At 35.9% G+C, this 70,431-nt stretch overlaps 4 protein-coding genes across 7 annotated transcripts; 1 reads left to right on the forward strand and 3 right to left on the reverse strand.

The window, feature by feature from the left end:
* Nucleotides 1-16,574: 16,574 nt before the first annotated feature.
* On the reverse strand, nucleotides 16,575-17,099 carry LOC141673230 (secreted RxLR effector protein 161-like). Its single transcript, XM_074479960.1, has one exon. It carries the CDS (start codon nucleotides 17,097-17,099, stop codon nucleotides 16,575-16,577), a length of 525 nt encoding a protein of 174 aa, XP_074336061.1.
* A 13,193-nt stretch (nucleotides 17,100-30,292) lies between these two features.
* LOC141670517 (protein NONRESPONDING TO OXYLIPINS 2, mitochondrial-like) lies at nucleotides 30,293-36,686 on the forward strand. 4 transcript variants are annotated; one of them, XR_012554585.1, is made up of 4 exons: nucleotides 30,293-30,569; nucleotides 30,651-30,828; nucleotides 35,085-35,275; nucleotides 36,411-36,686. XR_012554585.1 is itself a non-coding variant. In XM_074476411.1 (3 exons), exons 1-2 carry the CDS (start codon nucleotides 30,442-30,444, stop codon nucleotides 30,799-30,801), a joined length of 279 nt encoding a protein of 92 aa, XP_074332512.1. In that variant the 5' UTR covers nucleotides 30,293-30,441; the 3' UTR covers nucleotides 30,802-30,828; nucleotides 35,085-35,406. The 4 variants fall into 4 exon arrangements, 3 of the variants coding, with proteins under 3 accessions (XP_074332512.1, XP_074332513.1, XP_074332514.1); XM_074476411.1 differs by lacking the exon at nucleotides 36,411-36,686 and having other exon boundaries at nucleotides 35,085-35,406; XM_074476412.1 differs by lacking the exon at nucleotides 36,411-36,686 and having other exon boundaries at nucleotides 30,651-30,809; nucleotides 35,085-35,406.
* Nucleotides 36,687-38,288: 1,602 nt separating this feature from the next.
* LOC141670870 (GATA transcription factor 9-like) lies at nucleotides 38,289-40,201 on the reverse strand. The gene is made up of 2 exons (XM_074476912.1): nucleotides 39,775-40,201; nucleotides 38,289-39,309 (listed from the first exon to the last, which is right to left on the reverse strand). Exons 1-2 carry the CDS (start codon nucleotides 40,063-40,065, stop codon nucleotides 38,584-38,586), a joined length of 1,017 nt encoding a protein of 338 aa, XP_074333013.1. The 5' UTR covers nucleotides 40,066-40,201; the 3' UTR covers nucleotides 38,289-38,583.
* Nucleotides 40,202-68,364: 28,163 nt separating this feature from the next.
* Nucleotides 68,365-68,880, reverse strand: LOC141673231 (uncharacterized). The gene has a single exon (XM_074479962.1). It carries the CDS (start codon nucleotides 68,878-68,880, stop codon nucleotides 68,365-68,367), a length of 516 nt encoding a protein of 171 aa, XP_074336063.1.
* Between the last annotated feature and the right edge of the window lie 1,551 nt (nucleotides 68,881-70,431).

A 70,431-nucleotide genomic window follows, 5' to 3' on the forward strand; every position in this document is an offset into this window, starting at 1 on the left:
ACATGACAGGAGATTTCACCCTTCTCACAGAGTTCAAGGAGAGAGCTGGCCCTAGCATAACCTTTGGAGATGACAGCAAAGGGTTCACTATGGGATATGGCTTGATTTCAAAAGAAAATGTCATCATTGATGAAGTTGCATTAGTTGATGGTCTCAAACACAATCTATTGAGCATCAGTCAACTATGTGACAGAGGGAATACTGGTTTCTTCAATTCTAAAGCCTGTGTTGTTACAAGTAAGAAGGACAACAAAGTGGTTCTAACTGGAGTTAGAAAAGGGAATGTGTACTTGGATGACTTCAACTCTACAGATGTAGAATCAATTACTTGTCTTTTCAGCAAATCAAGTCCAGATGAAAGTTGGCTATGGCACAAGAAGCTGTACCATTTGAATTTCAAGACAATGAATGATCTAGTCAAAAAGGACTTAGTAAGAGGAATGCCTCTAGTGGAATTCTCAAGGGATGGACTGTGTGATGCTTGTCAGAAAGGAAAGCAAAAGAGAGCATCATTCAGTAAGAAGCTTGAATCAGCAATTGATGAACCATTACAACTGCTACACATGGATCTTTTTGGACCAGTCAATGTATTGTCAATTTCAAGGAAAAGATACTGCCTAGTGATTGTAGATGATTTCTCAAAGTTTTCATGGACCTACTTTCTTGGATCAAAGGATGAAGCTAGTGAAATCATTATCAATCACATCAAGCAAGTCAACAATCATCCAGATTTCAAAGTAAGGAATATCAGGATTGACAATGGAACTGAGTTCAGGAATTCTACCATGAGGTTGTTCTGTGAAGAAAATGGGATCATGCATGAGTTCTCAGCTCCAAGGACTCCACAACAAAATGGTGTGGTAGAAAGGAAGAACTGAACACTAATTGAAGCTGCAAGAACAATGCTTGAAGAGTTAAAACTCCCAACATACTTTTGGGCTGAGGCTGTTAACTGTGCATGTTACACTCAGAATATTTCTCTAATCAATCAGGCAAAAGTCATGACTCCCTATCAATTGTTTAAGAGAAGAAAACCAACTTTAAACTTTCTTCATGTCTTTGGTTGCAAATGCTACATTCTAAGGAATCAACCTGATCACTAAGGGAAGTTTGATGCAAAGGCTGATGAAGGAATATTTGTTGGTTATTCTGCTGGAAAATCATATAGGGTCTACAATCTAAGAACCAACATTGTCATGGAATCTGTGCATGTTGTGTTTGATGATAAAAAGATTGATGGACTAACAGATGAGGGACATCATGAAGGACTCAAATTTGACAACATTGAGATATATTGTGATGATAGTGAAGATGAGAATGATGAAGAAGGCACCTCAAAAAGAATTCAAAATCTGCCTTTGGATATTGGACAAAATGCTGCATCGGTTGAAAGTCATAATTCAGCATCCGTTGATAGAAGTAATGCAGCATCCGTTGAAAGACAAAGTGCATCATCCGTTGAAGTACATAATGAAGCATCCGTTGATCATAGTCTATCAACGGATAATCAATTCACTTCATCAGTTGATAGAATTCCCAGTTCCTTTCAAAGGATCAATAACTCAGGGGGAGTTTCAACCAATCAACACTTTATCTCACATCATGACAATACCGAGGAAACCTCATCTAAAGCTAATCTACCACCTCAAAGGAAATGGACCAAGAATCATCCTTTTGAATTGATCATTGGTGATGCAACATCTAAGGTGCAGACTAGAAGGGCTACTCAAGATGAATGTCTATACAGTAGTTTTCTATCACAGGAGGAACCTAAGAGAGTGGAAGAAGCTCTATTGGATCCAGATTGGATTTTAGAAATGCAAGAGGAGCTAAACCAATTTGAGAGGAACAAGGTATGGAAGCTGGTACCCAAGCCAAAGAACAAGAGCTCTATTGACACAAAATGGGTATTCAGGAACAAGATGGATGAAAATGGCATTGTTATAAGGAATAAAGCCAGATTGGTTGCCAAGGGCTATTCTCAACAAGAGGGAATAGATTTTGATGAGACATTTGCTCCAGTTGCAAGACTTGAAGCCATCAGAATCTTTCTAGCCTATGCAACCCATGCCAATTTCAAAGTCTATCAAATGGATGTCAAGAGTGCTTTTCTGAATGGAGAATTGGAGGAAGAAGTTTATGTAAGCCAACCCCCAGGATTTGAAGATCCAAATTTTCCAGACTATGTGTATTATCTGTTGAAAGCACTCTATGGACTAAAGCAAGCACCTAGAGCCTGGTATGAGACTTTGTCAAAATTTCTTCTAGATAATTACTTCACAAGAGGTACTGTTGACAAAACTCTTTTCTATAGAAATATTAATGGCTCTACAATACTTGTTCAAATCTATGTAGATGATATTATATTTGGTTCTATAGATGATAAGCTTTGTAAAAAGTTTGCTAAGTTAATGCAAAGTAAATATGAAATGAGCATGATGGGAGAGCTAACTTATTTTCTTGGTTTACAAGTTAAACAAGTTAGTGGTGGAATTTTCATTAGTCAAACTAAATATATTTATGATCTTTTAAAGAAGTTTGACTTAATGGATTGTTCATTTGCAAAAACTCCCATGGCCACTGCCACCAAGCTTGAATTAAACAAGGCTGAAAAGTCTGTGGACATTACAAGTTATAGAGGCATGGTTGACTCACTTCTATATTTAACTGCTAGTAGACATGATATAATGTTTTCTACATGTCTCTGTGCTGGATTTCAAGCTGACCCTAAAGAATCTCACTTAGTGGCTATTAAAAGAATTTTCAGATATCTCAAAGGGATACCAAATCTAGGAATTTGGTACCCTAGAGAGTCTGGTTTTGATCTAATTGGCTACTCAGATGCAGATTATGTAGGTTGCAAAATAGACAGGAAAAGTACAACTGGCACCTGTCAATTTCTAGGGAATAAGCTTGTGTCATGGTTCAGCAAGAAGCAAAATTTTGTTTCTACATCAACAGCTGAAGCTGAGTACATTGCTGCTGGTAGTTGCTGTGCACAGATATTGTGGATGAGGAATCAACTATTTGACTATGGGCTAACTGTTGACAAAATTCCTATATTCTGTGACAACTCAAGTGCCATTGCCATTACTGAAAATCCAGTATAGCACTCAAGAATCAAGCACATTGACATCAAGTACCACTTCATAAGGGAACATGTGATGAATGGTATAGTGGAACTTCATTTTGTTCCAAGTGAAAAGCAGATTGCAGACATATTTATCAAGCCACTTGATGAATCAACATTCACAAGATTAGTAAGTGAGCTAGGTATGCTTAATTATTCATAAATTCATGTCCTTATTATAATTTGTTTTGAAGCCTGAAATGAATTTGCTGCAAGAACAAAGTTGGCTTTAAGTAAAGTTTATTCTATCAATGGATATTCCCTATCCGTTGAAAGCCAAAATTGTTTTATCAACGGATGTTCATTATCCGTTGAAAGACAAATACATTTCTGGTAATTTTATCCTTCAACGGATAAAATTGTGTTAATATTCAACGGATAGATGTTTACCTCATCCGTTGAAGTGTCACATCAGTTGTTTTAAGTAAGTCACAACCGTTGATTCTTTTACTTAACCGTTGATACATATATATATATATACACAGTTGTATGTATTTGTATTAAAGGCAGTTTTTAGAATTTATACAGTTTTCTTTATTCTCAAATGGCTGTAATTTACTTAAAAATATTGATTAATCATTCTCCTTACGTTTTAATTTGAGAAAGTATAAAAGCCCTTGAATTTTTATTCTCACTTTACGCTTTCTTGCAATTCTTCAAAAGCTTTTACTCTCTTTCTCTCCCAAAACTCTCAACTTTTCTCTACAACCTCTACCCACTACAATGGCACCAGTAGTAAAGATAATGTCCCAGTCTGGATTTGTCTATGAGAAGAACAATTTTATAGCTTTGGTGGAAAAGAATGAAGCCCACTCAGATTATCACAAGATGATGGACTTCATCAAAAACTGCAAACTAAGCTATGCAATGCTGGAAGCCCCAACTATTTACTGTGAGGTAATTGAGGAGATTTGGACTACTGTAGAGTTCAATTCCACAAATATGACCATCACTTTCTCTCTCAAAGGTAAAGATTATTGTATTAACTGTGATGATATACAGTCTTATTTCAAACTACGTGAGAACAATGCCATGACACCACACACTGATAATGATGTATCTAGCATGTTAGATTCCATAGGCTATTCTTTTGATTCTGCTAGTTTAGGGAGTATTAGAAGAAAAGGCCTTAGGAAAGAATGGAGTTTTCTTGGTGATGCCTTTATCAAGGTTTTCTCTGGGAAAATTAGTAATTTTGATGCAATCACTTCATCTCTAGTTAATATGCTCTATATGCTAGTTTCTGATAGGTATTTTAATTTTAGCAACTATGTCATGCTAGAATTGGGTACCAGGTTAGGTAACAAAGCTAATAGACCTCATAACATATACTATGCTTGATTCTATGTTATTGGCTAACCATGTTGCTGAAGGTTTGGTCATAACAAATGAGAGTAATAAACTCAAATGTCGGGCACAAGAGAAAAGGGTCCTTGCAGACCTTTTGAGAATTAACCTCAATAATCAGGTGCCATTGGTATATTTGCCAATAATGAATGCACCTCAGGTAAGTGAGGTAAATGCTTCTTCAACTCCTACTACTTCCACCCCTATTATTTCTTTGCCTTCAAGTGTGGCCATGAAATCTGTGTCTTTGACCCAACAGATTCCTACCAAAGCCACCAAACCTAAAGTTTCAAGACCAAAGTCAAAGAAAGCCACCTCTGTTGTTTCTCAAAAGACAACAGTTGTAACAACTACCATAAACCCTGAGGGGAGTGAACAGGGTGTGAGTGGTGAGGGGAGGGGTGAACATCAAGAAACCCCCCAGGATAAGGTAGGAGAGGTGAGTGGTACCCCAGCTAGCCAAGCCACAGTTTCTCAAAAGACTGTGGTAGTTGAAAAGGATTCAAACGCATCCCTAGTCGCATCCTCCCAAAAGGGTGCAACTATTGAAAATAGTCCCCAACCAGGGACACAAAACAAAAGAGGGAGGGACACTGAAGCCACACACTCACCTATAAAAGCCTTTACAAGAAGAAAGAGGATCAAAACCTCAGTTTCCACACAGGGTGCACACACTGCGCAGATACACCCACCTGTATCTATGCCTTCTCAAATTCAGCTTGATGTGACTCCAACAAATGTGTAGTCACATCCCCATTCTCTCAAAATTGACACACATCAATCACCAAATTCTCCATCACCATCTCTGGATATGGACATGATATTCACATCAATTCCTGATTCTCCCTCTTTATAACTCAGGGAGGAGCCCCACTCAAATACTGGTGATCAACATCTTTTAGATGATTTGTTGGATCATCAGCCAATTCTTTCAGATTTGGTTGAAGAATCTGTGTCCCCTAAATTAAAATCAATCCACACTGATTCAACAATCATGTCACTTTCAATTTCTACTTCTTTTCCTTCTTCAACGGACATTTCTCATCCGTTGATAAGTGGTTGTTCTTCGACGGTTAAGCTTAACAGCATTTATCAGTTGACACCATCAGTTCCTACTTCAACGGATACTCCCTATCCGTCGATAGTCTCTACACAAATAACTGAAACAATTCCAAGTGTAGAAGACATGGTTACTGTACAATCACTTCTAGGTTTGAGGGAAGGGAGTGAAACTTTGAGTGAGAGGCTGGGTTGCTCCCAGGAAAAAGGAGAGCTTGAGAGTCTAAATATGCATGCTATTTCTTCCAGCATGGCAAAAGAAAATGAGAAGAGTGCCACCTTAGTAGGTGAGGGTGAGGGTGTGAGGAGTGTGAGCCAGGGGGAGCCCCTGATGCAAGAAAAGAGAGAAATTGAGAGAAAAGCAGGTACAGAAGGTATAAGGGTGGATCCAACCATTGCTAACGAGTCAATGATTGTGGATGATGCTGAAAAGGAAAGACAATTTCAGCAACATTACAAGGCTGTAATTGATAACATTTTCTTGGATGCAGACACTTTTACTCATCATGTGTCAGCCTATCAATTGTTGGCTACTCAGGGCAATGAGGAGGCAGAAAGGACCTTAAATCTAGTACATACTTCAGAATCTCTACAAAGGGATAAAGCTGCTGTCAACTTGATGCCTTCTACAGCTGGTGAGCCATCTGAAGAATTTGGAGTAAATTCTAATGATGATGACTCTGTTTCATTTGATGGAAGCATGAACTTATGGGGAGATGAAGGCCCAAGTTCTATTCCAGACTTACCTGAATGGGCATTGACAAAGGAGTCAACACCAGGACAATTCAATCTCTCCTTAGTCAAACAAATCATGTCAATCCAAAGAGCCATTCAGAACACCTCCAATACTGGTACCAAGGCTCTTCTTCAAGCCCACCTGGATTCTCTACATCTCATGAAGCTACAGCAATTAAGGCATAATCTGAGTGTGGATGAGCTCAAGAATGATATAGCTGACTTAAAGTCCTACAATTTTGAGAAGCTGGATTCAGTCATGCCCTATGGTACCATGCAAGACTTGTTACTGAGACTAAGGAGAGAATCAGATGCTGAAAAGAGGCTGGCCAAGTTGGAGGACAGAGTTCATGTCATTGAAAACTCTGTGGTCACCATTCTCCAAAATCAACAGTCTCAGACAAGTCTACTCATGCAACTGGCTAAAGCACAAGGCTTAACTCCTCTCCTTGATGATAATAAAAAGGGGGAGAATAAAGAAGGGGGAGGGGAGCCATCTACAAACATCCAAATATCCAAAGCGCTAGTTCCTACCATCACTACTTCTCCAACACTTCAAATCAAAGAAAAGCTTGATGGAATTGATCTAATCCAGCTAGCAGCAGCTGAGATGAAGGTGAAAGAGCAAAGGAGACAAATTGATGAAAGGATGCAACAGGTGTTTGGCTCTACAACCTCAAAATCATTATCTATGAAACATAGCACAAAGGTTGAGCCAATCATTATGGAGCACAAGCCAGTAAGGAGGAATAAGGTTGGAGAAACTTCCTTCAGGAATTTGAAACCCATGGTACTCAAGCCATCCACTAGATTCAACAGGGACTCTACAAAGAACCCTCTAAACTTTAGTCAATCAAAGGAAGTAGATTTTCCTCTTCCAAAACCTGATGAAGAGAAAATTTTGGGTGACAGCATCATAAAGCACAAAGAGACCAATGATGTAGTGGAAAGAATGAATATGGCTATCATTTATAGAGAGGGAAAGAGCATCTGTGTGATGCAAGGACATCTCAAATTCTCAAAAGCCAAGAGGGAAGAAACCATGAGGTTAAAGGAAGAAGCTAAAAAGCTGAAGGCTGACAAAAGAGCACAAGTAAAGCTTGAAGAACAGCTAAAGTCAAGTCAGGATGAAGAAAAGAAGAAGATTGAAGACAAGAGTGAAGAAGACAAGATTGTAAGCAGAAATGTGGATATGGGGAATGTGGTTGAAGAGAGTGTGGAGGAAAGAAAGGAATGGCAGAAAGGGAACAGAAAGAAGGCCAATGCAAGAAGGAAGAGTAAAGATGACACTGAAGAAACCCAATCAAAATCTAAACCACTACCTTCCATTCCTGAACCTTTTATTGCTGATCCTAGTATAAATGTCCATGGTGAACCAATCATCCCTAAAGAGGAACCTATTGATTGGGATACCATCAACTTGCCTACCTTCCTAACTACCTCTTCACCACCAAAGAAACTGAAAAGAAAATCCAAATCTACACCTCCCCTAACCTCAAGTAAATTCACTCAGAAATAAAAAGCTAAGCCTAAGCCACAAGCCTCAAAGGATGATTATGTTCATATTTGTGACATAAAAGAGTTTACAGATATTGAACTCTATCTGGATGAGCTGGAGGAAGTAAGGGGAATAAGTGCAAACAAACAGCTCCCAGAAAGGCTAGTGTTCAAGTATAAAGGAAGTGAGTAAAGGACTTGGCCTCTTCAAAGATTCTGAATGAAGGCTATTCTACCTTGGTTAGAGTCTACTCAGCTATCAAAAGGGATTCTGGCTTTACCAGGACTTCCAAAACTGAGATTCTCAACAAGATTGCCAGCATAAGGAAAACTTGGTGGGAGTCTAATTCCTTGCCTAGAACATTACTCATACCTGAGCATGGAATTACAATTCATAAATCACCTCATTGGTTGATGGAGTTCAGAGACAATAAAGGAGTCAGAAGATTTTTCAGACTTGAAGACCAGCTTAAAATTGCTAGTAATGAAACTATCAAGGATATGCAATCTAAGTTGGACATCATTGAAGAAGATGAAGTTGAATTCTACAGACAACTCCAACTCCAAGTAAAGGAAAATGACAGGAGGCTAGGGAAGAAAACAAGGGATCAAAGAAAAAGAAAATAACCTGCTCAGCCTAAAGGAGCATCCTTGGAAATAATGTAATTCTTCAATTATATCTCAGTACATACACTTTTGCAGCACTTTTGAATTTCTAATTGATTTCAGTTGATATATTTGTTAAGTGTTTTGTTATCATCAAGTTAAACCTGAATTTATGCCTACAATTCTAGTAGACATAAATATGGGGAGATTGTTAGGAATATGTGTATTAGTTTGATGATAAGTTAAATAAAACACTTAAGTAGATATCTAGTGTTTGTAGCCTCAACGGATAAGACCATTCCGGCTATCCGTTGATGGAGTAGCTTTACTTAGAAATAAGTTTAGTATTGTAGCACATTTCAGTTTCTGTATTTAAGTTATAAATCTTAGATGATTGTGGGAAATTATAAGTCATGTTGACTACTAGTGGATATGCAAATAGGAGGGCCAATTGTAAATATTTCATGCCTTGTAATTTTTTAATAAGTGAAGTAGTATCAACTGATAAATTAAAGGCCTTCAACGGATGAGAAACAAAGCTTCAACGAATGTCTCTAAAGCTTCAACGGATAACATCCATCAACGGATGAGTGCATCAACGGATAAAGCTTCAACTGCTAATGCATCAACGGATAAAGCCATCAATGGATGTAAGCTTCAACGGATGCTCAGTTCAATAGCAGTTGACAGTGACAATTCATAAGCTGACAGAGGCACATGGGTTGACAGAGACAATTGGAATGTGGTAGCCTCTTGGAGGAATCAAGAAAATGCAGCATTTCCATTCTGGTGCAAACAAGGAAGTATTCAAAGATTCACAGATTATCCTAGATTGCATTGGATAGAGAAATGAAGAAGAAACATGTGAAGAATCTTTTTAATTGTATTTGTACTTTTGTCTTCACTTGTAAACTTGGTGATATATAAACCAAGTTGCAGCTCGTAATTAGATTGTGAATTTTCCAGAGTTGTTTAGAAAAACATAGAGAGAAAATCATCTAGTTTGTACTAGGACGCAGCTGTGATCAATTCTTTTGAATCACAGATTTTCTGAAATACACATCTCTGGTGGAACAACAAATCTACCAGAAAAGTTTTTAAAGCCTTTGTATTCTTTATATTTGTGTTTTGAATATATATCTGTCTGCACCTGCCCAAAGCAATTCACACACAACTATTCATAAAAACACTTAGCCTTTAAAACTGCTCAAAACTTGAAAAAGTTTTGAGATTTACATTAAACCCCCCTTCTGTAAATCTCATTGTTAGTTCCTTGGGAATAACAACACACCCACAAGTATTATCAGTAATATTATTCTTCTCAGACTTAGTATTATCTTAAAATATTCCTAAGTCTCGGTGGGAAGTGCCATATAGGTTCCTCCCTGAGACCACAATCATGTAATCTTTTCACTTTCCATTATCTATGAATGAATGATTGATGTTTATTTGTGCCTTGATATTTTAACACCTGTTAATAAATTAAAATACCAGCAGGGGAGCCCATTCTTGGGAGCCCATGCGAGGACAAAATAGTTGTTTCATTAACATGTTAAAATCATAAGTCAAGCAGGGCCTCGGTCCGCTTTGCAACAAATCTATAAACCGAGTTGGGCCTCGGCCCGCTTGGAAAAATAGTCGGCACGAAACGGATTAAAGATGAAGATAGAACTATGAAAGTAGAAAGAGGTGTCCACAAGCTCACCTAGAGGCATGTCATGTAAGTTTAAAACTTACTTAAAATTTAGGATAGCCGCGATGCGAGCCTGTATCCCTGGTTCACGCTCCCTTTGTTAAAACATATAGTCTTAGCCTGCTTTTAGGGAAACAAACCATATGCGGCCAGATAACAATAATAGGCCAGTAGGGATGCGAGTTTGTTTTCCTCAAGGTGTATCATAAGTACATTCTACTTATTTCAAATTTAAAAAGGCAACATGAGCTCGAGGGTGCGAGCCGAGGAGCCCATCCCTCTACCAAATAAAGACATTTTCCATACACGGACAGGGCTGTGATAACCTTAGACCAGTAGTGACAGGAGTTCACCTCTAATAAAAGAAGAAGAAGGCGAGCAAATCTAATGTGAGCCCATGGGCCCGACTCACTAATGCAAATATACATGCAACAACTGTGAGTTAAAAGTGATGTGAGACTGTTTTCCTTAAAATTATCATTGATTTTACTTATTTAACCTGAAAAGTAGACAACGATGCAAGTTGGTGGGCTCGACTCACTGTCAAGGTGGGACACCCGCCATACGCGACCAGGGTTAAGATAGCCCTTGGTCAGTAGGGGAACAGTAAGTGTACATAAAATAAAGAAGTTAACAAGAAAAATCAGCTGGCACGATAAAAGTAAATGCGGGCACAAAAGACTTGACAATTTATAAAAGCAAGTTATAAATAAGTTGAGCCCAAAGGCAAGAAATTTCAAATACATACGCGAGGCGAGTAGGGTGTCCGCTTACCCATTCAAAAGTCTATCTTCAAATTAAATTAAACTCAGGCTTGTCAGCCTCTTCCTTCTTTTGAGCTTGCTCATCTGCGAGCCGGGCCTGTTCTGCTGCGAGCCGGGCCTTTTCGGCTATCTGAGCATCCCTCTCCATCTCCAACTTCAGCTTCTCAGCATGCCTAGCTGTACCAGCGCCAAGAGCACCACAATCAAAGTCAGGAACCTTGCTGATAAAAATTTTCATGAAGTTCCTAGCCCCAGGTTCCTGGCATCCGCGAGGGCGGACTCACGGCCCGCGGTTAAGGCAGAAACTGACCCCTCCAGCTCGAGCACCTTCTCCTCGAGGGCCTCTTTCTCCTTCTTCCACTCATCCGCGGCAAGGTCATGGGCCTCCTTCTTGTCCCTTAGCGCCTTCTCATGGGCAGAGGACATATCAAACATCTTCTGGTTGTAGTTGTTCACAAGCTTGACTTTATCCAGTCCGTGCTCGTTGACCTTACTCTGAAGGGACTTTACCTTGGAGTTGAGCTTTATGTTGGCCTGGCTGATGGCTCACATTTCTCGAGCCCTAGACAGCTGGCGGTAGTACACCTCAGCCGCAACCCTGGTCAGTGCATTATTGTTGACCTCAAGAGAAGAAGAAGTCTAATTCTTCACATCCTGGTCGCTGATATGAGCCTGATCGAGCTGGCCAAATCTGGTCGCGACTGCGTTAGCAGAGGAAAAAGTAGGGAGAGGGGCATCAGATACAGCAGTCTTTTTCAGGTTGGGCTCGCCGGTTTTTCCCTCCTTGGGGCCTCGATGCCTTTTTAGCCAATGAGAGGGCCTTTCACTCTTGAGATGCTTAGTAAAGGTGGTCATGCGAGCTGGAGGATTCACTTGAGTGTGAGCCGCCGTGGTCGCAGCAGCGGGCTGCGCTGGACCCGAGGTCGCGGCTTGCTCAACCTCCTCCATGAAGGGAATGGGCGAGATGGCCATTTCCGAAAATGAAGAGTAAAAAATATGTTAATTACAGCAAGATGTGAGCAGGATAAAAGCTTAAACAATCTAAAAGATGTGAGCAGATAAGAGATGCAGGAAATTAAAATGCAATGTAAAGTGAGACGTGTGAAGGAAATATAAACATGCGAGCACATGAGCTCACATATGCGGGCCCAATATTCTTACCCTTCTTGGATTTTTTCTTTGACTTCTTCTTTTGAGGAGTCAGCCTCACTCCTTCCTTCAAAAACCCACACGTAACCAGGTTCAAGGTCGTTATGAGTTTTCAGATTTCCCTGTCCACCTTGGGAAGTCCTAGAAGGCTGTCCGCGTTTATTTTTTCCTGTCCATTGAGGACAGTGCGAGGTGGGGTGGCTGAAGATGGTAAAAAGGTTAATTATTAAGAAAGAACTATTATAAAGAAAAGAAATGCGGCCAGAAAGGACTTAACCTACATGGGTTATAGTAGAAGTGAGTTTGAACTCGAGGCACCTCGTGGATATAGAAGTAAGGGCTCTTCCACTTTCCTGAGTTGCTCGCCCCGTTGTGGATGAGGTTTTTCTTATTGAAGCACGGCCAGACAGAGAGATAGAAATACACAAAGTCGTTTGGCGAGTGCTTCAAATTGAGAAAGTAACCTAGTTGCCTCACTGTTAGAGGAGGGTACCCACACTAATGGTACATAATGTATAGGGCGAGGGCGACCCGGTATCTATTTGGATTAATCTGCAGAAGTGCGAGCTGGTAGTACTCAAAAATATCCTTAATGAAAGGATGGAGGGGTGAAGAGATTCCTAGCCTTAGCAAGAAGGTGGACAAAACCATGCGAGGCACCCTGCCTTCATTCTCCTGGTGGTTGAACCTATAGCATCTCATGTGCGGCAAGGGCAAGATAACGTGACCCTCGAACTGGAATTGTTCGATTTGCTCAGCCAGATGCTTCTGTGTGAGCGAGGTGGGCAGGTCGCGGCAAGCGAGCACCTTTATCTTCTCGGCCGTGGTAGAACTCTCATCCCCATCTAGAATGATCTGCTTTCTAAAGATAATTTCGTCCTCGCGTTTGGGCTTGGCTGGAGGTATGTAAGGCTCAGGAGAAGCCGCTGGAATGTAGTTATAGTTGCAGATTTTGAATTGGCTTGTCACATCTGCCACCTCCTCGCTAGGGATGGCAATCCGGTCGGTCGAAACGGGTTTAGCAAAAACCAAACCCGAACCCGATTATTTTTGCCGAACCTGAACCTGGAAAAACCCGAACCACTAAACCCGAACCCATCGAGTTCGGTTCGGGTTCGGGTTTGTAGATCACTATCAAATTGCACCTTAATTTGGACAAACTCTGGTGAAAAATTACTAGGATCTTATTTGAGCAAAGTACTCATAAATATGACGAAATTAAAATTTTTGGGGTTGAATTAGAGGATTTAGAGAAGACAATGGATCATATTTATGTGAATAAAATTGTTAGCGAAATAATGCAACAATCTTAACCTTTAGTATACTTGTATTGAACATGCTTGCTAAAAACATATTTCAACGACTCTAATGCAACAGTTTGTAAAAAGTATAATTTTTTAGTATTAATATTAGTATTATATTATATTACTACTTATAAAATATAAAATATTATTTATATATTAAGATAGGTTTCAGATCGGGTTCGGGTTCGGGTCAGAACGAATTTCGGGTTTTCGGGCCGGGTTCGGAACAGTATGCCTTAAACCCAAACCCGACCCGAAAATGATCCGGGTTTAAAAATCAAACCCGAACCCGAATCCAAACCCGAAATATTTGGGTCCGGTAAAACCCGATCGAATCGGTATGGATCGGGTATTCATCGGTTCAGTACAAATTTCCAACCCTACTCCTCGCTTTGAGGGGAATTGTAAGATCAGTACGATCCATCTTCTTCACCCTCGAGCCCAAGATGGGATACTCTGCGGCAACATGTTCCTTTCCCCTCTTAGTGTCATTATAAGCACTACCTAAGTCGCTATCAGTATACTCAGAGTCAAGATGAATGGGGTCGAGGTCATTGGCTGCAGCTTGCTTAAGGCGAGCCGCTCTCTCTTAGCCATTTCCCTCAGAATCTCCTCTGCCTGTTCTTTGTCCATAAGAGCGGGCTTGTGGAGAAAAAGTTCCTCCACTCCAAGAGATTCTGGTATCTTGGAAAGGTCCACGGGCCTATTTCTTCAGTCATAAATGTTAGTCTCCCTGGTGTAGTCTTCAGGGTTAGGATCAAGGTGAATGTTCAGTAAACCGGAGCCACTGGCTCGCATCGAGTTCTCAACTCGAGCAATGTTTAGGGCCCCTTGGGGGGTGATAGCAGAACTGGGAGAAATAGGTTGGCTGAGACGGCCAGAGAAGGAGGTTAGCTCGCGTTGAAAGTCCTTCGAGCCTCGCTGTTCAGGTGGGTATTGGTTTAATGGAGATGAAGTAGCTGAAGAGTGAGCCGGGCTGGCAGATGAATGAGCCGGACTCGAAGAAGAGCGGGACGATCCATAAGAGCGGGCTGAAGACGCACTCGACATCTGTAAAAGATGGTGAATATTAGTGTGTGGCCCTTAAAAAGTAGAAACAAGTATGGGGTCAAACCTAAGTGTCCTTACGTCACACACGGGGTCGCGCCTAAGTATCTATGTGGGCAGACGGGATCGCATCACTTTTCGTGATTGTGTGTGGGCTCGCATCGAACAGGTGGTGTGTGCACGTAGGGTATATATGAACAAATAAATATGAATATGAATGATTGAAGATAAAAAGGGTATCTGTAGGTGAGTTATAGGATGATCCCGATGAATCTGTTCCCAGAAAATATCACCGTCGATAGACGGTTCTTGTGGTGATGATGGTTTTCGCCGTGGTAGATCCTTGAGGAAAATGGGCAGCAATTTGTTGATGTTCTTGGCAAAGTGAAGAACTGAAGTGAGAATCTCATATATTTATAGGGGATAGGAGAGAGAAAGGGGAAGTGACATATGTCATCTTCTCAGATAACAACTCGAATCCCCACGCCAGATGTCCTATAGCTGTCATGGGTTCAAAACACATGACCGTTGGAGGGTATGCGAGGTTGTTGGATGCGACCTCGTGGGCTCGCACTCGCGGGGTCAAAAGAGCTAATGTTAAAAAATGACTAGCCTCAAGATGCGATCAGGAATTTTGGGGGTAGTTGTTATGCCCGCTATCGTTCAAGGGCCCTAAACAGGTCCCCATGGGTGCATTGAAAAGATGGGGCTCTCCCATATGAGCTAGAATTGAAGATTCATGTGACTTGGGCTAGCACATGCGAGATGGGCTCGTTGCGGGCGAGTTGGGCTCATGGCATGTGAGCTGGGCTCACACGTGTGAGCTGGGCTCTCACATATGAATTGGGCTCTCACATGAGAGCTGGGCTCGTGACGTGCGAGCTGAGCTCAGGTGCCCATATGCGAGCTGGGCCCATGAGCCCGCATCTTGTGAAAAATAAAGGAAACATCATATTTATTTATTGAGAGGAAAGGCGGTGCGGGATGAGGTGACCAGGCCGACCCACATTAAAGGACTTTGTATGCAACATGGAAAGTGACTCATAGATGACTGAGTTGCTCGTAAATTTCGAGGATGACCCGGGTTATACCTGCAATTATGGGAAGAAATGCGGAGATGCCACAAGATTGTAGGAAGCGTGTGGAGCCGGTCGAGATTTACGTGACTAATTGGATGAAGGCCTGACTTTATCATGGGCTTGGGCTACACGGGTCAAAGAACCCTAACCCTAGCCTATGTGACTTGTTCCCCAAGAACTACATGAGGCTTGATCCCTATAAATAGGGTACGTAGGCACTTGTATGAGACATGAGTCGACACTTGATAGAGAATAACAAAACCCTACTCTTTCTTAAGGAGTTAACATAGAAGCTCAGCCACCACACATAACCTTCCTCCGCCCTCAAACGCCATCTTTGATCTTTATTTTGGCCAGCAACCTCCAAATCACTGTTATACGAAATTCTCCCTATAACACACCTAATTAAATCTCCCATTATAATTTAATTGGCCCAGGTATTAGGTATCCACTTATTAGGTCCATACAATAAATTAAAATCTAATTGGGTTTCTTATTTGATCACATAATTTAACCCAATATAATAAATAACAAATATAATTGATATATTTATATGTAGCTCATAAAATAATAATAATTATTGAAATAATAATAACAATCTCCCACTTGGGCTTCATATGAATCCAATCAATTATACAAAATTTTAGTGCACAACTTTATGCTATTTATCGTCCTTAGATTTTACCAAAACAAAACTCGTCCCGTCTACTATATATACATAAGATTCTGGCGGCATTCGTCACAAACTTTACGTGACTAAACCTTCTATGGTCACCACACAAATATATTCAACGACATGAATCAATGCATGGAGAAGTGGCATGGAAATTACATATAATGTGTTCTATATAATGTTTATTTCCAACTGGTCAATCTCTAACGAGATTGATTCCAATTTTCTCAACTCAATGTTAAACCACAATAAGAAAATTAAACAAAATTAGAGTGACATTTAATAAAATTTCATCAACTATATTCTGCTGAACATAAACAACTCAATGTTCATTACATAAAACACCAAAATACAAACCCCCACTAAACCAAAGTATCACATAAGGTAACACCCATATAAGCAGTATGCTCGTGAAAAACCTTAGGTGTTAACGTCTTAGTGAGCGGATCCGCAATCATGGAGTTAGTGGCAATGTGTTCTATCAAAATCTGTCAACTCTGAATCTTTTCTTTAACAACTAGGAACTTAATATCTCTATGTTTTGCATCTAGAATGCTCATATTGTTATTTGAATACTCCACTGCTGATTTATTATCACAAAATATATTTAATGGTCTTTCAACACCAAGGATACGCAAACCAGTGACAAAGTTTTGCAGCCATAAAGCTTGATTAGATGCCACAAAATATGCTATATATTCTGCAGCTATGGTGGATGAAGCTATGAGCGTTTGTTTGGCAGACCACCATGAAATCGCTCCACCAGCCGGTAGATAAACATAGCCCGAAGTAGATTTTCTTTCATCTTTGCATCCTCCAAAGTCAGAATATGAATATCCAATGATTTCTAGATGATCTGATTTCCTATATGTGAGCATATAGTCTTTTATTTTCTTCAAATGTCGTAAGACTCGTTTCACTGCTTTCCACTGCTCCATTCCCGGATTAATCAAATATCTTCCCAACATTCTAACAATGATTGCTATGTCAGGACGAGTACAAACTTGAGCATACATTAGGCTTCCCACTGCCGATGCATATGGTATCCTTTACATTTTCCTTATTTCAAGTTCATTCTCGGGACACTGTTTGAGACTAAATTTGTCTCCCTTGGACACGGGTGTATCCATTGGATATAATTTTATATATATATATACATATATACATATAACTGTATATTTTGGGATATATTTTTATAAATATATATGAATTTTATGTATATATATAATATTAAAGTAATATGTATATTTATATAAATGAATATATAAATATTAAAAAACTTATTAAAAAATTTATTATTTCATGTATTTTTGTGTCGTGTCATATATTCAAGGGTAAACACATATCCGTACCCGTTTATATTTCGTGTTCTTTCGTTTCGTGTGCTTTCGTGTTCGTGTACCAAAAACCTGAACACATATCCATTTATATCGTGTCGTTCTCGTGTCGTTTTATCGTGTTGTATACCAAATTGCCAGCTCTACCCAAGAGCAGTCAAACATAATTATTATATGCGTGAATATATAAAAAAAACTTGAACAAATTCACACAATCAAGCAAAAGCAGTTCACGTGCTAATAAATAAACTAAACTGTATACGGGACATACACGACAAATGCCACAATCTCGAAAAAATAAGAATTATAATTCCCATTAACTAAAATATAAAGAGGCTCTGATGCCAATTGATAGAATCTAACAATTCTATAAACACATAATTCTCTAAAATAAAGACAAGGACCGTAATCATCATATCTAATTATTGAGATTAAACCAAAGACGGAAGCATACCTGAATCCATAAGGCGATGATTGTTACGATATCTGAATATGTATTATGTTTTTGATTATTGTCTTCCTCAACCAAGAACTCCTTAGGGTTTTCTCAATAGCTCTCTCTGATGGGTAGAAGATAAGCCGTGTAACGTACTTGATATATTGGGGATTATAACCCTTTTTATATACCACCAAATTAAATCTTCCATTATAATTTAATTGGACATGGTATTAGATATTTACTTATTAGGTCCATACAATAAATTACAATCTAATTGAGTTTCTTATTTGATCACTTAATTTAACCCAATATAATAAATAGCAAATATAATTGATATATTTATGTGTAGCCCATAAAATAATAATTATTATTAAAATAATAACAACATCATTTTCTTATACTTCCACTCAAGTCTTTTTATAATCTCTCAAGAGAGGAAATTTCAGATAATTAACCGAGCATAATGTCTTTTCCTAAATAACAGCCTTCAAAAGTTCTCCAAGTTTATATGGATTCAGAGCTCATCGGATTTATGAATCCCAATGAAAATTCTAATCTTGGCATCTAAATTTAAGTTATCTTTAAATGTGGTAAATCATCTATATTACTAATCACACTAAGCAAACCTTTAGTTGGTAAATAATTATATGCAAAAATTGTTTCCTAGGTGCTACAATTTCATCTGAAAAGAATTTTCAGTTTCGCGAAAGTAATTATTATTTTTATTTATTAGTTTCCTCTTATATTCTATACATAATATATGCATTTCAATAAAAACTAAAAGATCGTAATATAGTATAATACATCATAAACTAGAAATATCTTCGTATAGTACCATTCTAAGAAAATAAGTATCTTACACACAAATGTGTTCTAATTTTACACAAAATTTTCATGCAGTATATAAGTTAATAATTTGTGATCAAACACATGTACACCCGGTGTTTCCACCAACCAATAAGCACTGCATGATTTACTCATTATATTTTCATATTTTGCCTTTTCCGAAAATTAATTTTGGTATCTCTTCTTTTACTTAAAATAGAAAAAACAATAAGTCTAGAGAAGGACTCGACTTAAATTAGATTAATTCCAAGTTATCATAAAATCGATTCAAATTAAATTATATCAAGAAAAAAGGAATTCACAAAAGATAATATGCATATAAACGTGAGAAGATTTCAGAGGGAACTAGTGAAATCCATTATAGAATTCATACATCACTCACTGAGGTAAGACACAGAATGCATCCATGCATCCATGTTGGATATTGTGAATATTTTCTAAAAATATTTTTTATAATAATATCAAATATTTTTATTCTTTGAGATTATGTAACGTTTGAGCAAATGAAATCAAAATAATTATATTTTGATTTTGATTGATTTGGTGTTCACGTTCATTTATAACTGGTGAATTAATTTGTTTAGAAAGAATGATGGGTGCCTTGTCTTGTGCTTTTTATTCAATATCATGGTTCCTCTTTAGCCTAAGGAGCTTGTTGCATACATTTTTGATACACCAAAAAAAACATTCAAATCTTTTCTCTTTCATGTGCTTATACAAATCTCTCACCACCACTCTTTTTAGTATTAATATATAGAGATGGCAACGGGTCGGATCAGACCGGGTTTTTCAATATCTAAATTCAAATCCGTTTTTTTTCAAATACCCGAACCCGACTCAGACCCTAAAAAACCCGAAATAAAAGACCCGAATCCGATCCATTGGATTTTGGATCGGATCGGATTTTACCCGAGACCCAAAATTTATTCTTGATTTTAAATTGGGTCGATTTTACCCGAAACCCGGACCCAAATTATTCTTCAAGAGACTGATGTGCATTTATATTACTAAAACAAATCTACTACAGACCTATAATGCTACATAACCATTAACCATATACTTAATAATTTAAAAAAACAAAATATCAGCAATACTTCATAAATTTAGAATCTGATTATATTCCAAAATAAATCAAGTCTTCAATTTTATAAACAAAGTTTGATTAAGCCCAATAATATATAAACGACAAAGTTTGATTCAAATGTTTCAATATTCCGATGAAATTGAGCCACCACATGCACCTGCAAGAATTTGACACACTAATTACCACCTGCAAAATTTGATAAATTTTTTTATAAGTTATCAGCAATCAAGTAATAGTCAATTAGACAAATATATAGTTACTAATTTATTACCTGACACAAAACTGAGTAAAAATTAGATACCATAAACTTTCAGACAAAAAAGATTACTCATTGATTCCTGGTATGATTTTCATAACTGTACATATCACACAAAATAGATTTAAAATCATTAGGATGCATCATAAATAATTTATAGTTAACTAAATTTGATCGAATATAATTACCTGACGAGTGATACATGAATCCTCTAACTCCATATCTTTATAAATGGTAGCATATCCAGATGAAGCCTCTCCTAAAATTAAATTTATGATTAGCTTTGAAACTATAAGATTACTAGTGTTGTAGTAGCAGTAGCAGACAAATAAAACCACAAAAATACAATAATACCCTACCATTCATTTCAGTAGACCACAACCAGTTTTGAGCACATATTAACGCCTATATTGTTTTAGGATGAAGCCGGTTACGATGTGGGCTCACCACCCTCACACCAGTGCTAAATGCGGACTCTGATGCAACGGTTGATGCTGGAATTGCCAAAAAGTCTCGAGCCATATGTTGCAAAGTAGGGTACTTTGTCGCATTGACCTTCCACCATGTTAATACATTAAATCCATATGTTTTTTTTCCAACACATCCTCCTCCAAATAATGGTCCAGCTCGGATTTTATGAAGTCCACTTTTTTACACTTCTTGTTGCTTATGAATAACTCATATTGTGATGCATTTTTAGAATTAGAAACAGAGCCTGTTGAATTAGATTCACCAATTCTCTCGCTGCCTTGAACAAGCTTCTGATGGTACTCTTTTAGTAATTTACATGTAAGGAGATTCACCAAACATCACTCCTTGGTCTGTCCACTTTCACATCTTTATTATCGCTAATAAAAACTACATCTGGTTCACTGTCGGGATTTGTATTCGTATCAAGATGTGCTGATTCTAATTTCGGTGTCAATAATAGTTGAGAGCCAGAGCCTCCATTGTTCATGGATTGAGATTTTAAAGGAGATTCACTTGACATTACTGCAATTACATCAAAATAACATAAAATATTAACAATTATATATACATCTTCTAAGAAGCATTTTGTCAAACACTTTCAATACATAATGTCGCACTCACTTATATAACCAAATTACTTAACTACAAAGTATCAAGACTCGGGTTAAAACTTAAAAGCATTAAGTAAACTTGAAATTAAATTAGGAAAACAACTAAATGTAGGGTTCTGTATTTGGATTATATAATCATCAATTAAAAATTAAAATAAAAAATCTAGATACTTATTCAAAATTGTTGAGTGCTTACTTTGGATTATAGTTGACTGAAAATGAAATAGATTATCCTCTTAAGCTTCCTAGTCAGAGTCACCGAGATTTTGTGTTAGTGCGGCCGCGTCATGCTCGTGTGCCGCTGATTATTGTTAAAAGAGATATAGAATGACCTAACCTAATACTAGCGTACATGGAATAAAAATTAAAAATGTGTAAATGTAATAAAGTTTAATAACACATCTGTTAAAAGATTGCATATAAATTATGTATATATCATAAATTCATTTAATAATTTATAAATATGTAAGTAAATATATAAATATGTGTGTGGGTATATATATATTATCAGATATTTTTCGGGTTTCGGGTTCAAATTGGGTTTGGATTGGGTTTCGGGTCGGGTATCGGTTTGGGATATCAAAGATCCAAATCGAGATCCAAATTTTTTCGGGTTTGAAAAAAAGATCCAGATCCAGATCCAAAAAATCGGGTTCGGAAAAATCCAAACGGGTCGGAACGGGTCGAGTATCCATCGGATTGGGTAAAACTGCCATCTCTATTAATATATTTGGTGAAGTTACCATCTCTTGTACACTTACATGTTATATTACCCGTAACCATCATTACTATCTAGATAAAGAGTGTAAACCTTTTTTCTACCTTTTTCTGTTTTATCACCGAGTTCGCCACAAAAGAAATAAATAAGTTTTCAAGCTTCCAAACTACTAGCCTCGCTGTATTCATTTTTCTTTAGCCGAGTTTTCTTAAACCAAAGACAACAATATCGAGCAGCATATTTGTTTCTTTTGGGTGTGGATTGACCGATAATTTCTAGGTGCAAGAATTTATCGTTAAAGAATTTTTGGTTATTTTATCCTGGGGATGACGGGACAAACGTGATTGTCTAGAACTATTTTGGACATAGTCACGAAACGTCTTAAAGAAAACGCGATCCGTGACTCATCCCAGAAAAATCCCGTATATTCGTTCTATTTTCCAGATTTTAATAATCGTAAAATAATTTCTTTCGAATTTTTTTTGTTTTTATAAATATTTTTCTACATTTTTAAGACGATTTCGGAATTTTGCGATTATTAAGAATCTGATTGCCATGTCTACCGTGGATTTTCCCAGTAATGTATCTTTTAATATTAATAAGCCTTTCCGTTTTGGGGGTATGCACTTTAAGCGTTGGAAACAAAAAATGTTATTTTTCCTTAACATGCATAATGTAGCTTATGTTTTATCGACACTAAAACATGTTATGTCTGCCCCTGTTAGTAGTGAATCTTTTGAAACTGTGACACCCGCTAATACTGAAATTGCTAAGGAGATAGATTTGTGGGTATAAAATGACTTTCTTTGTAAGAATTTTATTTTGAATGGCTTATCCGATAAATTGTACGATTACTATGATTCTGATAAGTCGGCCAAAAAAATTTGTGAAGCACTCCAAAAGAAGTATGATACGGAGGAGGCTGGCGCCAAGAAGTATGCGGTCAGCCGCTATCTCAAGTTCCAAATGACCGATGATAAGTCGGTGGAGGAAAAATCACACGAGCTGCAAACGATTGCACGCGAGATCATCACAGAGGGGATGCCACTAGATGAGCAATTTCAAGTAGTTGTGATAATAGACAAGTTGCCACCAAACTGGAAGGACTTCGAGAATATCCTAAGGCATAAGACTAAGGAGTTCTCCTTAGAGAGTCTTATTACTCGCCTCAGGATTGAAGAAGAAGCTCGGAAGCAAGATAAGAATGATGAGGTGCTGGTTGTGTCCCACAACAAGCAAAAGAAGAACTCCGGTGCGGGTCTGAAGCCTAAGACGAAGAATTTCAAGAAGTCCAACTGCAACCTGCAAGGAAACTCCCAACCTCCAAAGAATCAGACAACGTAAAAACCACCCAAGAATGCCGTTGGAGTGTTCAACCGTGGGTAGCCAGGACATATGGCGAAGAAGTGCAGATTCAAGGGCCAAGCTCCCCCGCAAGTTAACAACACTAAGGAAGCCTTTGTAGCTATGATCACAGAGGTTAACCTTGTTGGTGGAGCTGATGGGTGGTGGGTAGACACTAGTGCCTCCTTCTATGTTTGTTATGACTGTACAATGTTCAAGATATATCGGATGCTGAGGGCAAGAAGGTGCTGCTAGGAGACTCACGCACCACCAATGTTACTGAAATTGGAAATGTGGACCTCAAGTTTACCTCTGGAAAGACCCTACTGCTGAAGGACGTCTTGCACACTCCAGAGATGCGAAAGAATTTGGCGTCTAGGTTTTTACTTAATAATAGAGGGTTTATCCAGACTGATTTGTACACCATTACTAAAAATGGTACTTTTATGGGTAAAGGGTATATCGTAGATGGAATGTTTAAGTTGAATGTTGAAGTTAATAAAATTTCTATTTTCTCATACATGTTGACTCATTTCACTACCTGGCATACTAGATTCCGTCACATTAATAAACGAAGCATAATAAATATGAGCCACCTAAGATATATTCCCAAGTTCTCTCTCTCTTATTTAAATAAATGTGAGTATTGTACTCAAGCGAAAATCACAAAGACTTCCCACAAGTTAGTGGTGATTAAAAAAACAGAACCATTAGATCTAATTCATTCTGATATATGTGACTTAGATGTAGTTTTAACTCAAAATGGTGAGAGGTAGTTTATCATATTTATCGATGATTATTCTAATTATACTTTTGTTTATCTTATGAAAAACAAAAGTGACGCATTTAACATGTTTAAGTTATTCATGAATAAAGTTGAAAATCTGTTCAATAGGAAAATTAAAAGACTTTGTAGTGATGGAGGAGCAGGGTACGAATCAAACTTATTTAACAAATATTACGAGTCTCATGAAATTATACATGAGAGAACTGCTCCTTATTCACCAGAAATGAATGGAAAAGCCGAAAGAAAAAATAGAACTGTACCAAAGTTGGTAGTTTCCATTATGCTTGGTTCTGGTGCTGCATCTCATTGATGGGGAGAAATCATATTAACAGTCTTTCATGTACTAAATAGAGTACCCAAATCCATAAGTATGATAACTCCCTATGAGATGCTTAAGCGTAGACAACCCGATATTTCCTATTTGAGGACTTGGGATTGCTTAACTTATGTTCGGATCTCTGATCCTAAGAGGCTTAAACTTGCAAGTAGAGCCTGTGAGTGTGTATTTGTTATATATGGTCTCGATAGCATAACCTACAGATTTTTTTAGTTAAATGCATGAGTTATAGTAGAATCAATTGATGCTGATTTCTATGAAGACAAGTTTCCATTTAAATTGAGGAATAGTGAGGGTGTGTCGTCGAGTATCACTCCTTCATTAAAGGAGAAAGAACACAATGAGGACTCAGATATCGAACCGAGGAGGAGCAAGAGGGCTAGAGTCGCAAAAAATTTTGGCCTCGACTTCCATGCTTATAATCTAGAGGAAGATCCTACAAGTTTTAAAGAAGCCATGACTTCTTTAGATTCTGACCTTTGGCAAGAAGCCATTAATGATGAGATGGAATTCTTGGAATCCAATAAAACTTGGCATTTGGTTGATTTACCTCATGGCTATAAGTCGATAGGATGTAAATGGATCTTTAAGAAGAAGTTAAGACCTGGTGGTACTGTTGAAAGGTACAAGGCTCATTTAGTAGCCAAAGGTTTTCGATAGACTATAAAATGTGGATTTCTTTGACACATTTTCACCAGTCTCTGGTTTGAGATCCATCAGAGTCTTAATTACTATAGTTGTCATCCATAATCTAGTGCTTCACCAAATAGATGTTAAGACTGCATTCTTAAATAGTGAACTAGATGAGAAAATTTACATGGATCAACCTAAAAGTTTCGTGATCCATGGGGAGGAAATGAAGGTGTTGAAGTTAGATAAGACTATATATGATCTTAAGCAATCACCTACTTTTTGGAATGAAAAGTTTGACAAACTTATCATGTCCGATGACTTTAGAGTCAATCAACGTGACACATGCATTTATTACAAATTTGAAAATGACATTTGTACTATTATCTGCGTGTACGTAGATGACCTGCTGATATTTGGTTCAAATATTCATGCAGTAAATATAATGAAATTATTGTTGAATGCTAACTTTGAAATGAAAGATCTTGGAGAAGCAAGTATAATTCTTGGTGTCAAGATTAGTAGGTCAGAAAATGGACTTTCTTTAGATCAGTCTTGATACGTTGAAAAGATCTTAAAGAAATACAATTACTTTGACTATAGACCTGCTAATACACCATATGACCCCAATTTTAAGTTATTTAAAAATGAGGGATATGGTGTAAGACAACAAGAATATGCAAATATCATCGGTAGTCTTAGATATGTTGCTGATGGCACTAATCCCGATATAAGGAGTTTATTGCATACATTTTTTATACACCAAAAAAACAAACCATCACATCTTTTCTCTTTCACGTGCTTATACAAATATCTCACCTCCACTCTTTTTAGTATTAATATATTTGGTGAAGTTACCATCTCTTGTACACTTACATGTTACATTACCCAAAACAATCATTACTATCTATATATAAAGAGTGTAAACCTTTTTTCTACCTTGTTCTGTTTTATCACCGACTTAGCCATAAAAGAAATATATTAGTTTTCAAGCTTCAAAACTATTAGCCTCGCCGTGTTCATTTCTCTCTAGTCGAGTTTCCTTAAACCAAAGACAACAATCTTGAGCAGTATATTTTTTTTTTGGCGTGGATTGACCGATAATTTCTAGGTGCAATAGATTATCGTTAAAGAATTTTTTGGGCTATTTTATCCTGGGGACGATGGGGGCAAACGGGGGCAAACAGGATTATCTAGCACTATTTTGGACATAGCTGCGAAACGTTTTAAAGAAAGCGCGATCCGTGACTCATCCCAGAAAAATCCGATATATTCGTTCTATTTTTTAGATTTTAATAATCGTAAAATAATTTTTTTTCAAAAATTTGTTTTTTGTTTTTACAAATATTTTTCTACAATCCACAGGGTCAGGTTCCATTGGAGTGTGAAATGGTACAATACGAAAAACACTCGGGCATCCTTCTGGGACCTGTAGAGAGTCCGATTTAAAAGATATAATCATAATGTTCAATTAAAAAAAATTAAAAAGTGAAACAAATCATGCATGATATACTTATAGTTATCGCATAACCAATTACACTGTCATCCATAACCAAAAGAAAGAAAAAGAAACATACCGGACATTTCACACCACGAAATACAAAATGACTCGGATCCTCATCACTTCTCTTTTCAAAACTGACCAAGGAATAACATAAAAATGATAAGCATGGTTCCAGTCCAAAATCAAGAGAGTATAGTTTTAAACTAAAAAAATCAGTCTTTATAGCAGAAAAAAAAATCCAGAAGAATTCGTACTTGGAGAACCTATATTCCAAGATCTCTTTAGCTTGCTTGATGGCGTGAATTTTAGGATCTCTACACATATTTTTTTTTTGGGGGAAAATTAAACTTGCTTACACCAAGTTAACAACTAAGGCCAAATTCTTGAAAAAACAAGAAAAAGAAAAAATCTTACGGTGCAAAACAGCCAATAACACGATACAAATATGGGGGGGCAGAGATCCTACTCTGCTAAATTTTTTATCAAGGTCCACCTGCACAAGGGCAAAATCTGTTTATAATCTCTCAGGAGAGGAAATTTAAGATAATTGACCGAGAATACTGTCTTTTCCTAAATAACAGCCTTAAAAAGTTCTCCAAGTTTATATATATATTCAGAGCTCATCACATTCATGAATCTCAATGAAAATTCTAATCCGGCATGTAAATTTAAGTTATCCTTAAGTGTTGTAAATCATATATATTACTATTCACACTAAGCAAACAGGCTAATAATTGACTTGTTTAAATTTATCTCACTTTAAATAGTTAAGATCAAGACCTGCTATCCATTAAAGTAAGGATTATACAATAGTAAGCAAATTCTTAGAATTTATCAAGCAATTTTCAGTAGAATGCAAGTACATTTTCTCTCCAGCAGAACACATACTTGCACCCTGTAAATAAATATTAGCTTATAATGGAGCACTAAAAAAATTTGGACTCAGATAGGCGGGAACCATAAAGCACAACATATTTCTTATTTCATAGAACTTTTTCGAACAAAAGCACAATTTAAACTTATAATCTGAAAAATAATCAAAGTAATGGAGTCGCACAGTTCTGTTTATAAAGGAGATAACCGCAAAATCATTAGCATCATCTTGATGCCAAAAGTAGCCACGCCAGAGAAGGGAAACATCTGGCTGGGCATCAGGAAATGGGCAGAAATCCAGGATCTGCAGGTGATGTTGAGATGGTGGAGATAGACGAAATCGTAACTATCAACAAAAATAGCGAGATAAAATGCATTTCCAAACACAAGATAAGGGTAGTTGCCATTCCTTCGACATGCAAGTTCATCTACAAGAAAGGCATAGGTTGGCTGGCACCATAGGTTCCATTATTTTTTCTAAGATTAAAGTACACAAACGATCCGTGGCGATATCCAGAAACGGTATCCATAACATAAAATTTATCATGAAGCTGAAAAACTTAAGGCTTGAGTTTTCCATGTAGCATCGAGGGGAATGAGAGTCATAAGACAATTGCTTACTCTTCATATCAAAGGTTATTAAACCATTGTGGCAGCTTTGCTCTTGTCTCTCTTTTCTCTACTATATCTTCCTTTTCTAAATCGGTTTCCTCTGCCGGTACATGGCCACTAACAAAAACAATCTTCGACTGATAAAAGCCACAACCCATAGAAGGGTAGCCCTCAAATGAAGTTTAGAGTGGGCGAATTTGATAACTTCGTGGTCAAGTCATTCAATTTTAATGAGCTTATCAAGTATACATGTTACTATCCTTGTCTTTCTTTGTTATGTTTTGCTTCCAAGCAGATGAACACATCCATCTGCAACACATTCAAGAAGAACGAAAAATAAAATCAGACAAAAAGACCAGATGATCAAGGGAGTATTTGAATCGAGGGTTCTGCCCTTCTACCCTACAATATGCTCGGTGAATAATTTTTTTTTGTTTGCTAAATTGCTTTGTAAATAGGGTGAAGGACAAATTTAGCCTATTTTTACACAAAATTAACAAAAATGACCAATTTTTGAAAAGTTGGCCAACTTTAGCCGATGGGATACCCAACTGTTAGTGGAGTATTCACTTTATATGAGATACCCAACTTCCAGCGGGGTATCCCATATATGAAATACCCAAGTATCAGTGGAGTATCTTATACAAATTGAGATACCCAACTGACAGTGGAGTATTCAATCGGCTAAAATTGACCACTTTTTTCAGAATGGCTATTTTGGTTAATTTTTTTAAAAAATAGGCTATTTTTGTCATTTTTTCTTATAAATACTTAATATATGTAAGCAAATTGTTTGTATTATACACCGAAAAAAATGGGTACAGGGCCTTAAATGTCACAATTTGGGGGAATGGTCCTCAATTTCACTTTGGGACAGGGGCAGACCGAGTGTAAGTCCATGGGTGGCCATGCCCCCCCCCCCACAATTTTTCAGCAGCTTATTGGTAGTATGTAGTTTATATATACATGAATTGTAAAATATACCAATAGCCCCTCCCACTCCATAGTCTAGTTAAGTAAAAAGGCCCATATAAAGCCCAATATACAAGTGAAATTGACAAGTCATGTTAGAGCATTTCCCCTCTCTCGGCCAGGATAACAAAATTAAACTCCAGATCTCTATTTTCAGTTTCCAGTTTCCAGACGCCAAAATAAGTTTTCAAGCTTTTAATCTCTATTTTGATTTTAGTACCAATGATAATATAACATTTTTACTCCTTTAATGAATTTTTTTTGACCCCGTCATGTTTCACGTCTGCGTCCGCCCCTGCTTTGGGATAAAATGACCGTAAATGTTGAAGTCTCGGACACCGTTTTTTTACTTAATGCAAAATGCAAATGCGAGTTACGTTTTACCTTTTTTTTAAAAAAAAAAACTAAAATCATTCTTTTGTGTTGAATTTTTGTTTCGTTTTTGTACTTAAAACGCAACACGAGCTCGAGTTTAGCGAGGTTAAAATGATAAATTGCAAAGTGATTGTACCGGCTAAACGTAACTTGAAGTCTTGTTTATCTGTTTTTAAAACACAGTTTTAAAGCTTGTTTTTTGGCTAATAAATTATTGTAAAAACAATTACGTTTTTTCTTTATTTTTTTTACTAAAAATGCTAGATAATGTTATGTTTTCATGTTTAAAACATTATTCTAAAATGTATTTTGTTCGTATTTTATTCACATCTATAAATATTTTAATATTTTTAAAACCCAAATTGAGAATTGGTGAACACTAAAATATTAAAATCGGTTAATAAAGTTTGGTTCATATGTTTTAGGGCCTAAGCCCTAGATCCTAGATTTAATTAGTATTTAAGCTTTAGGGCCTAAAGAACTTAAACCCTAGAGACTAAATCGGTGTACCTTTTATTAATTTAATTTTTAATATTTCTAAACCTAAAAGAAGATCGGCGAATCTTAAAATGTTAAAAAGTGTTAAATTATACGTGTTTTTATTCATTTTTTTAATATTTCTAAAATTTAAAAGGAGATTATTTGAAGCCTAAAAATTATAAAATTTTAAATTACGATTCACGCTTGAATTTTAAAAATGTAATTTAAATTTTGAATATTTTTGAAATCCAATTAAAAAGGACGAAAGTATAAAATATTAATTTAAAATGAATAATTGTTAAAACGTAACATAAATTGTTATTTACGGGGTTCCAAACGTGACTTAAAGTTATGTAATAAATTAAAAAATATAAAAAATATATAAAAAACTTGTTAAAAATGGACGACACATTGCCGTAAAATGTGAATTGAGATTAGGTTATAGAGTAACATTTAGGATCACATTTTTTAGAAAGTGATATTAAGAATCATTTTTGTGACCTTTTCTCAAAAAAACAGGGTTAGAGGTTTTTTTTGGTTTACAGTTCGGAATGAATTTATTGGATGTGAATTGCCAAACAGTCCTTAATGAAACCCCAATCAAAACCTCTCTAAAACCCTAATTTTTATTCAATCATCCTATCTAGTTTCACAGGCTTTTGAAGCCCTCTAACCCCCCAAAATGGCTACTCGCTGTCGCTTAATCGCAAGACCAGCTCTGACCCTTTTCAAATCCACCGTTTTCAAGCCTTCTTCTTCAATACCCATTTCATCTTCTCTCATTCCTCGATCATCCCCATCAATTTTAAGGTAAAATATGCTCATTTTCAAGAACACCATTTGATTTTTTTCATAAAGATTTGATTTTTAACACTTTTTCTTGAATTTCAGGCCACTAGCTCAAATGGGTGCTCTTCAGTCTCTGTTGCCACTTCATTCAGCTGTTGCTTCAGCTCGATTGACTTCTTGTCTTGGAATCGATTCGAAGGGATCAAGATCGTTGTCTCAGGGTATGCTCTGCAGTGCAAACCCGGGAGTTTGATATATATTGTAATTTATATCTCTCTCTGTAAGCACATTACTTTGTTTCAGTTTGTTTTATCTTGCATGTTTAGTATTCTTAATTCTATGCTTTGAAGTTGCAAAGTTTTGTTTCTTCTTGTTTGGCCTGTGTAGTTGTGCTTGCGTTTCGATTATTTGTAGCTTTTTGTTGTCTTAGGCCATGTTTGTATAGATTCTAATTCCAGACTAACCTCTAGTTATCAATGAAGTTATTATTTTTTTGATCTTTTAGTTCATGATTAAGGGATTATGATACCTAGTCAGATAGAGAGGTACTTTATGATACCTAAATTGGCTAGGGATAATTATGAAGTATCAATATTAATAAAACGAGTACAAATTATAAATTGTGAAGGCAGTATATTCCTTCCAAACAAACATGGCCTTATTCCTCGTGCAATTTCCTAGTCAGTTGTGAGTACTGGTTTATGAGAGATCTGGTCTGGTGCGATATTGTAATAGATTATGTATAGAAAGACATGTAAAGAAGAATGCTAGAGAAGTGGTTTATCATTATTGAAATGATGATAAGTTGGTTGGGTTTGATAGTAATTAGTCAATTAATTACTGGCTTATAATTAAATGTATGAGCGGCGAAAGGGGAGGGGAATAAAATCTTTCCTTAATGCCTTTTTTGTCTCGTATCGTCAGTTCAGTTAACTCTTATTACCAAAAGAAAATAATGACATGTTAAAACTCAACTGAAGTAACATTTTATCTTCTATGTTATCTGTATGATGATTGATGAGGAAGTACCAATAACCCTGTTGACTTGTAAAAGGATTTCTGGCTCATGTCTTAACCAAATGAATCAAGTAAATTATACTGTTACGTGTTACCAGTATTATCCAAAGTAGTATGAGTTCAAGATACCTATTATGTTTAAAGTAACTAAAAAGGCCTCACCTTATTATTTGAAGAAAGTGGATTTTAACATGGTTTACAGCTAAACCGTCCTTTTTGGAGCATGCTGTCTAACCTAATTCCGAGACCTTATATTTCATTTAAGATTCTTTCTTGAAACCAAATTTTTGGAAGAATTCAATTGTTGAAACTCTTAAAAGAGCACCTTCTCAGAGAGACTTCCTTTATGTTCGATGTAAATCTTCTTCTTTCCTATTTCCTATACATTGTTCAAGTTTGCACCAGGGCTTATGTAATAGAAGAGCAGTTCGCTCTCCCAGTTCTAGGAACCTCCTTTCTCCATTGTTATACATTCGGGCATTGCTTTGCAAGTAGCACTTTTTTAAACCCAAAATTCTAGTGAAGCCTCCCTTACTGAATTATAAAATTAAATTCAAGCTTATACTCTATAGAAATACATGGATATTAAGATTTTATTCCTACAAAAAGATTTTAGATTGTATGCTTATTTATTTGGTTTCTTTCCTACATCTTCTGCTTTAATCCTCCACACAGATTGGTCGTAAAAAATTTAACTAGTTGTCTAGTATTGTTGATTTTGTGTAGCGTTGGAAAATTATTTGGTGCTTGTTTTTAAGAATGAATATGGTGCTAAGCTTTGAAACTATAAATTCTCGTTAGGAAAAATCTCCGGTTAGGTTTGTTTATCCAATTGATTTTGAAATTTGAATATACGTCTTTGCAGTTACATTTGATGTCTAAAGTCTGAATCACCTTAGGAACAAATTATAATTCGTTAAACTTCAAAATTTCATTCTATGCAATCTAAGTTTGTCTAGCGCATCTGTAGTCATGTGGGATAACATAAACTATAAAATAAAAATGGTTGTTCAATCGTGAATACATGATGGTGAAAAGTTGTGGCAGAAATTAAATGACTATTATATTCAACCAGTTGCATCTCATGTAAAACAAAATGCCTTTAAATGCTCACCCAAAATATTGATACTATTTGTGGTCCTGCTATGGGCTGTACAACGCATAGTACTGCACGGCAGCTGCGAACAGCTTGGTGAAACTACTATAACCCTTTGCATGTTCTGTTCATCTATATCACATCCAAATTCTGATGCATTGTAAATAATTTAAGTTTTCTCATGACTAGGATTGTAGCATTCCTTTTGTTTATATTATAGCAGTAATTACATGACGGGGGCGTTTACTTTGTGAATAATTTTATCTCTCTTTTCTGTTTATGCGGTCCCCAAAGGCACAAACAGTTCTTACCTGAAGCTTCAGTTTTAACATGAGCATTAATCTTAGTCGATAGATTAAATTATACTATAATTTTATTTTAAGTACAATGATAAATCTTTGTGTAAGATTGACAGTACACCAATTTAAGCTTAATATGTTGTTAATTGACTTTCAAAAAAAATGTGACTCTTTCGATAGAACAGGGAAAATATAACTCGGGAAATCAGAGATTGTATCTGGGACGGGCTTTATTTTGAATCGGGTTGGTCCCGGACGGATTTCATTCAAAATAACTAGGCCCGTTTAGGCCCGCAGACCGAGCTGGATCAGGCCGGGCCGGGCCGCCGGATTTTTTTCAAATAATTTTAATATTAATAATTTTAATTTTTTAGTAATAATATATGATTTTCGCATTTTTTTGGATTGTATTTGTAAGTTTAGGAATTTATTTATACGTACACATTATTGATTAGAATTTAGAACAAATAATTCATAATATATCTTAGAATAGTTTAGAATTTTAAATTCACATCTTGGTAATTCGATCTTAATGTTAACAAAAGGTGTTCACGTATAAGTAAAAGATGTGTAACTATCAATTCTCTAAAGCTTAGTTACCCAGACTCTTCATTTTGCTTTGAGCACCCGTGTTGGACACTCGACACTCGGACATGGGTATGGACACTTGGACACTTATTTTAGGCCAAAAACATGTAAATTTTTCAGTATATTGCCGAGTCCGACACTTGGATACGAACCCGTGTTCGACACCCATACCCGAGTCCGGGTAACATAGCTCTAAAGAGTTTATTAGAAATTTAGGGCCGGGCCTTTGTCTGGATCGTTCCTAAATTCGGATCGGGCTTATATTTGGGCTTTTACCGGATTGGACCGGGCTGGATTTTACGAAAAATATGTGGTCCGTTAAGGCCCGCGGATGGATCGGATTGGACCGGGCCGGGCTTTTTTCTGATCGAATTTTTACCGTATTTTTTCCTAGATCGGATCGGATGGGCTTTTCGGATTCGAATTTCTTGTGCATCTCTAATATGGGGTCTATCACTCTTTACTTGTAGTTTAAGTATATCTTCTGTCCCCACGTCTCCTTATGAACGGGATTTATTTAGTTTCAAATTACTAATAATTAAGTTGCCATTTAGTAATTCCTAAAACACCTTAGTTTTTGCGTCAAATGGTGCTCTGGAAAACTGGAGTGATGATAAGGCTTAGAACTTTTCTTGACTGCAAAGAACTTAAAATGAAATAATTTGCTGATATGTTCCAGCATTTCTAGACAAATGTTTCTGAATTAGCGAGAGCACATTAATATTCTGCTTTTACAAACTTCTCCGATTTACTTGCATTAGTGTGCTTATTCTATACGTTTATGTTGGAGGATCTGCTTAAGTGATCAACTAAAGGTTCATTTTTGTATGGCTGGTTATGTATATTTTTGAAATATAGTAGTACATTTTTTTCCTTTATGTAGGGGGAGGGGGAAGGGGTTTGCAAACTCTTACCAGTAAGCTTCCTCCCGATTGTTGACATCATTAGAAGGAAAACATTAATATAAATCACTGTTCTAATTTTGTAGGCATAGGAAAAACCAGCAACCTGGTCTCTGAACCAGTTCTAATGCTGATGCTTTGTCTGTTATTACAGTCTATGATTCTAACATGTCCAAGTATTGAACATTGCTCATCTTCATATTTTGGAGTCATATCTTTGTAATTATCAAATCAAATCATTATGCCTACAATAGAAGAATCAGTGTACAACTTCATTCATATGTTGGTGCAATGTGCATGAGAATATTTAGTCATATAAATGGAAGATTTTGGTTCTTTTGAAAGAAATATGAGAGGTGTAGCCATATGGTCGAACTTATAAATCTGAATGACATGTGCACTGTTAGTTTGGCCGATAATTTCAGCTTAAAGTTTGGGTTTTAGAGTTGGTCACCGTTGACCGGTTAACCTGAACCAGTCATGTTCATACCCATATGTGTTCCATATTTGCATGTATCCCTGCTTTTATTTGTTTGTTAAATGGATTTTTCCTACGTCTAGTATATCTGTACTAAGCATTTCTGTTAGAATTTTTCCCATCCCGTCTTAAACTACTAAACTTTTTTGCTATCAGAATTAGGTCTCAGTGTACCTCGGTAAGATGACACTTACAGTCGAAGTTTACAGAAAAGGATCTGCTTAGGTGACAAGTGCATGTGGCGTTTCATCTATTATGCTCTTCCCATAAGGCCATAGCTTCTGTATTAATCCTGATAGAATTTCGTGTTTTCAAATTCATAATTGGAAAATTTTCATTTCTGAAAGGTATGCTACCTTTCTCATCGCAAATAATTATCGATTCTTTTATTACATCGATGTACATTTGATTTGTATCTTGCTATTGAGTAGTTGAAGCATTGCAATCTATAACTTTTGACTCCTAAAATGTAAAAGTTCACATTAGATTAATTCATGAAGATCTTGAGAATTTAATTGTGGAACAATTTAAAATTTACCAAACTACAAAAATGACATGTCAATCTAAAAAACAAATCACTATGGATATATATATTGTCTGGCCCTATATTGCCTCTAAAGTTAGGACCCTGGAGTATGGAGGAAGTTAAAATGGATAGACAGCAAATCAACCAATATATTTCGTTTTTTGTGTGCAAAATTTGGTCAATGCATGTCAAAATCTTTACTCAATCATAGAAAACAGGTGGTGATTTTGATGGAAAAATGGATAAGGATATATATAAAATACAATTTCACTTGGTCTGCAATTGTAATTAGACTTGTTACAGACTTAAAGCTGATTAAGTAAACTAATCATTCTTGATAATTTACAAGCACTCTGTATATCATTTGATATAATTTCAAATTTATATTAATAGCCTTCTGTTTATACATAATGCATGGCGAGGTCGAGTTTTTGGTAGAGGGAGTGGAGAGAAATTTGTAAGAAACCTGGAATTTCGTAGTTTAAATCTTAGCAACAACAAACCTATGAATTGTAATTGTACCTGTATGTATATACTGGCAAAAGTTAGCACAAGTATCATAGTAATCTTGCTACTAATATGGAAGAACTTGTTCTTGTGAGTTGTAATAAGTAGACTTTCTATATTAGTTGAGACATGTATAAATGGAGGGGTGCATGAATTGGCAGAAAACGTGTTGTGCACGTGACGAAGTGGAGAGGTTGATGCTACTGTTCACCTTGTCTCCCAACCTCTGGAAAAAGGGGTCTTCACTAAATTGCCCTCATAATACATGTATATTTCTCTATATAATCTCCTTTTTTTGCCCTCATACATGTATATATCTATATATAATCTCTTTTTTTTTTCAAATACTCGCACAAACATGTCTCAGGAAGATTGAATAATCGATCTCTTATTACGAGACGAATAAGGATTCGATATTTTTTAAATTGTATTTATGGTCACTACATTAGGTAATTCGAAAAAGGAAAATAGACAAGAAAAGTAGAAGCATCCAGATCGATCAGACTGAGGCAGTAGTTCAAAAGAAAGTAGAGAGGAGACAGGACAAGACTGTTTATGATGAACATGGAAATATCCCCCATGCATGGAACCCCATCTATCTCTAAATATATCTTTTGAATAGTGTTGTTGAAATATTTATAAACTATGCATTGGAGTCACCTACTGTGAACTAGTAGTGGACGTTTGAAAGTGATCAGGAGGTATGTACTTGTATATTAAGTTACGGCAAGTAAACGAACCCAGTAGAATCGAGTTTTGTTTATTCAATTATAGTTTAAGATTTTTGTTAGAATGATCGATCTCGATAAGTTTATTTTGAACAATTGAACTCGAGTTCATTATTTTCAAAGGGAAATGTTATTTCGAGATCAATTTCTTTGTTTCCTGAGCTGAAAAAGCATGAAACGATGAAATTACCCTTGCATTGTTATTCTTTCTTTGTTGTAATTGTGTACGCAGGGGGCATATTTGTCTTTTCAAGCTTATTTGCCCCGAAAACAAAAAAGTTGGCTCTGAAAATAGCATTTCCCTTCTTCAAGCCGAGTCAAGTAAAGCTTATCGAGTTCGACTTTTGTACAAGTAACTCGATTTCTTTAAGCAGTTCAGTTCGTTTACAGCTCTAGTACATGAGGTAGTAAAAACGGAGAAATGAGTATATAGTGCAGAATGAAGAGCTAGCTTACATGACTATATTAATAAGATAGACAAGTTGAAGGTAGATAAATGAAAACAGTAGCTAAAGAACTTAACTTGACAGCGAAGTAGAGGGGGGGAAAGTGTTAAGAAGGATGGTCATTCATTTTTCTGGGGCATAAAGAGAGGCATGCTACAGCATGTGATCACCGATGAACTTGCTGCAAATTTCAGTAATTAATTTACATGCTAGATCAACTGTACGCAGTGGGATTAATAATTGTTTCAAACCTTTGTTTTCATGTGATGTACTTGTGTGTGAAATATAATTAAGAATCCAAATGTTGCAGAGGAGTAGTGCAGCAGACATACTGTTATGAGCAGATTAGTTTAATTAATCCAGTAACTAATCTATTAAATATAGGAATTAACAAATTCATTTTGGTAGAGATAATTGGTTAAGCCAAAGTATGTGCAGGCCTATGGATCAGCAATGCCTGGGATCACCCATTTTATAGTAAGTACTATAAGCATCTTATCTATTTAATTAGTGCAAATCTTCATCTTCTCACAACAATATTTTGTTACGAGAATTGAAAAATAATCAATATTTTGTAGTAACAAAATAAAAATATACTACCAACCCTTCTCTCAAATCTCGATATAAAAAAAAAAAATTATGTTATAGGTAAATCAAACAATTGGAAATCCGTTTCTAACATTCTCTGTATTTTTCTTTACTGATCATCATCTTCACTGAATTCAATGCTCATCTAAATCTTAACCTCCTCTTTCTTAACAAAATAAAAAATAAAAAAAATCATCTCCATTTGTCAAAGTAAGAACAGTGTCTATGCACTAATCTCATCAGGGACGTCAAAGTAAGAACTTTGTCTAAGCACTAATCTGATTAGGCCGCATTCAGCGTTGGTTGACAAATTATTTGTTGTCAATTTTTTTTTAGCAAATTTCACACCAAATTGAGTGAAAATAAATTAACATGACCCTGCATTCACACCAAATTTCCGATATTAGACTTTCTTTTGAAATTTTTTCCATCCCTTGTTAATTTTACTACTCATTACATTCTTCTCTTCTGGCTCAAACTTTGTTTAGTGTTCAAAAAATAGTATAACGGTGAGTAATTTTTGATTACCTTATCTAATGTATACATAAAGTAAGGGACTCAACACTGAGAGAGAGGAAAATGTTGCTCAATTACAATTAGGAAATTTGTCAAACATTTGCCAAATCTGCAAACTAAACTGATAAGGACATTCAAGAGTCTACACCTTCAATGCTTAGGTCCCAAACTACAGTTCTTTAATTTTTTTTTAAGGTACTTTAAAATTATGAATACCAAAAGAACTAAAAATTCCGCAAGTTAGGACACATCAACTCTAGGAAATTTGCTAAAACAACTCATAAAATTCCACTAAACTTCTGACTTAACTTGAACTCAACTCGACTCTAAGTTGTTGCTACGGGTCAAATTAGCTGTCGATAATCGGGTCCAATCTGTTGGTGGATCAAGAAATCCTCACCATTTGATACATCAAACATCATACCCTGATGAATAAACTGCTGGTGATGATGCTGTGCTCTTTGCATCTCCTTTTGTCTCCTCAGCTCAAGCACTTTCCTATGAGAATTTGAATGTTTTGTGAGCATGAATGTTGGGCTTGCAGCGGGCCGGTACTCGGGCACAAGACGGCCCGATTTGTACCGAACACCGCAAGCGTTACAAAGTGTTTTCGGGCCCATAGGCCCGGTCCTCCACTGAGGAGTCTTATCAGTGGCACAATGAAGGCACTTTCTTCCATCCCCACCAGAGACACCACCATTGTCGAAAACTTCTTTTTTCTTTCCTGTTATTGAAGCCTTCCCCATTTTCTTCCCCAAGCTAGCTGCAATGTCAGATTCTGTCGACTCGGACGACATAGCAGGAGTGTTAGTTGGTGGGAGAACAAGAAGCCGAGACGTCCAGTTGCATGGAGCAGCCCGTGAACGCTTGCTACGTGCCTTGCCCGGGACTGACACCTCTGAGCGGAATATCGGTTTGTTACGGTTGTTTTCAGGCTGGAATTGATGGTTCTCTGATGCATCGGTGCGAGCTTTCATTCCTGAAATCAGCTGAAGCTTCTGCAAGTCCTCACTTGAGAATGATTCTTCCACAAAATTTGATAGCCACTCCAGCTCAGCCATGTCATCATACTGTGTATTGTCACACAACAAAATTTCCAAATTAATCTTCCAAATATATTCACAAAATAGTGTAAATATTATAGTCTTTTGACAAGGGGACATAATCACTTATCTCGTTCCCTATATTTATATTTTATCATACCATAATTCAAAGTAACATGCATAATATAAACTAAATTATACATTTATTTTGTTCATCAATTTTACTAATTTTAGTTGAATAAAGTTTACAGTATATAGTTCTATTTATATAGTTCTATTTATATGACAGTACTGTGAAAATTTAGCTAATTATTATAATATGACCCACAAAACTGATAGTTTCACAGCTACTAAAACAATAATTACGATATCTTTGATGTGAAGAAAACAAAAAGTCAATCATTAACGTGAATAGTAGGCATGTACAAAAGCAACAAAGCATTCATACACGAAAATATATTTCTGAGAACATGATGAATAAATTAAAGTTACCGGAACACAGAGGTCGTTAGAGAATTGAGCATGATCAGCCAAATTGCCAGTGAAAGAGGAGTTACAGCTATCAACCAGTGTAACAGCAGATGAATCAGTGGAAGTTCCAGTGACATTATCAAATGCAGCATCCGTGACAATCACGTCGTCGTTAGGGAAGTCGAGGAGGTCTTCGATGATGAAATGGTCCCCGGGCTTCATATCGGAGTGTCGTTTTTCGGGAGTGAATTGTTGAACATTGTTGTAGTAACCAGCTGCTGATCCTTGGTAAAATTCAGGAGGAGTTTCCATTCTGTAAAGGATAATGTAGTAATGGAATTGAGGAAAGAGTGTAAGAAAAATAAAGAGAGTGAGAATAAGAATAGTGGGTGTAGGAGAGTTATGTGGGTGTGAGTGAAGAGAGGGGAGTGTTTATTTGCGGTTGAAGGGGGCATGGAGACACCTAAAAATAATATATTCCAAGATTTTGACGATCTGTTTCTTTTATTCATTTTTATTTTACTAGATAAAGAAAAAAATGTCGGATATAACGAATCCGTTCACGAAATATTTTTCATATTTGTAACCTTAATAATTTGTAAGTTTCCTCTAATAAGAAAACTTCACTTACATAAGTGACGATTACTCTTTCATGTCATTTGAAAATTTTGGGTTACTAGAACTCTCTCCGTCCTACCGAATTTTTTATATTGGGGACAAGAGATCGGTACGTATTTTAAACTATCGTAAATCATAATTTTTTAAATATATTTAAATATATTTTTTCTTTTAAATAAAAATATAATATTTAAATTTTTATATAAAAAGAAAAAATTCTAAAAATAAATTCTAAAATTATATTCTATAATATTTTTAAAATACATGTAAAAAAATACGTAAAAAATTTAATGAGATGGAGGAAATATCAGTTTAGATGAAATGTAGATATTTTAGTAATTGCATCTAGTAGTATACGGTGGCTGAGGACATTGAATATGTACTATGTATGGGGTTTTTATAAAAAGGGATAATGTTGGTGCGAAAATAATGTTGGTGTGTAAATTACTCAAGTGTCCCCTTGAAATCAATGGGTGTGGTACTTTGAGCTTACGGTTTAGTAGTTCAATATATCATTATCCTCATTGTGCGGTTACCGGTGGCACATCGTTTAAGTTTTCTTGTTAACTCACCACTTGAGAAATGTAATAACTTTTGACCTTGTTGCTTTGATCATGACAAGGAAAATGACATTGGTATGAAAATGTCTTTCAATTTTTATAAGTCATACATAAAGTATCAAAATTAATTTATTAATTACTCCGAAATGTAATTTTCCTTTTCTTTCTGCTAAATAGGCATAAACCTTACGCTTATTTTAGTCATAACAAACGTAACTTCCAATTTCTTCAAAATAAATAAATAAATAAATATATTTCCTCCGTCCCCCTCAATTCTTTACATTGCGGGACGAGGACTCAACATGCACTTTAATGCTCTTATTAAATGTATTTGCATCATTATTTTTTTAATTTTTTTTCTTCTAAATAAAAATATAATGTTCAAACTTTTATAAAAAAAAGGAAAATTTTAAAAATAAATTACGGAAGTATACTTCATAGTTGCCTTAAAATGCGTGTCAAATATTTGAAGAAAACCGTAAAGAAATGAGAGGGACGGAGGTAGTATATGATAAAACTAATTATAATTAGTGAGTCTTGGTCTTGCACCATAATCATTATTCGCCGAAATAGTTTTAAAAATAAAATTAGGTCTGAGTGAAGAAATCATATTACGATTTGCATTTCTTTTAATTACTTTTAGATTTCTTCCTGAAAAAAATTTCATGAACAAAAGAGTAGTAGTCAACTATCTATCATATGTCACGTAAGGGCCCTCTTAATAGTTTGGGTTGAAGGTAATATGAGTATATGACCACCCTTGTGCATGTAACCACGTAGAAGATGAGTGAATTTGAATTCTATTTTATAATCCGAATAAATATCGAATTGAATGTCGTTATTATAATGATATTCGATCATATTAATGGAATAATTCAAATAATTATAAAATACTCAAGTATTTATTTTTTAAAAACATTCTATTTGAATTTATAAATTAAGTATATAACAATATGTATTACATATAATGCTTATCTATTAAAATAAATATTCTACAAAATGGTCACATTTTCATTTTGTAAATAATTGTTTTAAGTATTTTTAATCTTTTAGTATTACTTTGAAAGAAATTGAATTCGAATGTACAAAGACATATTATTTAGTCTTTAATTTAATCGAATCGAATCATATACAAATATTTTGAGTTGTATCGAAATCTGATCATATTATTATTCGACTCAATTTCACCCCTACATGCATGTGCCCAATACATGTCTGACAATAAATATTTATTGGCTTAAAAGAAAGGCGAACTAAGCGTAATCTTTTTATTTGTTGATATTTTAGAATTAGCAAAGAAAAATTAAACAACCCTTAAGAACCGATCTAGCAACATTGTCGCTGAGACTACTGTATTAGCGTCCAATTATACAGCCTGATTCCTCTGCTTATCTCTTTTTTTACTAGGGACTCGCAACTAAACATTTTTAAACCTATTATTTTACATATATCTCTGATTTTCATCTAATATTTTATCATAATTTTACTTTTACACCCACATGAATATTGTTTTTAAAATATCACAAACCCTACCCACGCGTAAGCACGACGTTTCCAGCTCACACTTATGAAATCAACGGTCTAGATCTTGATAACGTGTTCCCCTCACCTTAACTTTTTCTAATTTTACATTTCTTTTACTTTTTACCCCAAAGTTGCCACGTAAGACAATGAGTGAATTATCCTCTGTTTAGTATTGAAAGACACATGTCAGTATGTAATAAGTACGGTTGGGGTACGTGGGCCCTGGTCAGTGAAACCAATCCCTAGGGTAAGTTGATTGTACTATTGTCTTTCCGATAATGACATGGATTTTCATTTTTAGGTGCTGGACATTGATGTTCCGTTATGTTTTTTTTCTTCATCTCAAAATAATTTAGCTGTTAGCTTATCATGCAAATTTTAAATGCTTGATAATCCAAATTCATCACACTCAGGGCTGACACAATGGGTTAATTGCCCAAAAGACCGATCCGAAATTCAGATTATTCTGATTTCATTTTATATTGAAATTATATAAAACGATAATAATTTGAAGCACAATTTTAAAATGATTAGGAGCAAATTGTTTATTCCGAATTAACATTTCTAATCACAATACAAAACATGTATTGTGTTTATGATTTAAAAGCAGTATATCATAATCGATAAGTAATGATCAAAATTTTTCCTGTAGAGATCAATAATTTGACTTATAATGTGGGAGGATAATTAATTTATAAAATTATTTTTTATTAATTTTTGCAGTTGTCATATATGTGTAAATATTCACAAAGACATAGTATAAATTCTTGTTGATTTTTCTCTTTAAATATGCTTGAGCACAATGTAAAGACTGCGAAAGCACATTGGTGATTGCTTGGCGTATAATTTTACCATGTATAGGTGTGGAATATAATCTTGCTTATACATAAAACACAGCTGTATATAAATCTTATCTTTTTTATCTTTGTTCACCGTTATTTTAAAATAATAAATTAATAAAAACAGAAATTCTTATCTTTTGTAACATGGCAAAGGGGTCCAAACAACACGTGATAGAGGTTAAGGCAGTGTCAGTGAAGCATGTGACTAGGATGAGTTTGGTTTGATTCGTGTATCAAAGCCGTTGCTGACGGTGGTCAATGCCACGTGGCGACAATCAAATGGATTATCTTTATTTGATTTCCGTTTGAATTATGTGTATAAGATATATTTAATTTTTTTCCTTTTGTTGATGTATCTTCCTTTACGTTAGATTGTCACGTGACGCCATGTGCGGTAAGGTAAGTCACTTGTTGAAAGCACCTTACGTGCGATCCTCTTGTGACATGTCACGTGCTACTAAGCTTTGGTCAATATAATCGAACTGTTTGTTAAACTCGCTAGAGCGCTTTTCGAACACGGATTTGATCTGATATTTCTTCACAATACATTTCATGCATGTCAATTTTTACGAGCGTCTTGATAATTCGTGAATACAGTGAATATTTCAATATTTTAAAATTAGTGTAAATAAGTTGAACATAATATCTTAGGCAAGTGAAATATCTTGTAAGTATGTATTTGCAATTTTCTTGAAATAAAATTGAGCTGAGCACAATTGGATAACTCCAGTGATAAGTAGCTTATCCTCTGTCGTCCCCAGGTTCTGGGTCCGACTCTGACTCACCTGAAAATTATTGAGAATAAATATTTATTTGTAAGGATATAAGCTATATTAGTAAAAAAAAAGTAGCATTGGGCTCAAATATTGGGCTGCAGATTGTATAACTACGGATGGATCAGTCCAGACAACATGACACTAAAGAAAATTTAGGTGCTAGTGTTAGTTTTAGTTCTCTGGAAGTATAGATTTTCTGTACTATATAAAACATTTTGAGAATATAAATTTTTAATTTTTAATATTTTTTTGGTTTTAGTGTATAATCTTTATTTCAACCGTAAAATAATACTTTAATTATAATAACGGAGATTTTTTTAACATAATTTGGAAATAAAATATGTGAAATGTCATTTATTTTAAAAATTAACATAGTTTACACCTAATATATAAGATGTCACTCTTTATAAAATAACGAATTTTTTATGATGGGTCCATGTACATACATATAATAAGTATAAGTATTTATAATTTTGATTTGTCTTCATTGACTTTCACTTCTTTTTAACGGTGCTTTTTAACGGTGCACACCTGCATTCACAACAACTACATCAATAAAACTATTTCAAATTTATAAATTTTAGTGTTTAGAATAATAAACAACAAGAAAAAATAATTAAATAAAAATGGCACTCACTAGAAAAGTGATTCCTTATTTTTTATTTTAAAATAAACGTACTTGCATTACTTAAATTGCTTCCAAAATAAGGTTACAAATGAGAAAATCAGGAGCGGTATCACACCACTCTTGTAAACCAGGCATAGAATATGGACCCTTGCTAACAAATGGCCTACATTATTCGCTGATCTAGGAATCAAAACAACTAACACTTCATCGAAGTGTTTGATTAAATCCTTACACTCCTCAACTATTGTATCAAACATTGTGTTAGGTCACACACACTGTAGAGGGGGTGAATACAGTGTATAGCACAATCAAATCGAACTTTAATAACTCAAGTAACAGAAAACAAACTTTATTCAAAATAATAAACTCTATTACAGTATGGAACTGTCCTCTCTCAGTGATGAACAAATATCACGAGAGTTGTTAGGGTTACAATAAATAATCTTCTCGATAATGATAACACTTATAGTGTAAACCCTATGTCTGTGTTTATATACTACACAGTTACAAGATAATCGCTAATTGATATGGAATATAATTCTGCTTCCTAAAATATATCAATCAGATATCTTTTCTTCCAAGTATTCTATTCTTCATAGAATTCCTTCTTCATGCATATCTCTTCTTACGTTTGTCTTGATCTTCTCTTCCTGTAAATCAGCTGTCTTCCTTATCTGAACATTTCATTTAAGTCCTGATATTATCTTCTGATAAATATCTCCTGAACCTTAAGTACCGATGACTTAAGTTCTGACTTCAGTATAAGTGCTGATTTCAGTTAAGTATTGATTTGTCCTGTTTAAGTAAGATCTGAAAAACTAAATATAAATCACATTAGTTATGACATTATCAAATATATGTAACAATCTCCCCCAACTTGTAAATTAGCATAATATACAAGTTAACAGATATTTGATGATGTCAAAAACATTAAGTACAAATGCATGAGAATTTGACTAGATAACTACAACTTACAGTCCTTAAAGCTTTACCAACATTAACTTCTGATAACAACTTCAGTCTGTATTCATATCAGAATTTGAGCAGTTGTAGATCTTGACTTGGCTTCATTTTATGATCTCTCTAATGTCAGGAGTTGTTCTAAGATCATTCTTTAACAAACATCTCTCAGCATATCTGAGTTCATCAATCATCCTCCTTTTAACATCTTTAAGTTCTGCAGAATCTTCACCAGTTTGAAAGATTGCAGCCCTGAGATCATTAATTTTAGCTTTCCTCATGAAGATTGAATTCCACAGCCTTGTAACCCAGAAAGGTAGTTATAATCTTAACAGAGTTAGGCTTCATCTCAACAATATCACCCTTGTGATCTCTGTACTTTGGAAGATATGTGCTGTCAGACTTTACAGAATAAAGCCTTTACTGTCTCTGAATTTGACTCTTCAAATAGTTTGCAACACTTTCTATTATTTTGTCATTCACTTGAAGTAAGAATAATACATGTTCCAATTCTTCAAAATACTTCAGTGGAATGGCATTTTCCCTTATATGATAATCCCTACCATCTGTCATGAAGTACAACAAGATGTGTTCTTTCAAGTAGGTATGGTAAACCATCTGTACAGATTCTAGTTGATTCAATCTTTCAGGAGTTGCTCCAATACCTGGTTCACTTAAGGAAGTTGGATCATTGGTTGTGTTCTGTATTCTTCTTTCATCAGCACTACCCAATCCAGATTTATCTCTTGCTTCCTTTCCAGTAACCACTCTTGCTTCAAAACCACTTACAACAGTCTTCAAAGGTTGAGTCTGTTTAGCTTTAGTGAATCCTGGTAGGAGTATCTTTGAAGGTTTAACATGAGCAATGTCAGATGTTTCCTTTGATTTATCTTCTGATATCAAGTTAACTTGAGCTATGTCAGAGGTTACTTGCTTCTTTGAGATATCAGAGCTAACCATATCTTGACTCTGAACAACTTGAGCAATGTCAGAGGTTGTCTTAAAAAATTTTCTTGAAGTCAGAGCAAGATCAACATCTTCAACAGTAATTTCTTCATCCACATGAGGCACATAAACCTTGATAGGTTCACCAATTTTCTCTTTGCCCTTGGACCTTGGATCTATCTGCAATTGTGATTTACCCTTGGTTGCTTCAGGATTTGTTCTTTCCTTTATCACAATGCCTTTGACCTTTGGAAGTTTCTTTTTACCAACAGAAGCTTCAGATTTAGATTCGACTTTTTCTGACTTAAGTCTAGCTTCTTCTTCCATCAGACTCTCAAAGTCCATTCCTGAATTCTCCTTAAGAAATAACTGTCTTGATAATTCTTCATCAAGATCCAAAAGTTTATCAGAACTTATCCTTTTACCAGTAGCAGAAGTAATTCTTTTTCCAGCATCAGAACTTGTCCTGTGACTTGTAATTTCAGTTCTTCTTGATGAGAAACTTCTACCTTGACCATGACCTCCACCCATTCCAGAGTTTCCCTGGTCATCCTTTTCATCATCCTTCCCCTTCAGTGTCTAATCAGTTTTGCATTTGGACTTAATTACTTTCTCCCCCTTTTTGGCATCAGCAGGTAAGAGAAGAGAGACAATCAATTCCACTGAGGCTTGGATTTCATCAAGTTGAGATTGCTGAGAAGCTTGATTTTTCAAAATATTATCAATCTGAGACTGTTGCTTCTCTTGGGTCTTCTCAATGTAAGTAACTCTGTCAAAGGTAGGTTGGAAGAATTTTTTCTTTTCAATTTTCTTAACCGTTTCTTGCTTGAGCAATTATTCCTGAATTTTATGTAACTCTGCATGAGTTGTTGAATGGAGACCTTGCAGATGTCTAGTACTCAATGCAGTGACTCGAAGCTGTGTCTTGAAATCATCATTACTTAACATTTTATCAGCTTTTGCCAAGTGCTCAGCAAGAATCTTGTCAGATGGAACAAAAGTAACTGAGTTCCATTCCTTAGTCCACTCCTATCCTCTAGGAGTTTCACTCCAAGGTACTGGTGCTGCTCTTGTAACAAACTTCTTAACTAGTTCAGATTTATGAACAGTTTGTTGAGGTGCATGTCCTGAAGGACCAGCTTCATCAGCATCTGCATTAGTAGCAACATCACCAGTAGTATCAGCATTTGAAGCATCAGAACGGACATAATCAACATCTTCTGATAAAACAACAGTATGAGAAGCAATCGAGGCTTCAGCATCATCCTCTAAGTGCTGATCTGTTTCCAAGTTCTGATCAACAGCCATATCCTGATGCTCACCTATATTAGGATCATCAACATCTAGATGCAGAGAAGGTGTTGTAGATAATTCTGGAGTTTGAGTAGCATCAGTAAAAGGTGTTGTTGATGGATTAAGTGCTGTTGGAGCTTCTAAGTAGAGAACCTCAGGCACAACCAGGTTGTGAATATCAATTTCAGCACTTGTGCCTGGGTCTACAGGAGATACAGTTTCATGTACAGGAGACACAGATGGTGTGTTTGCCTTATCTGTAGCAGCTTCCTGAGTTGGGGATAAGGAAGAGGGAGATGCAGTAGCTTTAGCAAATTCTGGTTCTTTTGAGATCAGAGATTTCTGATCTCCTTCCTTAGGTGCTGCTTCCTCATCATCTGAAGCTGGCCTTTTAGCTCTCTGTTTCTTGTATCTCTTTGAATGTGGGGATTCCTTGGGAGGTTCAGCAGAAGTCATTCTTCTAAGCCTTTTGAGAAGCTTAGATCCCCCAATTCCAGAATCCTTCTGAGAAGGGACCTTCTCAGCTTTTTTAACAACAGGTTTTGATGCAGAAACCTGTTCCTCACTGTCTGACTCATCTCTCAGAACAATCCTCCTTCTCTTCTGTGGTGTCTGAGGAAAAGTCTTTGTCCTCTTGGGCTTGGAAGATGAAGGCTTCACAGTAGGTGCTGAGGATGAAGGTTGAGCTGTCTGTGAAGGTGTGGGATAAGTTTTGAGATATGTTCTGAGAGAGGGTTGAGGTATAGACGTATGTGTGGTATGTTCTGATGGTTGTTGTGGTGTCTGGGATGTGGTGGTAGGTTGTACATCAGGATAAACAGATCTATAGGTTTGAGGATCAGCATTTACTAGGTACTGTTTTACAGACTGAGGAATCTGTAATGGTCTAACCACCGTTTTCTTAAGGTCATCATTTACCAAGTCATTAAAAACACGTTTTGCAATTTTAAAGGGTGGAAATAAGTCAGTGGTAGGTTGGGGTTCATCAACACAACAGAAATTATATATAAGCTGACAGAATCTAGCAAAGTAGACAACATTCCTATCCTCTGTCATCCTATCCCCTATAAAACCTAGCACAACACTTGCAAAATCAAAATGAGTTTGGTTAATAATAGCATACCCGATGTGCTGACTCATTATTGGAATGCCATCAAAGTTGGAACACTTATTCCCAAAGGCTTTAGTGATGCAGTCGAAGAAAAAGCTCCATTCCTTTCTGATATGTGCTCGTTTCAACTGTCCAAGCTTAGCCAAACTCTGCTCATACCCCAAATTAGCCATGAGCTGCTGTAGAGCTGATTCCTCCGGTGTTGAGAAAATGCAGCCTTCTGGTAAATGTAAAGTCTTACGAACTGTTCTAGGAGTTACCACATGCTCATCATCATTGACTTCAAAAACAATGCTGGGAGTACCAGTTGCACCACCATTATCAAAATGCCCAGTCCGCCAAAACGTCAGAACTTGTTGGCTTGAAAAGACTGAAGGCTGGGTCAATACATACCCAATTTCACTGTGTGCAAGAAGATCTTGCACAAAATGCAACTCAGACGGAGCTTCATCATGATTTAGGATTGCAGCATAATTGTTGGGAACGAACTTGGCTCCATCTATGATCAAATCCTTAGGTGCCATGAGAAAAATTGAAAATTAAGGTTGCCTGTAAGGTGTTTGATAAAATGTCTGTATGAAAAACAGTCGTCAGGAGATAAGAGAGAGTAAAAGCAAAAAAGGAGAGATCGAGTGTAAAAGTAAATAAAAGATTGTATAATCTTCTCTCTCTCTTACTTATACTTGGTTAAAAAAATAACCGTTGGACACCTGTCAGACATGCAGCAATAAAGAATAGTTAATGGGCACGGGAAAACAGTAATCATTACTTATCACATGCAGTTTTTCAAGAAAAAACCGTTCCACTTACCAAGTAATCCCATCAATTGAGGTAAGTCAGTTATAATTCAAAATTTAAACTGTTCCCACTTATTTAATCATTTTCACTGCAAAACCAATATTCTGTAAAAAAATTCAAGTGTGAGAATGACCAAAAAAAATAAATCAAGTAAACAAGTACTGATATTTTAAAATCAGAACTTAATTTAAATCAATAATTAAAATGGTCATCAGAATATGGTTTCTTAACTCGAAAAATGAATGCCTATCTCTGTGATTCTTCACACAAATTCTGATTTCGGTTCTTCAGGACTTATTTATCAGGAAAACAGTAATCATTACTTATCACATGCAGTTTTTCAAGGAAAAACCGTTCCACTTACCAAGTAATCCCATCAATTGAGGTAAGTCAGTTTTAATTCAAAATTTAAACTGTTCCCACTTATTTAATCATTTTCACTGCAAAACCAATATTCTGTAAAAAAATTCAAGTGTGAGAATGACCAAAAAAAATAAATCAAGTAAACAAGTACTGATATTTTAAAATCAGAACTTAATTTAAATCAATAATTAAAATGGTCATCAGAATATGGTTTCTTAACTCGAAAAATGAATGCCTATTTCTGTGATTCTTCACACAAATTCTGATTTCGGTTCTTCAGGACTTATTTATCAGAACTTCCATCAGAACTTGTCCTCAAAATTTATGCAATCTGACACATAAACTGTTCATCTAAAACAACATTGAACGTCACAGTAATTTTCATCATTCATATGGAGTGTAAGTGTGTGCATTAGGCAAAATATCAGACAAAGAGTAAAGTCTGATTCACTTCAGTACATCTTAGAAATAAGGCATAACTAAGAACTTTACTAAAAATCTATCATTATTCTGAAGTTTACTTTTGAATGAGTTCATGCATGAGTCCACCTCAACTATTTTGTGCTTATTTTATGCATCTTTTGAAATTCCATTTTACAGTGGCTTCTCAGTGTAAGTGAGACACGACTGCTTATCAGAATTTATGTTATTATCAGAGTATTTCTCCAGTAATCATAGAGTGTGAAAAGTCACTAAGAAAAATAATTATTTGCTTTTCTGATGCATATTACTTAATACCAGCAATGCACTTGAGTCGTGCCTTCCACATTTTTACTCTATATCTCAAAGGAGTACCTGATTTTTATTCTCTTTTCTTTTACTTTTTCTTTTGATGAGTGAGGTTTATCAACACTTAGTACATCCATCAGATTTACTAACATCAGAACTTAACAGATGAGAAGCATTATTCTAGTTTTTGACTTAGTAATAAGATATATAAAGTAAACGTGACTAAGCTCAATATCAGAATTTGCTTGTGTCAATAGATTTCCACATAAATAATTACTTCTAACATGGGATCTCTAGTATGTTAAAGACTACTAGGTCAGCATCAAGCATAGTTATCCTCATAGGATTGAATAGTCACATAAACAGTCATATCACTATCAGAGTTTAGAAATTCACATCAGACAACAATCAGTACTTAAACAATTTTCAATTAAGCACAGAATACATAAAGAGAGTAATTTCTGTAAATACTGATCATAAAGTCTGATGCATCAGAACAAAAGCTAAGCAGATTTAGAGAAAGAACCTGAAACCATTCCAAGTTCATTTACCAATCTTGTAAAAGTAGCTTCACACAGTGGTTTTATGAAGATATCTGCTAGTTGTTGATCTGTTGGAACAAAGTGCAATTCCACTGTACCTTCATCCACATGTTCCCTTATGAAGTGGTACCTAATACTGATGTGCTTTGTCATTGAGTGTTGAACTGGATTACCTGTCATAGCGATAGCACTTTGATTATCACAGTAAATAGGGATTTTAAAATATGTTAACCCATAATCCAGTAACTGATTCTTCATCCAAAGAATCTGTGCACAACAGCTTCCTGCAGCAATGTATTATGCTTCTGCAGTTGATGTGGAAATTGACTTTTGTTTCTTGCTAAACCAAGAAACCAATCTGCCTCCAAAAAATTGGAAGCTTCCACTTGTGCTTTTCCTGTCAATTTTGCAACCTGTAAAATCTGCATCTGAGTAACCTATTAGTTTAAAATCTGATTCTCTGGGATACCACAATTCCAGATCAGCTGTTCCCTTAAGATACTTGAAAATTCTTTTCACAGATGTTAAGTGAGGTTCTCTTGGATCTGCTTGAAATCTTGCACAAAGACAGGTAGCATACATGATATCAGGTCTACTAGAAGTTAGATAGAGTAGAGAGCCAATCATACCTCTGTAATCAGTAATATTTACTGATTTACCAGTATCCTTATCCAGTTTTGTTGCAGTGGCCATGGGAGTGGATGCACTTGAACAATCTTGCATTCCAAATTTCTTCAGCAAATTTCTGGTGTACTTGGTTTGATAAATAAAAGTGCCTTCTTCATTCTGCTTGACTTAAAGGCCCATAAAATAGCTAAGTTCCCCCATCATACTCATTTGATATCTTGACTGCATCAGTTTGGCAAACTTCTTGCACAGTCTGTCATTTGTAGAACCAAATATGATATCATCAACATATATCTGAACCAGAAGTAAGTCCTTTCCATGGTTGAGGTAGAACAGTGTTTTATCTATAGTTCCTCTGTTAAATCCATTTTCCAGAAGAAACTTAGCTAAAGTCTCATACCATGCTCTTGGAGCTTGCTTAAGGCCATAAAGTACTTTGTCAAGCCTGTAGACATGATTAGGATATTTGGGATCTACAAAGCCTGGAGGTTGTTCAACATATACTTCCTCCTCTAATTCTTCATTGAGAAAAGCACTTTTCACATCTATTTGAAAGACAGTAAACTTTTTGTGAGCAGCATAAGCCAAAAATATCCTTATGGCTTCCAATCTAACAACTGGTGCAAATGTTTCATTATAATCAATTCCTTCCTGTTGAGAATATCCTTTTGCAACCAACCTTGCCTTATTCCTTGTAATTATGCCATCACTATCAGTTTTGTTTCTGAATACCCACTTTGTACCAACAATAGATCTGTTCTTTGGTCTTGGCATTAGGGTCCAGACTTTGTTTCTTTCAAATTCATTTAACTCTTCCTGCATTGCTTGCACCCAATCAGTATCTTAAAGAGCTTCTTCCACTTTCTTTGGTTCAGTCTGAGAGAGAAAAGAATTGTAAAGACATTCACTTGAAGTAGCTGTTCTAGTTCTGACACCTGCATCAGGATTTCCAATAATTAAGTCAGGTGTATGTGATTTAGTCCACTTTCTTGCAGATGGAAGGTTTTCTCTAGAACTGGATGCTCCCACATGATTCATGCTATCTTCATTAACATTTTATGATGCTCCCCCTGAAACTATGCTCTCTGAGTTGGATCCTTCAGAATTAAGTTTTCAGAACTATCAGAACTTGGCTTATCAGAATTTGACGAATCAGAACTTGAAGAGCCAGTTGTATGTTCTGATGCTTCTTGAGATGTGGTTGGATCTTGAGTATGCCCCCCTGCATAGGTGCATCTTCCTTTGGCGTAGTCACCATAGTTTCAATAATATCAGAGTTTAATCCATCAGAGTTTGCAGTATCAGGATTTAGACTGTTAGGATTTTCAGTATCAGAATTTAAGTCTTCATTTTCAAATCTCAGCTGATCATGATCATTGAAATCTTCAAGTCCAGTAATCTACTTATCATCAAAAGAGACATTGATAGATTCCATGACCACTCTTGTTCTCAAGTTATAGACTCTGAAGGCTTTTGTGGAAAGTGGATATCCAACAAAGATTCCTTCATCAGCTTTTAGATCAAATTTGGATAGCTGTTCAGGATGAGTCTTAAGAACAAAACACTTGCATCCAAATACGTGAAAATACTTCAGATTTGGCTTCTTTTTCTTTACCATCTCATATGGTGTCTTTCCATGCTTGTTAATTAGTGTTGCATTCTGAGTAAAACAAGCAGTCTGCACAGCTTCAGCCCAGAAATAGGTTGAAAGCTTTGCTTCATCAAGCATTGTACATGCAGCTTCAATGAGAGTTCTATTCTTTCTTTCAACAACTCCATTTTGCTGTGGAGTTCCAGGAACATAAAATTCCTGCTTGATTCCAAGGTTTTTGCAGAACTCTTCCATTATCAAATTCTTGAACTCAGTACCATTATCACTTCTTATTATCTTCACAGAATCTTTGACCAATTTATCCAGTTGCCTGACATGATCAATCAAGATAGATGCAGTTTCACTTTTGTGTGCAAGAAATACACCCATGTGTATCTGGTGAACTCATCCACTATGACCATAGCATATTTCTTCTTTGCAATAGACATGATATTTACTGGACCAAATAGATCAACATGCATTAGGTGATAAGGCTCAAGAATTGATGATTCAGTCTTGCTCTTGAATGAGGATTTCCTTTGTTTAGCCTTCTGACAAGAATCACAGAGGCCATCAGGAGCAAATACTGACTTTGGCAATCCTCTCACAAGATCTTTCTTGACTAGTTCATTTATATTGTTGAAATTTAAATGAGAGAGTTTCTTGTGCCAATTCCAGCTTCCTTCAATTGATGCTCTACTCATCAGACAGATTGCAGAACCATCAGTACTTGTTGAAAGCTTGGCTTCATAAATGTTACCACGCCTGTATCCTTGCAGAACAACTTTGCCTGTAGATTTACTTACAACTTCACAGTGTTCTTCAAAGAAATCCACATGATAACCTCTGTCACAAATTTGACTAACACTCAGCAGATTGTGTTTAAGTCCTGAGACCAGAGCTACTTCTTTAATGATGACATTCCCAAGATTGATATTGCCATATCCCAATGTTTTTCCAATGTTGCCATCTCCATAAGAAACACTTGGGCCAGCCTTCTCCATAAAGTCTGATAGCAGGGCTTTATTTCCAGTCATATGTCCTGAACATCCACTGTCCAGAACTAGGATGTTTTTCCTGTTGCCCTGCAATCACAAAGACCACTAATGATTAGTTTTAAGGATCCAGGCTTGCTTGGATCCTTTGGCCTTATTAAGTTTGTTAACATTTGCAGCGGATTTAGCATCAGAGTTTATGTTAACATTTTTCTTATCAGAATTTACACTATCAGACTTTGAATCAGAACTTACACTAGAAGGAACAATGCTAACTTTCTTTAAAGAAGGTTTTATTTGATAATAATCATAGTACAAACTATGATATTCCTTACAAGTATAAATGGAATGCCATAAACTACCACAATAAAAACAAGGACTTTGTGGCTTATATCTAACAGACTGACTCTTAACTCCTGACTTTGATGGTAAGGAGTTTATGTTCTTATTCTTCCTACAAAAAGAAGCCAGATGGTTAGAACTTCCACAGGTTTATAATCATTGCTTTTATTCACACCTTCCTTTCCATTCCTATTTTTCCTAGGTGATTTTACCTTGTTTGCATTCTTAACATCTTTCAGCTTATGCTTAAGCTGCTTCTTTGTCATTAAGCTTACGTTTACTTCAGTTGTCTTTTCCTGGTTTAGTTTGTCAGAAGTTAATTCCTTTTTAACTTCTGATTTCTCAATATCAGACTTTACAACTACAAACTTAACAGGTTTTAACATTGGCTTTTGTTTAACAACTATAGGCTTAATATCTACAGTTCCTTTAACATTCTTACCATCTCCATAACCTAAGCCCTCTTTCCAGTTTTCACTACTTAACAAATTCTGAGTTGTTCTGCCAGAGTTAGTCCAAGTCCTGATAATCTCTCTTTCCTTTTCTAACTCAGCTTTTAGAGATTCATTCATTTTAAGCACTTCATCCCTAACATAGAAAGCATCATCTCTATCTTTCTGAGTTTGATGGAACATGACTAACTCTTTTTCTAAATAATCATTCCTCTTTTTGCAAGCATGATTTTCAGAAGTTAATCTTTCACATGTTAAAGTTTGATCTCTGTAGCTAATGAACATGGTTTTAAGATATCTTTTATGTAATCTGTTTTGATTTCATTGATATTAATAAAAGACTTGTTTTATTTTTATTACGGGCTCTATCTATTTAAGTGTTTAAATAAGATATACCATAGTTTAGAGTAAAGCTTTTATAGATTATGATGAGATCATAATAGTGAGACCTAAAAGATGATAACTCTAAACTTAAATAGTTCCTGGTCATATGATTACTAACTGGTAATTAATAATCCGCAAAGATCGGTACATACTATGCTTGCTTCATTTTGAAGGATGTCTGTTCTCATAGATATTTGTGTGGTGACACTATAGCTAGTATGTAGGTGCTTATTATAGAATAAGTTCACTGAACATGACTCGCACAGCTGAACAACTGATGGAGTTCACTCACGTGTCAGCAGTTGTTCACATAGTGATAGTTGTACAAGTATCCTTAGACTTGAGGTCATCATAGTCATCTTGTGTACACTGAACTATGCTTTGATTTAGTTATTAGTCTCCAGGGACAATTATTAGGGCTCTACTGGGTATAGGAATTTGTACACGAAGATAGTGTATGATCAATAAAGGATCTACCCCTTCCAGTGAAGGAAGCGAATGTTCAAGGCTGATCCACTTATACTAGTTCAGGAATCTCTGGCCAGAGTGAATGAAATTAGAAAGGAGTTTCTAATTTGCATAGAACTAAGCATAGTAAATGGTAAGCAAGTGATTAAATTAGATAGGCTTGACACAAGATCCATGCCTTGTATTTAATTAGGACATTGTAGGGTAGAAGGAGTTTATTGTACGGTAACTATTCACTGAATAGGTTCTTGGTATTCTAAGCAGTGAATTCGTATTATCCGGATAGTCGCGATATGCTGAGAAGTATCCCTCACGATGTAGAATAAATATGATTAATTAATTAATTATATTTAATAAATTAGAGAATTTATATAAATAATGATAAAATAGTTTTATTATTATTTATTTCTACTACCAGCTTAATATTGAACCTACAGGGTCATACCATAAAAAGAGAATGATTTAATGGTGGAGGAATTAATTAATAATGGCTGATAATTATTTATTTATAAAATAAATAATTAATTGGCAAATTTAATAATTGATTAAATGAGATTTAATTGATTATAAATTAATTAAGAAAAGTTCTTAATATTATTAATTAAGAATTTAATTTTTGGAAATTAAATCAAGAGAGAGAATTATTTCTAAAGTGTTTAGAAAAAGGATTAATAATTAAAAGGTATTTTAATTATTAATGAGAATAATAAATGGGTTAATAATAATAATATTTTATGGGAAAATTTCAGCTGAAAATTTTGCCTATAAATATACTATTATAAACCCTATTTTTATTCTAACCCAAAAATTTTAGAAAAACCTAATTTCTCCACCTCCTCCTCCTTAACGTCGTTTTCTTGGTGGATACCGGTGGAGTGCTTCACGTTTGAGGGGCAGCTGCTAAGAATCTCCGATCGTTGCTTTTGGATCGCTATTAAAGGTTAGTAATCGATTCATATGTTTTAATCACGATTTATATGCTTTTATTTGGATTTTATATGTGTAAAAGTGTTTTACCATGCCTCCGATGCGATTAAAATCCAACAATGGTATCAGAGCATAGGTTGTATGCATATAGACCTGTGGTAAAAATTTCAGAATTTTATGTGCTTGTATGAATTAATTATGATTTTTACAAGTTATATTATGGATTAATTATGTCTGATGAGAAATCATTTCTCAGAATAATTTTGAATGTTGATCTGGGTTCTACAAGTGTTGTAGATCTTCTGGGTATTTTTTTCATGATTTTATGATGTATAGATTTTTTATTATGAATTTTTGAAGATCTTGCAATTAAATTCGTAATTAAATAATCATGTATATATATATAAATTGTTAGTATGTATGTATATATCTGCATCTGTTGAATGTGCTGCTGTTGAAAGAAAGGCACATGTGATGTGCTACTGTGTCAGGTACGGCGCACGGAATTCCGTGCGAGAATAGTCGGCGGCGGCTGCTGCAGGCACATGTGGCGCGCGCGCGCGCGGGTGGGTGTCGCGCATTCCGGGAATGCGTTACACCCTGTGGCGCATTCGCGGAATGCGTTACACCTTTTAATGGCTTAAAAGGGTTGTAACGCATCACCGGAATGCGTTACAGAGCTAGTAACGCGTTCCTGTAATGCGTTACAGCCCATCTGTTATTTTTAAATTTGATTTCTGGGAGTTTCGTAACTCCGTTTTGGGCGTGCAATATATCGTTGGATTCGTTTTCCCGAGACGGATCTAATGGAGTGATCAAATTTTAGTTTATATAAAAGTTTTGAACTGTTTATATTTCCGAAAGTGTTTTAAAGCTGTTTTTAACTGTTTTAACTGCTTTTAAATGCTTCATGTGATACATAGAGATGTATAATGCTTAGACCAATATGCTAGATGATGTAACATGCCTACCTTGATGTTTATTCATCTTGATATATGTGATATATGCTTAGTTTATCATGCGATGATAGATTTAAGTGAACTTAAATGAACATAAGGCGTTTGTTAGACAACCTAGTATAGTGAAATTGTTTCATAACCTTAATAATAATATTATGAATACAATCATGAGATTCTTGTGTTTATGAAACACGTAATTGAATATGAATTTTCGATATGAGAGAAATGATGATTCTGTCAACAACAGATTTCTATCTGTAAGAAAGGGTTATTAAGTGACGCCTCTTGACAATGCTCCACCCGATCTGGGAATCATCTGATTATTGATTATTGATTTGAAATATTTAATTTAAAAGGAAGAATCTCTTTATAATATGATTATGATTGTAACGTAATATAATCCCTCTAAAATTAATTAATATCAAGTAGTAATTGGCCAATGACACAATGGGCTTGTGTCGGTCATAGCCTTCCAACATGATAGAAAAGTAGTTCTTATTTTTAAACCATTGTCGGTTCGTGCTACAGCCGAGGGCTTTGATTTCGAAATAAGAAATACTTGTCTATTACATAGACATGTGTACATTGAATAAGAATCTAAAGGTCGGTACGTGCCACAGCCGTGGGCCGTTGGAGACTGATTCAAATGTACGGAATGTTGGGTTAGACTTGACTTAGAATATTGAGTTTGTCGTACCACAGCCATGACTCAATTATTCAAGAGGCTAAAGTTTGATTAGGGAATAACATAAGATGTAATTGACAAGAGTTGTCTGCCTATTGAACATTACATGGTGGTTCGTGCTACAGCCGGGGTTGTGTAATGGAATGTAGGATCCCTATTCCCACTAGCATTATGAATGCTTAATTTTTCACGTAAGGGGTTGAATAAATTAGATAAACTAGTGGGAGCCACTTATGAATAAAGACCCGATTCATATAGTGTTTTAAAATAAAATCGAATATTTGCTAAGTGTTGTTATGTGTTTATCATTTACAGATTTACAATATACATTATGTCTTCTGCACTATCACTCAGGAGCATACTGGATGCTCAGAAGTTGACTGATCCTAATTATGCTGACTGGCTTCGAAACTTGAGAATTGTTCTCAGGATTGAGAAGATGGAATACGTGATTGACTCACCTAAGCCTACTGAACCTGCTATTGATACACATAATGATGAACATGTTGTATATCGTAAATGGGTAGATGATGCAAATGTTGCTCAGTGCATCATGCTAGCTTCCATGAACATTGAGCTACAGAAGCAACATGAGCATATGGATGCTCACACTATCCTCATACATCTACAAGAGTTGTATGATGTGGCAGGGAGGACAGCTCGATATGAGATATCGAAGGAGCTGTTCGGTTGTAGGATGTCTGAGGGATCATCTGTGAATGACCATGTACTTAAGATGATCAATTTGATTGAACGTCTTGGACAACTTGGTTTTGCCATGGATGGGGAGCTGAGCCAAGACCTGGTCTTGCAATCGCTTCCGAGTTCGTTCTCGCAGTTTGTTGTGAACTTTCACATGAATAAGTTGGATGTCAGCCTGCCTGAACTCCACAACATGTTGAAGACTGCGGAATCGAATTTTCCCCCTAAGAAGAGTTCTGTTCTTCTAATTGGTGAAGGTTCCAATCCTAAGAAAAGGAAGAGGAACCCTTCCAAGAAGAAGAAAGTAGGTGAGAAAACGCCGGTTCCACCAAAAGCTGAAGACCCCAAGAGCAAAGTTGTTTGCTTTCACTGTAACAAGGTGGGGCACTAGAAGAGGAACTGCAAGGTTTACCTTGCAGAATTGAAGAAGAAGAAGGGTAGTGAGACTACCGCTTCTGATTCAGGTATGTTCATGATAGAAGTGAATATATCATTAAATCAAATTTCTACTTGGGTATTAGATACCGCCTGTGGTTCTCATATCTGCAATTTGTTGCAGGGACTAAGGCGAAGTAGGACTCTTGAGGAAGATGAGGTGATTCTACTGATGGGAAATGGAGCAAGAGTTGCTGCTGAAGATGTAGAATCATTTCATTTACATATGCCTACGGGCAAGACTATTGTTTTAAATAATTATTATTTTGTTCCCTCGATTGTGAGGAATATTATTTCTATTCCCATGTTAGACTTGGTTGGATTTTCATTTATTATTGAGAATAATGAATGTTCTATTCTTAGAGATAATATTCTTTATGGACGTGGTACTTTAAATAATGGTCTGTATGAATGTGACATAATTTACTTCAGATTGAACAAACTAATAAAAGAAAAGGGATGATGAAAATCTCACTTCATTGTGGCACTGCAGTCTCCATTTAGTAGACATGGAGAGAGGGCTACAAATTTGCTAGGAATGGTACACACAGATGTATGTGGACCAATGTCTACGCAAGCCATGGGTGGATTTTCATACTTCATGACTTTCATGGATAATAGATCTAGATTCGGATATGTGTTTGATGAAACACAAGTCTAAAGCCTTTGAAAAGTTCAAAGAGTATAAGTATGAAGTGGAGAAACAAACCAAATATAGTATTATAATTATTCGATTAGATCGAGGTGGTGAATACTTGAATGGAGAGTTCTGGATTATCTCAAAGTAAATGGTATAGTCTCCCAGTGGACGCCTCCAGATTGGTATCTGAAAGGAGAAATCGAACTTTGTTAGACATAGTTCGGTCCATGATGAGCTATGCAAATCTTCCAGTATTCCTATGGGATTATGCATTGGAAACCTCAGCATATTTACTGAATAAGGTGCCTTCCAAATCTGTTCCTCAAACTCCGTATGAGATATGGAAAGAAAGGAAACCGAGTCTTAAACACGTTAAGATTTGGGGATGTCCAGCTTATGTCAAGTAAGTTGACCCAGATAAGCTGGAATATCGATCCGTAAAATGTAGTTTTGTGGGATATCTTAAAGAGACTTTAGGGTATTACTTTTACACCGATCATCGGGTGTTTGTCTCCAGACATGCTACCTTCTTGGAAAAGGAGTTTATCCTTGAAGGAAATAGTGGGAGCAAAATTGAACTTGATGAAGTTCAAGAACCACAAACTACTACGGATCAAGTGGAAACACCTGTTCTGACTGAACAACCTTCTGTGGAACAGCCCATTCGTAGGTCAGGGAGAGTGTCTCGCCAACCTGAGAGGTAATATGGCCTTATTATTGAGAATGACAATGAGTTGTCGATCATTGATGATGACGACCCTGTGACCTATAATGAGGCTATGAGTAGTGTTGACTCAGAGAAATGGCATAGTGCCATGAAATCCGGAATGAAATCTATGTATACGGGATACAAAAGAATGATTAGAGCAGATGGCCAGGTGGAGACCTTTAAGGCCAGGCTTTTGGGAAAAGGATTCAAACAAAGGCAATGGATTGACTTTGATGAAACCTTTTACTTGTAGCCCTGTTAAAATCAGTTCGGATTTTGCCTGCGATTGCTGCTTATTACGACTATGAGATCTGGAAAATAGCCAGATGGTTTTCTTTCCAAGAGAAATGAAAACCTAGTGTGTAAGCTGCTGCGAACCATATGTGGTTTAAAGCAAGCTTCTCGTAGATGGAACATCCGTTTTGATGAGACAATCAAAGAGTTTGGTTTTATGAAAAACGTAGATGAACCATGTGTCTACAAAAGGGTTAGTGGGAGTGCGATAACATTTCTTGTGTTGTATTAAAATAGAGTTGACACACATAATAAAATAGCAGACCCACTCACAAAGCTACTTTATGAAAGTCACTTTGATCGTCATAAAGACTAGATGGGTATTAGATACCAGAGTGATTAGCTTTAGTACAAGTGGGAGATTGAAAGGAATATGTCCTAAGTCCAATCATGTATTAGGATTTAGGAATAACTTTTATATAATATGTTTTAATTTCATTGATATTAATAAAAGACTTGTTTTGTTTTTGTTACGGGCTCTATCTATTTAAGTGTTTAAATAAGATATACCATAGTTTAGAGTAAAGCTTTTATGGATTATGATGAGATCATAATAGTGAGACCTAAAAGATGATAACTCTAAACTTAAATAGTTCCTGGTCATAGGATTACTAACTGGTAATTAATAATCCGCAAAGATCGGTACATACTATGCTTGCTTCATTTTGAAGGATGTCTGTTCTCATAGATATTTGTGTGGTGACACTATAGCTAGTATGTAGGTGCTTATTATAGAATAAGTTCACTGAACATGACTCGCACAGCTGAACAACTGATGGAGTTCACTCACGTGTCAGCAGTTGTTCACATAGTAATAGTTGTACAAGTATCCTTAGACTTGAGGTCATCATAGTCATCTTGTGTACACTGAACTATGCTTTGGTTTAGTTTTTTAGTCTCCAGGGACAATTATTAGGGCTCTACTGGGTATAGGAATTTGTACACGAAGATAGTGTATGATCAATAAAGGATCTACCCCTTCCAGTGAAGGAAGCGAATGTTCAAGGCTGATCCACTTATGCTAGTTCAGGAATCTCTGGCCAGAGTGAATGAAATTAGAAAGGAGTTTCTAATTTGCATAGAACTAAGCATAGTAAATGGTAAGCAAGTGATTAACTTAGATAGGCTTGACACAAGATCCATGCCTTGTATTTAATCAGGACATTGTAGGGTAGAAGGAGTTTATTGTACGGTAACTATTCACTGAATAGGTTCTTGGTATTCTAAGCAGTGAATTCGTATTATCCGGATAGTCGCGATATGCTGAGAAGTATCCCTCACGATGTAGAATAAATATGATTAATTAATTAATTATATTTAATAAATTAGAGAATTTATATAAATAATGATAAAATAGTTTTATTATTATTTATTTCTACTACCGGCTTAATATTGAACCTACAAGGTCACACCATAAAAAGAGAATGATTTAATGGTGGAGGAATTAATTAATAATGGCTGATAATTATTTATTTATAAAATAAATAATTAATTGGAAAATTTTATAATTGATTAAATAAGATTTAATAGATTATAAATTAATTAAGAAAAGTTCTTAATATTATTAATTAAGAATTTAATTTTTGGAAATTAAATCAAGAGAGAGAATCATTTCTAAAGTGTTTAGAAAAAGGATTAATAATTAAAAGGTGTTTTTAATTATTAATGAGAATAATAAATGGGTTAATAATAATAATATTTTATGGGAAAATTTCAGCTGAAAATTTTGCCTATAAATATACTATTATAAACCCTATTTTTATTCTAACCCAAAAATTTTAGAAAAACCTAATTCTCTCCACCTCCTCCTCCTCCTTAACGTCGTTTTCTTGGTGGATACCGGTGGAGTGCTTCACGTTTGAGGGGTAGCTGCTAAGGATCTCCGATCGTTGCTTTTGGATCGCTATTAAAGGTTAGTAATCGATTCATATGTTTTAATCACGATTTATATGCTTTTATTTGGATTTTATATGTGTAAAAGTGTTTTACCATGCCTCCGCTGCGATTAAAATCCAACATATCATCAGTATGAAAGGCATAAGTAGTTTGAGGTAGCTTTAACTCAGCAGCTTCAGAACTGCTTTCAGCACTTGCCATATCAGCATTTGCCATCAAGGCACAATTCTCCTCACTTTCAGAATCTGAGGTGTCTGTCCAGCTTTTCTTCTTTGTTACAAGAGCCTTACCTTTGTCACTCTTCACTTTCTTGCAATCAGGAGATATGTGGCCTTTCTCACCACAATTGTAATATTTGACATTTGTGTAATCTCCTCTGTCAGACTTTCCTCCTTTGCCTTCAGATTTTCTGATATTCTTCTTATCAGAACTTGCACCTCTCTTGGAAAACTTCTTTCCCTTCCTGAACTTCCTGTATACAATCTTCGTGATTCCTTTCACCATAAGAGCACACAGCTTCATCATCTCTTCATCAGCATCCGTCTCAGGCAAGCTTTCAGATTCTGAGTCATCATCATTATCAGAACTTGATGACTCAGTATTACTTTGTGAAGAGAGCTTTACCCTTGCCTTTCCTTGAGGTAGCTGCCTTGGGGGATTCTTCTTCAGCCTTAAGAGCAACTGTCCTTGACTTTCCTCCTTTCCTCTTGCTTCTTTGTTCCATCTCAAGTTCATGAGTCTTGAGCATCCCATAAATTTCATCAAGAGTCATTTCATCAAGATTATAGTTGTCTCTTATTGTTGTTGCCTTCAAATCCCAGTTTTCAGGAAGAGCCAACAGGAATTTAAGGTTTGAATCTTCAAGATCATACTCCTTATCAACCAGTGACAAATCATTCAAGAGTTTGACAAATCTATTATATAAATCAGTCAATGACTCATTAGCCTTTGAGTTAAAGTGTTCATACTCTTGAGTGAGTATTGTCTTCCTGTTCTTCTTAATCGTATCAGTTCCCTGACATCTTGTTTCCAAGGCATCCCACATCTCCTTTGCAGTCTTGCAGTTTATTACCCTGTTTGACATTACATTATCAATGGCACTATGCAGTAAGTGTCGTACCTTAGCATCCTTAGCAATTGATGCGATATCTTCAGCAGTGTAGTCACTCTTCTCCTTTAGTACTGACTTTGCTGCTTCACCTGCAACTGCAACAACAAGCTTGGTTGGTTTGTGAGGCCCTTCCTTGATTCTATCAAGATATTCAGGATCTGTAGCTTCCAGAAACATAGTCATCCTCACCTTCCATATGGGATATTCAGATGGTCTCAATATGGGAACTCTAATAGCCTCATATCGGCTATGGATTTGTGTCTTTGGAGGTTCTTCAGTTTTGGTGGGCTTAGATGGAGTTTCTACTTCAGACATGATTATTTTTGGATCTTAAACTATTTGTGTGTTAACAGATAAGCTCTGATACCACTTGTTAGGTCATACACACTGTAGAGGGGGGTGAATACAGTATATAACACAATCAAATCGAACTTTAATAACTCAAGTAACAGAAAACAAACTTTATTCAAAACAATAAACTCGGTTACAGTATGGAACTGTCCTCTCTCAGTGATGAACAAATATCACGAGAGCTGCTAGGGTTACAATAAATAATCTTCTCGATAATGATAACACTTATAGTATAAACTCTATGTCTGTGTTTATATACTACACCGTTACAAGATAATCGCTAATTGATATGGAATATAATTCTGCTTCCTAAAATATATCAATCAGATATCTTTTCATCCAAGTATTCTATTCTTCATAGAATTCCTTCTTCATGAATATCTCTTCTTACATTTGTCTTGATCTTCTCTTCCTGTAAATCAGCTGCCTTCCTTATCTGAACGTTTCCTTTAAGTCCTGATATTATCTTCTGATAAATATCTCCTGAACCTTAAGTACTGATGACTTAAGTTCTGACTTCAGTATAAGTGCTGATTTCAGTTAAGTATTGATTTGTCCTGTTTAAGTAAGATCTGAAAAACTAAACATAAATCATATTAGTCATGACATTATCAAATATATCTAACACATTGAGTACCCCTGACTTGTCGTAACTGTATTGATTGCATCAACCAATAATTTTGCATCTGATTCAAATATGCATATAGTCACCCTCCAGTTTTTAGTCCAGGCCAGAGCTTCCTTTAATCTCATTGCTTCAGCAATCTTCGGTTAAAAGCCCACCTGCAGCCGCTTTGTTCTTGCTATAAGGAATTGACCTGCATCATCCCTTACTATACATCCCAGACCAGTAACATCTCCTTCTATATCACATGCTGCATCCGTATTTATCTTCACCCATTGCTCCGGTGGTTTGCATCATAAATTAACCCTTCGATGCTGTTGTCTCCTGTTTTGATCACTGTCCTCAGTGGCCTTGACCCACTCTGTTTTCATATTTAGCGCCATTGATTTCACACTAAAACTTGACATTGACACTTTCTCCCAAGTCCATCTATTTCTCCTGTACCATAACGACCAACATATTAGAGAAAACATGCCTCTCTGTTATGTACCACCTTTCTGAAAGACTCTCTTAGTTACTTGAAGTAACGTATCTCTTGGTAGCACTATGATCAAGCCTAACATGCCTATATCTGCCCAAACTGCTCGAGCAAACTCACACTGAAATAAAACATGCAAGTTGTTCTCAACATGTATTCGACACCACACACATTTATCCTCTATATTAACCCTTTTAGTGATAAGGTTGGTAGCTGTTGGCAGAATTTCCTTACACATCCTCTAAAGGAAATTTACAATTTTTCCAGGCAACTTGAGTCCCCAGACTTTCCTCCAAAAATCTCTATCTCGACACTCACTTTCACCTTTGATTTCATGATAACAACTCTTTACCGTAAATTTGCCCCTGTTATCAAATATTCAATACCACGAATCAGGCCTTTTAGTTATAGGTATATGTACCTGCTTTATCAACCTTTTATCTCTCTCATTGCATAAGTCGTCCAAGATTTCCTCATCCCATTCCGTTTGTTCAGTATTCATGATACCAACAACTGTAACCTGATTCAATTACGGATGCCTATCAGATGTCATAAAGTCATTTTCATTGCAGGGCAATCATGGATCTTGCCAAGCCAAAGTATTACATCCATCTCCTATTTTCTTTCTCTAACCTTTACGTACAACATCTTGAGTCTCCAAAATACTCCGCCAAATATAACTTGGATTATTACCAATTGAAGCATTTAAGAAATCAATGTGTGGGTAATATATTTCTTTCATCAATGTTGTAACAATAGGGTTGCTGTTGTGTAATAGTCTCCAGGCCTGCTTTGCCAATAATGCAATGTTAAAATCTCTGAGCTTCTTAAATCCAAGTCCACCTGCCTCTATAACCTCACATAACCTGTCCCAAGAGAGCCACCTTATACCTCCACTAATTATTTTCCCCCCACTAAAATGCATTGAATTTGCGTTCAATTCCATCATATATTTCCATTGGAACTAGCATCAAGCTCATCCAGAAATTAGGTACAGTTTGAGCTGAGTTTTTAATAATAACACCTTTCTAGTCTTTGACAATGTATGGTTCCACCATGTCTGTAATTTTTGCTCCACTTTATCAAGTAGGAATGAAAACGTTGCAACTCGATTACGACTGACAACCATAGGCATACCCAAGTAAATCCCTGGTATGTCGATTTCCCTTACCCCCAGCTTTGCACACACTTTTGTTCGATCATCCACCTTGTATTAGGGGAAAATACTATAGTAGATTTTCTAAAGTTGATTTTCTGCCCCGATATCAACTCGTATATGTGCAAGATACGTTTCATATTATCAGCTTTTGTCTTCGTAGCTCTCAGGATAAGGTAACAATCGTCTACAAAAAATAGGTGTGAGATGTATGGTGCATTTTTTGCCACTGTACACCCATGAATAAGACCATTATCGACACTTCTTCGTATCATTGCACTTAGACCCTCCACACACATTATACATATTTGGAGAAATGGGGTCTCCTTGACGTACCCCACGTGATGGAATTACCTTTCCAATTTCACGTCCATTATGTGAAAATCCATAGGAAGCAGTCGATATAAACGTCATTACCCCGAATATCCATAAATCATGAAAACCAAACCGTTCCATCATGTTTCTAATAAAACTCCATTCCAATCGATCATAGGCCTTTGAGATATCTATTTTCAATCCCGCTAATCCCCTGTTTCCTTGTGTACGTCTTTTCATGTAATGGTTAACTTTAAAGGCAATTATTGCACTATCTGTCAACAATCTTCACTCCACAAAAGCACTTTGTACCTCAGAAATCACCGACCCCAAACAAGGTTTTAATCTATTCACCATTAATTTTGAAAAGATTCTAACCAGCACATTACACAGAGAGATGGGTCGTAATTCTGTCATGTTTTGTGGTTCTTTAACCTTAGGAATTAAACGTACCACAACATGATTAACATTATTAGGTAATTCACCAGTTTGCATAAATTTTTGGCAGAAAACAACCACATCATTGCCTACAATACTCTAAAAGGTCTGATAGAAACCTGGGTTTAGTCCATCCGGTCATGGCGGCTTATCCGGATGCATGGAAAAGGCTGCTTCTTTTACCTCCTCAGGCGTAATCTCTTCCAGTAGATTCTCATTGTCCCTAGACGATACCATGTTAACTCTTTCTCTATCACTTAGCCTCCCGTCCACCACTTGAGCCTTAAATAATTCTGAGAAGTAATTTTCAATAACTTCATTAATCTCCTCAGTTGTTTCTTTTCATTCCCCTTTTTCATTCCTAATCCGCTGCATTGTATTTATCTTCTTTCTACCAGAGGCATAACTATGAAAAAACCGCATGTTTTTATCCCCTCCTTGTAACCAAAATTGTTTAGCGCGTTGTTTCCAATAAGTTTCCTGCTTCTCTAGTAGCTTCATATACTCCCATCGAACATCATTGTACGACTGAATGCCTTGCATATCCCGTCTAGAACTTAGCTTACACAGCTTTTCACGACATCTGCTGAGTTGTATCTTGTATTCTCGACTTATACCTCCCCCCCACTCCAGTAGCTTATTACAACAAGATATAATTTTTGTTGTTAAGTCTCGATTCTCTTCCTCTTGCCAGCAGTTCTTCACAATTTCTCTGCAATCTTTTTCTTTAATCCAGCTATTTTCAAATCTGAATCTTCTTCCTTTAACCTCATAAACTTTTTTCTTCATATTTAGAAACAGTGGTAAGTGGTCAGATGTGGACACTTCCAAAACTTTAATTTCCGCCTCAGGAAACATAATTTGCCAAGCATTATTTGTAATAACACGATCTAAACGTTCTTGTACCTACCCATTGTTTCCTCGTGATTTTTCCCACATATATTTTTCACCTTTGAATCCTAAGTCACTCAAACCGCCTGCAGTAATTGTATCCCCAAAACCTACCAGTAAATTTCGTGGGTGTATCCGACCTCCTCTTTTTTTATCTGCATATAACATGTCATTGAAGTCTCCTATTACGCACCACGGAAGTGTTGATCTAGTGGCTAACTCCTTAAGAATATCCCATGATTTTCGTCTTCTCTCCCCATCAGGACAACCATAAAACCCCGTGTATCTCCAGCGTCCAACACTACTATTCTCCACTTCAAAATCAATGTAATGTTTACTTCCATCTAAGACTGTACATCCATTCTCATTTTTCCACAGCAAAGCCAAATCACCGCTATGTCCTTGAGCTTCTATACCCCACCATCGCGCAAAGTGCAAGCTTTTTCAAATTTCTTCTATTTTATTAAACTTTGATAATATTTCAGAAAGGAAAATAATGCTAGGTTGTAGTTGTTGGGTAATTTCTTTCAAGAACCGAACTACACATGGATTACCCAGCCCACGAAAATTCCAGGCTAGCAAACTCATTGTTGAAGGAGGGCCTGGAGCACAGGACCCGCCTCTTGCACGTTTTTTGGCCCAACACATAAATTTGGGTCCATTATGTTATCCAGCCCAAAAGCTAATATTTGATTTCGCCATCAACTCTTTTCCTTTTAATATCCATTATTATCCTATCATTTTCAAAAACATTATTCCCTCTATTATCTTCTCCCTGATTTCCTGTGCTATTCAAATTTCTGTTAGCCAGCCAAATCCCCCCCGGGTTCCTCGTGATTTTCGCAAATCTTTCCATCTATTTCCATAAATTTCATAACTACCTTGCTCCCCGCCTGCATGCTGGTTGACTCTGTTTTCCGATCCTCTGTGCTAGTCATCACCGCTGTATTCCTTAACCATTTCGTACCTAAATTCTGTTGTTTGCCTCCCTTCATTGGTGCTCTAAGCCAAGTACCATATGCCTTTTCAACAACTTTATTCGGGTGTGCATACACTACCGAACAATCTCTCTCAGAGTGTCCCAAGATTTCACATACAAAACAAAATAAGCTCAGAGGTTCATACTTAAAGTTCACCCAGTTCCATTCCCCACCTTCTCTTTTTATATTCATTCTCCGTTTAATAGGTTTCTCCACATCCAATGTAACACGGATACGAAAATACATTTTCCATGCTCCATTAATATTTATAGGATCAGACTTAATGAACGTACCAATGAATCCACCTATGTTCTGTAAGAGCTTTTCCGATACAACCCCTTCGGCAAATCATAGATTTGTACCCATATATCCATAGTATTTAAAGAGACAACATGTGGATTCTCATTTTCTCCCAGTACATGATATATTAGCAAGCTCTGTTCAAAAGTCCAGGGCCCCCCTTCAATAACCTTTTGCAGATAAAGTTTATGAAAGAAAACAAACGAGAATCGTTGTTCACCCAAGTCATGAATCTCCA

Source organism: Apium graveolens, chromosome 7 (assembly GCF_009905375.1).
Source record: "Apium graveolens cultivar Ventura chromosome 7, ASM990537v1, whole genome shotgun sequence".
Taxonomy (NCBI): Eukaryota; Viridiplantae; Streptophyta; class Magnoliopsida; order Apiales; family Apiaceae; genus Apium; species Apium graveolens.

Coding starts and splice junctions, on each gene's coding strand:
- LOC141670517 (XM_074476411.1), top strand. CDS start 30,442: ATGGCTACTCGCTGTCGCTTAATCGCAAGACCAGCTCTGACCCTTTTC. Junction 30,570..30,650: donor TCATCCCCATCAATTTTAAG/GTAAAATATGCT, acceptor CTTGAATTTCAG/GCCACTAGCTCAAATGGGTG.
- LOC141673230 (XM_074479960.1), bottom strand. CDS start 17,099: ATGTATGCTCAAGTTTGTACTCGTCCTGACATAGCAATCATTGTTAGA.
- LOC141670870 (XM_074476912.1), bottom strand. CDS start 40,065: ATGGAAACTCCTCCTGAATTTTACCAAGGATCAGCAGCTGGTTACTAC. Junction 39,310..39,774: donor CTAACGACCTCTGTGTTCCG/GTAACTTTAATT, acceptor GACAATACACAG/TATGATGACATGGCTGAGCT.
- LOC141673231 (XM_074479962.1), bottom strand. CDS start 68,880: ATGTTTCCTGAGGCGGAAATTAAAGTTTTGGAAGTGTCCACATCTGAC.